Below are 69,978 nucleotides of genomic sequence, written 5' to 3'. Positions count from 1 at the left end.
GCATAAGGGTGTCCATATGTGCTCTTGGCACCAGGACACCCTAGGTCGCAGTTTAATGATCGACTTTGTTGTCGTTTCATCTGATCTGCGGCCGTATGTCTTGGACACTCGGGTGAAGAGAGGGGCGGAGCTCTCCACCGACCACTACCTGGTGGTGAGTTGGCTCCGATGGCGGGGGAGGAAGCCGGTCCGACCTGGCAGGCCCAAACGCACAGTGAGGGTTTGCTGGGAACGTCTGGTAGAGTCCCCTGTGAGGCGGAGCTTTAACTCCCACCTCCGGGAGAACTTTAAACACGTCCGGAGGGAGGCGGGGGACACTGAGTCTGAATGGACCATGTTCCACACCTCTATTGTTGAGGCGGCTAGTCGAAGCTGTGGCCGCAAGGTTGTCGGTGCATGTCGCAGCGGCAACCCTCGGACCCGCTGGTGGACACCAGCGATAAGGGAAGCCGTCAAGCTGAAGAAGGAGTCCTACCGGGCTTTTTTGGCCTGTGGGACTCCGGAAACAACTGAGCCCAGTTCTGCCGGAGGTTTTCCTTCCCGTTAATGGGGAGTTTTTCTTCCCACTGTCGCTTCATGCTTGCTCAGTATGAGGGATTGCAGCAAAGCCATGTACAATGCAGACGACTCTCCCTGTGGCTCTACGGTTCCCCAGGAGTGAATGCTGCTTGTCGGGACTTTGATACAATCAACTGGTTTCCTTATATAGGACATTTTTGACCAATCTGTATAATCTGACCCAATCTGTATAATATGATTGAACTTGATTTTGTAAAGTGCCTTGAGATGACATGTTTCATGATTTGGCGCTATATAAATAAAATTGAATTGAATTGAATTGAATTGATGCATACCGGCAGTCAAAGCGGCAGGCAGCTCGGCTGGTCGCCGAGGCAAAAACTTGGGCGTGGGAAGAGTTCGGAGAGGCCATGGAGAAAGACTTCCGTACGGCTTCGAAGCGATTCTGGTCCACTATCCGGCGTCTCAGGAGGGGGAAGCAGTGCAGTACCAACACTGTTTACAGTGGGGGTAGTGTGCTGCTGACCTCGACTCGGGACGTCGTGTGTCGGTGGGCGGAATACTTGGAAGACCTCCTTAATCCCACCAACACGTCTTCCATTGAGGAAGCAGAGCCTGAGGACTCTGGGTCGGGTTCTCCCATCTCTGGTGCTGAGGTCGCCGAGGTTGTTAAAAAGCTCCTCGGTGGCAAGGCCCCGGGGGTGGATGAGATTCGTCCTGAGTACCTTAAGGCTCTGGATGTTTTGGGGCTGTGTTGGTTAACGCGGCTCTGCAACATTGCGTGGACATCGGGGGCAGTTCCCCTGGATTGGCAGACTGGGGTGGTGGTCCCCCTATTTAAAAAGGGGGACCGGAGGGTGTGTTCCAACTACAGGGGAATCACACTCTTAAGCCTCCCTGGTAAGGTCTATTCAGGGGTTCTGGAAAGGAGGGTCCGTTTTATTTTCCTATATTTTAATCATGTAAAGCACTTTGCATTGTCTCTGTACTGAAATGTGCTATAAAATAAATTTGCCTTGCTTTGCCTTCTAACTCTTGGAACGGGCTGTTAGAATCTAAGAGCCGCTTTAGGTGGGTTTTGCCTTTTTAAAAAGGAGAGAGATTTTCTTTTATATCACTACGCAGACTCTTTATTTTCATCGTTAAATGGACATACAAAAGTGCTTACTACCTGGTGCCAACCACCATGGCAGCCACCAAGCAGACGTGGCATCCTTGTGTCCCTTGTATACACTCACTGGCCACTTTATTAGGTACACCTGTCCAACTGCTCGTTAACTCTTAATTTCTAAGCAGCCAATCACCAGGCCAGGAAACAATAAACGCATCAACAGCTGAACGGATACGTGCTCAAACATGTTAGTGCCCCGTCAGAGAACAGTTTTCCCCATGCCTCCTACGCACTAGGACTCCAGACTATGCTGTTAGGCAATATTTTATTGATATTGTTCTGTTGCGAGAAGCAGGTGAGGTGTGTTTCAGTGTTAAAGTAGGAAAACCTGCAGACGTGTGGGCAGATGTTCTGTTTGAAAGGTGGGAAGAATCCAGATGAGAATATATGGAACATTAAACAGGAGATTAATGAACTGGAGCTGTTACTGGAAAAAAAAAAAGATGTCTGATATTTTTTTTTTTTTTTTTACTTTTCTACTTTTGTTTGCTTCTTAAAATATACATTAAGATTAAAAAAAAAACACAGCATAAAAAAATAACGGTTAAAAGAACAAGAGTGAATAAACACGTAAATACAGCCAGACATAAAAACCATCTGAAACTAAAATAAACACTCTTGAATATCACCAAAAGGACAGGAAGCACATTTTATTTGAGCATGTAATTTTGGCAAACTGAATTTTAATGCTGCAAATGGAATGTACGATGGGCAACTAATCTGCCCCCTTTCATTGGTTTCCCTGGCCAAATATAAAATAGGAGACATTATAGGCTGTAACTGGGATTCACAGAGCAGTCAGTGAAGGCATCACCAGAACTTCAGTTTCATTTCTTTCTCCACAGCCAGTGAAAGCAGCCCAGCTATAGAATCAGTTTCACTTCTGTGGAAGAGCTCAGCTTCCAGTTCAGTTTCTGCAGAGGATTGAGAGGTCGGCCTTTAAAAAGACGGAACTCGTCTTCATCATCATGAGGTCTGTTTTTTCCTGTGTCTCAACTCAGACTAAAATTAATGTTTGTCTACTTATGTTTAATCGTTCACGTTTCCTGCCCAGCTAATGCTGTAGTGTTTATTATTATTATTATTATGATTTTCTTTATATAGAATCTAACAGTAGCTTGCAGTGGAGAAGCTGGGATGTAGATGTCCAAACGTCGTTAGAAAAGTTCACCAGGTAGCACATCATCAGAAGCTGCTCTCTTACGTCAGAAAGGCCTAATGCCATTTAAAACGGCCTTATGACAAATGGAGTTGTGCAGAAACCTACCCTCAGTCCAGCAGGTGGCGATAAGAACAAACCAAAGGGTGAATATCCTGACTGTTCCTTTTTTCTTCTTTTTACATCATGACAACAGCAACTGAGTAAACATAAAAAGCACTACGGAGCATAATCCAGAGGCGTCCATTCTCTGTGGTGCTAGGGTGAGAATAGTACACTTGATGGGACCAAACCACATCAAAATCTTCTATCTACAATAACCTTTGCTGATGAGAAGACAAAGAAAAGCCATAGTGTCCTCTAGCTGCTTCAATAAAATCACCTTTAAGGAATCTGAAATGTCACAATAAATATGGCCCTATAAAAGAGTCTTAAGATTTAAATCTAATCACTAAAAAAATACCCCTTTTATCAGATGCGATGTCTAAGACTTTACCTTCAAAATCATCTTTGATTAAAGCAACTCCTGCTGACTTGTTTGAACCATGTGCTAGCTATGCATCTTTGACTCGTAGAAATTTCCAAAATGAGTCATCTTGTTAACGGGAATGGCATTCCTGAAGAAGACAGTTTTTGCCTTTTTAAAAAGGAGAGAGATTTTCTTTTATATTACTATGCAGACTCTTTGTATTTTCATTGTTAAATGGACATACAAAAGTGCTTACTACCTGGTGCCAACCACCGTGACAGCCACCAAGCAGACGTGGCATCCTTGTGTCCCTTGTTTACTGTAGGTCTTCACTCAAACCAAGCGTGTTCTCTCGCAGGTAGATGTTATCCTTTCCCCTTCTCCAGATGATATCCTTCACTGTGCAATATGGATGATGATCACTCTGGTCTTACTGTCGTCCCCGTTTCCCCAGTCGATGAACTACGTCGAATCCTGTTCAGGTGCAATTAAAAGTGCAATTTTGCAATTCAGATAGAATTTTATGGAATATGATAGTAACAACACATCTTTTTCAGGGACTCTATACAGTCGTAAGCACCATCTCTGTTTATCACGCGCTTCATGTGTAAAGTGCTACCGTACTTCTTCTATATGTGCCTTGAACGTTTCACTTTTGCTCTGCAACATATAGTTGAAGTCTTCAGTTTTACCATGCTTGAACTCAAAAGATCTTTTATATCTTTGACTTCAGCCTTTACTATGTCCACTCCGCTTTCAGGGAGCTTTTTGGGAAGGTTGAGTTGAGGCAGCCAGTCTATTGAGTAGAGAGTCCAGGAATGGTGCGAAATCAGCATCAATGTCCAAAGTAGAAAATGTTTTCCCATCAGCGTAGTTATGCTCCCTTATCTTGCTTATTGGTGTGGCTGGTTTCTTGGGGCCTCACGCATAAAATAGTGAATAGCTTTCATACTAAAAGCTGGCCAAGGCGCCTAAATACATATGCACATCAGTAAAAATATCCAGAGGGCACCCACCATGTGTCCAAATAACCATGGCAACGACACTGTCAGACAGTCAGAGACACCTTGAGAGATATTTGTAGTGAATGACAGCAAACCAACAGCTTATTGGGTGACATCAGAAACTGGCTATTTTGATGAGGTACTTTGTCCCCGTACACACACTTTGTGAAAGACTTAAAACCCTAAATATTTGTCAGAATCTTAATATAATATAAATATAAAAATATAAATATAAAATTTTTATATAAATATAAAAATACCTAAAAGTCAGCCATTGCGCACAGAGCCACTCTCTGCTGTGGAGCCTCTCTGATTAATGCCATTCTGGCCCGGCCTGGAAGTTCTGGTGGGCGGCCCTCTCTTGGTAGGTTTGTTGTTATACCATGTGCTTTCCATTTGAAGATGAGAAAGTTGATGCCGCTTTGAGGGAACATCAAAGAATTGGGTATTTTTTATAACCCAAGCTGACTTCTCTGTTGCTGACTAGCTTGGAGAGCTCATTTGTCTTCATGGTGTGATTCCTCTTCTCATTTTACATCACATAAAATACTGGTTGGCGTGTAACAAACTGTAAAAAGCCAAGAGGTGTGAATACTTTTGCAATGTAATGTATAAATATTTATTTGATTTTTTTCCCCCGGTCACAGACGTGTGCAGCCTCCAAGGTGGTGGAGATGCTGCAGAATCTGCAGATAGAAGCCGAAATCCTTTGTGCAACATTTCAAACAAAAACGTGGCCAGAAATTTACAGAGTCAGAAAATTGCTCTGGGGCAACATTACTATAGAAGAAATTAATAAATGAGTTTGTTGTAGTATATGGCCAAGCTGGAGATTCCAAAGGTCTCAAAATTCTAGAGAACAATTTTACAGACCAGCAGCTGTGGGCGAGTGTAACGAATACATGGGGAGGTGTCTGACCAGCTAATAGAAATAACCTCCACTCACAGAAGTACCCAAAAGTGGCCAACCATCATTTATTTTTGTCTGATTTTTTGTTTGTTTTTTGTTTGTCTTTTTTCCGTTTTCTGGACATTGCTGTAATCAACATCTTTATCGTCCGCAAGGAGCTGTATGTTATTTTACAGTGATGGTGGATAGTTACTAGATACTAAAAGCAGAGGAAAAGTAAAAAAAAAAACAGAAACACATGCCGATTGCAAATCTTCTGGCAATTCTACAGCCATAAAATTGAAACTATACTAGCGAGGTAATTTATATTCTGGCACCAACGTTCCACAGAATGTTGTAGGAAAGTCAGGAAAATGGCAGATTGCCCTTAAATATGAATTCTGCTACCATTAGTTTTCTGCTTATGTCATGCTGCAGCCTTGCTTGCTGCACCATGGACATTTCAGGGCACTATTCACCCTCCATACATCCAAGTCTCCTCTCCACCTCAGTAATCATCTACACCTGTCAGCCTCTAATCAAGCCAGAACTCATCTCACCTGTCATCCTCTCTATTTAAGCTGCCTGCATTCAGTCCTTCCTTGTCGGTTCGTTCTGTTGGTTTTTGTTTTCTCTTGTTTGATTTTGCTCATTGCTGCTCACTTCATCTGGTTCTCGTTCAGCCTGAGTTCTCTGCCTGTCTGCTGTGATTCTGGTCCTGCTCTCACTCCAGTCGTGCAAGTATTCATCCAGTCGTGCTGCTGATCAAGCCTGGTTTCCAAGTCTCCATTCTGTCGTGCTGCTGATCAAGTCTCCATCCAAGTCTCCATTCTGTCGTGCCACTGGTCTAGCCTGGTTCCATGTCTCCGTTCTGCTGTGCTTCTGGTTATGCTGCCCACGTGCTCTGGGTTCATCCTGCTTGCCAGCTCCAGCCATTAACTGCTTGCTGATCCAGCCTGGTTCTGACTCTCTGGTCTCCTGCTTCCACTACTCATCTTAGAATAAAACTCACAAACTAAGCTGTGTGTGTGGTTCAGTTCGGGTTCAGTACACAAATCATGACAGCTTAAGCCAGGTAATATCCATTATTAACGTTGATATAATCTGTAAAACTCTTGCAAAACAATTGGCTGGCTCAAGTAACTCCTCTAAAAATACACCCTGATCAACCTGGGTTTATAAAAGGAAAGCATTCATCCACAAATGCATGCATACAGTACTGCCAATTGACTGCACTTTACAGAACCCCTAAATATACAACTACAGTCAGGGATTATTAAATATTTGGGTATTAATGTGTCACCTCAATTGGCAGATTTACAAACCTTTTAAAAGAAGATAGAAGATGATCTTGCCACATGGAAATCTCTACTAATTTCACTTATCAACTAGGCTACAAAACATAATCCCTTAGATGGGCTCTGATTAGATACAGAACAGAACATTTGTGATGATATCAAGGTCTCAGATTTGCCATTATTTAGCTCAAACATAAAACACCGTTTACGTCACGAACCAGAGACAGAGGGACCCAGTATTCAACCAGACAAGCAGAGGTTAGGTAAAAGATAATTTATTAACAAAATGCAAAAGCCAAAACGGGCATCAAGCCAAAAATGGGAAGACTGCATCCAATAACCAAAAATAACAAAAAAAGGCAGTCACAGACAAAACTATATGCAAAAACAGGGGACAGGCTAACTCAAATATCCAGAGGCAAACAGGGTCAGAAGAACAGGCAAACAGAGAGAATTGAAAGCTGAACTTGACTCACCACTGGGCACAGAAAAATCAATGATGTGGCAGGGGCAGAGGCAGAGGCAGGTATAAGTAAGGGAGTGATCAGGTGAATGGAGTGAAAGTAATTACTGGCATGGGTGGAGCTAATCAGGAACAGGGAAGTGCTTGGGAGTAAACTGAAGCTGATACGATGGTGACTGGAGAAGGGGAGTGACAGGGTGGAAGAATGCTGGCAGGTGAACTGAATTAAGACTGGTGACAGAAATGGTCTGAGGCTGAGCAGGCCAGATAAACTAATAACTTAAAACAAAATCAAACCACAATAAAACCCAATCTATTCAAAAACTAAGACAGAACCTAAAACAGAAACTGAACTTAAGGCAGGAGAGTGAAGTAATTAATCAAATAACAAACATAAACCATAACCAAACCCAAATCATGACAGTTTATGCTTTAGAAATACCTGTAGGGCTTCTTCAGCTTTTCCTGACAACGTTCTCACAGCCCTTTTTGTTACAGATAGTCTCTTGACAAGGGGTTTATAATCTGAGCAGAGAAAAACTAGTTTGTGATCTGATTTACCCAGAGGAGGTCTTGATTTGGAAATATATGAATCCCTGACATTTCTGTAAAACATATCCAATGTGTTGTTTTTTCTGGTGGAGTAGCTGACAAACTGTTGAAACGTTGGCAGTATTGCAGAGAGTGAGGCGTGATTAAAATCACCAGATATTGCCACAAAAGAATTGAGGTGTTGGCTCTGCGTCTTAGCAACAATGGAATTGATAACATTCCATGCATTGTCGGCAACAGCTGAGGGTGGAATGTAAACAACCACCAAAACAACACTGGTGAACTCTCTTGGCAAATAATATGGACGAAAACTTACTGCCAATAGTTTAATGTCTGGACAGCAGAGACCACACTTCACAGTAACGTGTGCTGGGTGACACCATCTGTTGTTGACGAGCACTGCCAATCCACCTGCTTTCCTTTTCCTGGTACTTTTTAAATCTTTTTCTGCTTGTATTGTTGGGGAGTACAGCAGGGAGACGTTGGAGTCGGGGATATGATCCTGCAGCCATGTTTCAGTAAAACACATAATGCTGAATTCTCAATACTCTTGCTGAGTCCTTGTAAAGGCTTGAAGTTCATCCAACTTAGCTAATGATCTCACGTTGCCAATGATGATGGATGGCAAAGATGGTTTGAACTTCCTCCTTTCTCTCTCTCCTCTTTGTTCCTGCTCTGCAACCACAACGCCTCCTTTTCAACCCCTGTGGGATTTCAGCCTTCAGTTATCGTATTATTTCTGCTTTTGTGATATAAATCAGTTGCTCCCTGTTGTAAACCACCCTGTTGCTAGGGTTATGCATCATAACAAAAGAGCAATATATAGAAAAGTATTAGGATAAATCAATCCAGCCGCACAGCATCCAATACAAGAAGAAAGGCTTGTCCAAAAAAAGCAATTTTTTCCAAGAAAAGCTGGAATGAAATTTCAACGTGCTGCCACCCTGAGCGATGCAATTCTAGAATGTAATATCTCTTCCTATTATGAGGTCGATTTATTAGTCAGCTTTGAACAAAACTCCTGGTCTAAGACATGTTTAAGAACTTTCGAAATGACTAAAAACCCAAATTTACAACTAATACAATACAAAATTGTTCATAAAGTACACTGTACAGGTCAACAATTATTCAGGAAGAGTTTTGCACAATCTATCTGTTCACAATGCACAGGCATTAATACTGACAATTATATTCATGCACTGTGGTTGTGTACACCTGTTCAGAGGTTCTGGGGCCAGATATGTGAAGACTTGTCAGATGTGTCTGATATGTAATATTTCACCTTCTCCTTCAGTTTGTTTGATGGGTAGCTTGTATGATAGCACTTTGTGGAAAAAAAATCAGTTTGCATGGGTTTCAATGCCTTATGTGTCACTAAGAAAATTATTCTCATAAATTGGAAAAGTAAAATACTTCTCAGTATCAATCAGTATAAAGATCTTCTTTTGGGTTATATTAATCTTGAGACAGCATCTGCATCTACTTCAGATCGATTGATCTCTCTGGCCTCCATGATATTCTAATTACATGACCAGCACCTGTCAGTATTGAGTGCTGTACATGCTCATACTTTTCATGTTCATACTTTTCAGATAGTCAACATTTCTGAAAATCCTTATTTTCTATTGGTCTTAAGTAATATTAAAATTTTCTAAGATACTGAATTAGTTTTTTTTTATTCATTGTCAGTTATACCCTTAATCATTAAAATTAAAAGAAATAAACATTTGAAATATACCAGTCTGTAAGTAATTAATTAATATAATACAGAAGTTTCCCTTTTTGAATGTAAGTACTGAAGAATATCGACTTTTTAATGATATTCAAATTATGTTACCAACACCTGTATGTGTGTGTGTGCGCACGCGCGCGCATGTGTGTGTGTATATATATATATATATATCCATTTTCTAATCCGCTTAGCCCAGGGGAGCTTGGTTCATGGCACCCTGCTGTAGGGACAGTTTCTTGGTGCCTGTAAGTCTCACATTTCTTTGTGGCTTACAATTTACAGCTTGATTTCACATTACACTTGGCTGAAAGGACAACAAAGTTCATGGAGAGAAGTCAAATCTGGGGGGTATTTAGAAAAGATAAAATGTACAAGATGTTTTGAGCTATTTCGCAATTTTGTGTTTGATACATAATTCTATATACTTTTGAATCATATTTTTGATGTGTTCACGTCTTCAATGTAGAAAGTCCTAACAATAAGGAAAAGCCATGGAATGACATAGGCGGGTCCAAACTTTTGACTAGTAGTGGAGATTCAGGTGGGAATTGATGCCCTTCCACCTGCTATAAAAGTTGGTTGAGAAATTTGAGATTTGTGGACAGACATAATGCTTTCTTTACAGATGAATTAACCTGAACTCAGTTAACCAATTTAGTCATTGTTCAAATGTCCTGTGTCGTCATCATCTCTAATCTGTCTCTAACTCTTTCACAGTGACAGCAGCGGCAGCAGTGCTCTGTGTTCCATGCTGCAGCAGCTGCAGAGTCGTTTCACCTGGAATCTGCGGAAGGAAGACATGGACATGGAGAGCCTGAGCACTCGACTTAAAGAGCACATAAAACTCCAGCTGGGTCGTCCTGGTGCTGTGGCTCTTTCGTACAGCTTCTTGGCTTACGTTAGGTACAGGATGTGTTCCATATCAGTCACAATTAAAATGCTAGTCATGATATTAAAACTGTGGTGCTGGTAGTACTATATTTTTTTAAATAAGTTATTTACAGCAACTGAACTGTGAGGAGTTCTGCTGATGCAAAGCAACGTTTGATTGAAAAGAAATTAGAAGTGAAGTGCAGAAGACTATATCCTGTAAACTCAGTTACTGGTACAGGATATAGTCTGTACTGGTACTATTGGTACTAGTCTGTACAGCCACTTGCAACAGTTCCTAGGGTTCCAGGAACTGTTGCAAGTGGCTGTTTCTGCTGCATTTCACTGCTGAAGTTGGAACTAGGTTCTGGAAGGGAGATCATGTCTTGGATAATTGATATGCTCAGTTACTACAGGTTACTACTAGGTTAACTGCTTTTAAAAACACTGGTCAATCACACAATTTCAAACTATAGTTGGTAATCCTGTTCTGAAACACTTTTTGTTATACTGGGTAAAATGTTTCTTCCATCCTGAAAGTAGTAATTATATATTCAGAAAAGGGAGGTTAAAAAATGTATCTCTGTGGGAGCTGCCGGCCTGTAAAAACTCTGACCAATCCCTGTCCTTCGCATTAAAGGGTAGGGATTGGTCAGAGTTTTGGTTCTGCCCTTACCTCCCTCTGTTCCTCAAGTTCTGAGGGTATCACATTATGTATTGGTTGTCCCAGATGCCAATCATTCTGACCCGTGAGCGTGCTCGTTCCTTGTTAGTTTCCCCTTGTTGGCTGCGCATTTCTGTGCACTTCTAGTGTTTTTGTATCCGGTTAGCTTAGCGGTTAGCTTTGGTGTTAGCCGTTCATTGTAGCTCCGTTGCTGCTTACTTTGAACATAGATGACAGTCACAAGAAGCAAAGCGTGTACAATTTTATGAGAAGAAGAAGACCAGAGTAGATTTGGAAGATTTTTTTCACATGATCCCCCTGAGTGGAAGAATAGGTCATCCGCGTTCATACTGATCCTGGATGAGGGGGATTGTGGCTTGCTTCTTGCCGCATCCACCTATGGCCAGTATGGGCTCACGGGGTGGTTTAAAGTAGAGTGGGTCAAATAATTGATGCCATTTTTTGAATGTAATTACTGAATAAAAATCAGGTGCTTGGATTCAGGTGCTTACAGACTCACTGTTAGTGAGGAAGTTGTAGTTCCAACTGTGCTGCATGCTGGGGGTTGCAGTTTATCATGTTGTAATAGCATAACATGAGGTTATTTTCTGATTATTCTAAAAAAAAAAAATCAATAGATTATATTAATTTTATTAGATCGCAATGTTTGTTCTCAGATACCTTCAGAACCAGCCAGAAGAGGCCCTGTCACTTCTCCTCCAATCAGAGCAGAAGACCAAGGAGTGCTACGGCGAGGAGAGTGAAAGGCGGCTCATTGTGACCTACGGAGATCTAGCCTGGCTGAAATACCACACTGGATACTACTTAGAGTCCCAGACCTACTGTCAAAGAGTACAGGACATCCTGGTACGCCCATCTTCATCACAATGCTAGTTCCCTAGCCTGTTCAGGCCTCGAGTGTACCATAACCCTAAATCCTCCATTTACATCAGCTGTAGAAGTAAAGATGTGGATCAGAGTGATTCTAGTTCCTGTCAGAAAGTTAAGTCCAGTTTTCTTTTCAGGATAGTTTTAATTCAGCCATATTGCTCCTCCTGTAGGAATGGAGCTTTTAAGGTCATGTTAATGTGGCTCAGTTGGATTTAAGTCTGGACTTTAAAAGGAAACTCCTAAACCTTAATTTTGGTCTTTTTGAACCATTGAAATGTGGATTTTCTTGTGCGCTTTCAATCATTGTCCTGCAGCATAATCTTAGTGTTCTTGAGCGTAATATCACAAACTGATGGCTGGCCATTCTCCTAAAGATATGAGAGCAGAATTCCTGGTCCTATCAATTACATCAAATCATCCAGGTCCTCAAGCTGAAAGGCAGCCCTAGACCGTCACACTACCACCATCAATTTGTTTTTTCTGAAATGCTGTTAGTTTTTCATTTAACATGTACTGTAACCTTCCAAAACATTCCACTTTTATCTTATCTGTTCACAGAATATCAGAATATTTTTCAGACGTTATTCTGGTTTTAAGGCAACATGAGACTAGCCTTTGTGTTCTGTTTGGTCAGCGGTGGTTTTGGAGCCAACAGTTACTCCCCCATGGATTCTCTTTTTGGCTAATTTCTTGGCACCTTTCCAAATTGTGACGAGATGTGGTTATTTACAAATAATTCCCTATTTACCGTATTTTTCAAACCATCAGGCGGACCGGATTATAAGGCGCACTAAATACTCTTCCTAAGTGTGTAATGTCACTCCGCCCCACCCCCGTATACGTACAGCTCTCTCCTGAGAGAGAGAGCTATCCATCTCTGTCGGGAGGACAGAGTAGTTGGACTACACTGCCCTGTTTCTAACATATGGCCAAAATAAACATAACTTAATATATAATTAACTTACTAGGTTTATTGTTGCTGTTGCTATTATTGCTGCTAGCGCGTTCTCCAGGCTGCCTAAAGACTCCCACATACTCAGGTGTACTGTCCTCTTACTGTGAGCTTGGTGAACTCCACTCTGACTCTGCGTGGACGTTTTACCCTTCATAGTCCAGCGTACTGTTGCCTACATTTCATGTGGCAAATTCCTACAATTCCCACACTTTCTGCCAGTGGGATGAAATGGTGGAATAGATGGTAAAATGTGTGATTAGCTAGCTGAGCACCTAGAGCCTAGAGTTTCTTTTTCAGCAGGCTCCCACCTGTCAGGGAGAACAGTGAGGGGACTGTGATGCTGTGTCTGTCCTTGCAACTGCCTGCTTAAGAGCAGCTCAGTGTATCAAGCTCAGTGTCACATATAAAACAATTTGATCTAAAGACTTTTTGCTCCGAGTAGTTTTTAGTGTAACACATACCTGTATGCTATGCGCGGAGTCCGCCTGGAGTACCCGCGGACTTCCGCAAAGTGAACTACACCCGAGCATGTGGGGGCCTTTACATGAATGCATTTCATGTCAGGCAGTCTTGAAGACAGCTCAGGGGTCCGATCAGGTAGTGACACAGTGTACCGTATTGCTCTGAATATCCATTGAGCAGAGCGGCTTTGTTGCTTACCAAAGTCGTACTAACACATTTTAACAGATTTTTGAGCGAATTGTACCACATAAATTTGGTCTGTAAGCACAACTTTAATCATACATAAGGCGCACCGGATTTTAAGGGGCACCATCAATTTTTCAGAAGATTTAAGGATTTTAAGCGTGCCTTATAGTCCGGAAAATACGGGATGATTGGATGAGGACTTTTTTTCTTGATATTCATAAAGTCATTTAAAATCTTTTCTTTGTATTAATTTAGATTGCCTTTGTCTGGCATTAGCACTGCCTTGCATAGATATCACAGGAATGTACCTTAGTTCAACTCTTAGTATTCTGGCTGTTGCAGCTGAATACCTCTGTAACTGGAAACCTTTAAAAAAATTGTGCTGCCTTCTGCTTCCACAGAAGAAGTATCCCAGCAGCTCCTCCACAGTTCTCCATCCAGAGGTTTATGGGGAGCAAGGTTGGACTTACCTCAAATTTTCTAAGTCTTTATACCCCAAAGCCATCGAGTGCTTTTTAAGCGCTCTGGAGATTCAGAAGGATGACAGTGAGTGGAATGCCGGATACGCCATCGCCCTCTTCCGAACAGAAAGGGTGAGTTTTCCATCCAACATGCAAACTGGAAACATGACATATTTTTAGCACAAAGAGGCTTGTATTACCTTAGAAACTTAATCTGTGAAAGAGATCATTAACTTATTGAACTGACAGAAGACTATAAACAGCAAACAAATCTCTTTGCAGAATAAACCAGAACCATCTGAAAAACCTGAGGATTCTGCTGCCATCAAACAGCTTCATCAAGCACTGGAGATAAACCCCGATGATGCCGTTCTGCTGTCCATGCTTTCTGTGAAGTTGGGTGCCTACAAAAAACATGAAGAAGCTGAAAGTCTAGTGGAGAAGGCACTAAAGACTGACCCAGAAAACCCTCATGTACTGCGTTACATTGCCAAATACCTTCGTAACCAGGTTGGTGTGAGACTGTTTTACAGAACCACCAATGAAAAATGGAACCCAAGCCTTTCTGGGTTATCTGAACTAAGGGGTTGGGGTGGGGGGGTGGGGGGGTTAGTCTCCCCATCCATCAATCCATCGATTGTCTATACCTGCTTGTCCATACAGGGTTGTGGGGGAGCTGGGGCCGATCTCCAGTGCTCATTGAGCCAAAGGCAGAGTACCCCCTGGACATGTTGCCAGACCATTATAGGGCAACACAGAAACACACAGGACAAACAACCATGCACACATCCACTTACACCCAGGGGCATGTACAGGGAGAACAAACTCTATACAGAAAGGTTTTTACAATTGAACCCAAGTTAGAGATCAGGAACTCAATAACATTTTCTATTGAGGTGGAGGATATTTAGGAGGATATGAGCTCAAGCAACCATATGGGCCCTATTGGGACGCTTGAATCATGGTGAGTGAACAGAGGACTACGCATGGTCCTTTCAAGTTTTTTTTATAGATCCCAACTTTTGTGTTTAAAGTGACGTTCGCAAGTTACAGGCTCAGTTTTGTATCATGGACCCTCGATCCTGGACTGATGCCCCAGTAAGCCCTTGCTAAAGTCCAATCAGGTCGCAGAGGACACAACTCAGCCAGTCCTATATTCAATTAGCTGTATTTCCCTAGTTTTTAAGTTTCTAAAGATTGATATATAAAGTCAGGACTTTGATGCAATCAACTGGTTCCCTTATATAGGACATTTTTGACCCAATCTGTATAATATGATTAAACTTGATTTTGTAAAGTGCCTTGAGATGACATGTTTCATGATTTGGCGCTATATAAATAAAATTGAATTGAAATTGATGTTATGAACTAGAATCAGGCAAACCCAGTATTCAAACCAAACAAGCGAGGTGAAGGCAAAAAACAGGGTTTAATAATAAAACAGGGACAGGCAAGGCTCAATGGTCAAAATGGCAGTCCAAAATCCGGTACACAAAAGGCAGTCCAAAATAGGCAGAGGTACAGACAGGGCAAAGCAAGCTCGGATAACCATGGGACAGAATCAGGTCGGTAAACCGGTAAATCAGTCAGACAGGGCAGGAAAAACAGATCAGGGAACAGGCTGGCTCAGAATCAAAAAGGCTCTCAGGTTAGCATCAACAGGTCAATCAAGAAAGGAACGCTGGAACAAAACTCACCGTGGGCTCGTTAATTATCTGGCGGAGAACTAAAGACCGAGGCAGAACTATATAGTGAAGTGCACAGGTGAAATGGAGTGAAAACTAATTACAGGGAAACAGCTGGAACTAATCAGAGGCAGGGAAGTGACTGACAGTGAACTGAACTGATAGGTTGGTGACTGCTGACAGGGGAGTGAGCTGGCAGGTGAACAGAACTGAGCTAAAAGCTTACAGAACCCTAACAGATAGTATAACACAAAGAACAAAATCAAACCACAACAAAACTCAAACTATTCCATGATTCAAAACTAAGACAGAACCTAAAATCATGACAATTGAATTGAATATATTCTATTCAACTCGGTTTATTTATATAGTGTGATTCGCTACAAACACCATCTCTGCCCTGAATGTCTCTTTCCAAGACAACCAGGTTTAAGGCCTGTCCACGCTAACATGGAGATAATGGAAAGAGAGGATTTTTTTATCCTGTGTTTTTAGCTTTCTGAAAGCAGATTTATTAAAGTTTGTTTTAAAATTGTAGCGGTAAAAACGATTTGTGGCGTATACTTATGTGAACTGTGTATCCAGAGATTTTTTTCAAAAAATGTATTTGAACCTCACCAGTATTTTTATGAATTACTAGAAGATTTACAAGTATTTTTTTTATTTTATAATAAGTCAGGGAAGAAGATCATCTGCTCCTATTTTGTTCTTAAAACCTAGCCATGAAGATAAAATGTGTCATTGGGTATACAGTTTTTCCAGAGTCCATTAAATATAGAAAAGCTAAGATCAGGTCCATCTCTGCTGTCTGCTGCAGGGAGAGAATGATCGGTCAATCGATTTGCTGGAGCGAGCACTGAAGAGGACCAGCCAATCAGCATTCATTCACCATCAGTTGGGCCTTTGCTACAAAAAGAAAAAGATTGCTGAGCAGAGCTCCAAGCCTTACAAAAAGCAAAGTATTCAAAAGGTTCACATATAGAGCTACATGAAGTTGTGTTGTGTAAAATCAAGGCATAGAAGTCTTTTTGTGCTCTCCAACAGTGGTGCAACAGCTACGACACCAGTGCATCCAGAACCTGGAAAAGGCAGTGAAGATAAAACCTTCCTTTGCTCTTGCACGGGCAGATCTGGCTCTAATGTATGGAGAGGACAAAGACTTTGACAGGTGAGATAAACACAAAGCTACACTTTAATGTAGTGTGGACTTCTCTTAATTAACTGTCTGTCAGGGCTGAGGAGATGTTCCAGCATTGCTTCAAGATGTTCCCTGAGATACCAGACGAAAGCGTTTGTCAGGTTATTCACCAGCGTTATGCTGAATTTCATTTCTATCACACCAAAAAGCCGGCGGACGCCATCGATCACTACAAAAAGGTAATTTCTGAGATAGAGCTGCTCCAAATGATTCCTTCTGCTGTAGTTAGGTGGTAGCACACAGCTATCCCTAAATTGGGGGTTCTAAATATATATTTTTTGTAACTATATTTGCATACAGAACTAATGGATAACCTTATCGCAAGCCATACTTGTTTCTGGTTGCAACTGTCCAGATGAACTGACAACAAACCTTCATTCTCATGGTGACATGATGGAGCACCTTGCCGTAGATAACTGTAGCTGGCCGTTGTTAGCCAGAACACCCTGAAACTTGCAGCTCTCATATATTGTCCAGCCACTGCCAGATGCAAAGCAGCATGGGAGGAGGTTATTTCCCCCTGTAGTTTTGGAACAGGTTGCAGCATAGACATCATATACGTAGACGCGTCGTTGGGAGTAGGTTTGTACGTCAACGTCACCGCCATAATCGTATGTGGCAGAAAAAAGTTGAGTTCTGTTATTGTGAACGTGGATCAGAGAAGATGCCTCATTCCTGTGCTGCATGGAAATGTATTCTGGCTGATTTCACTACTTGTATCTGCCTTCTATAAACTAAGGCTGCACCATGTTGTAAAACTGGACACACTAAAGCTGCAGAGTGGTAACACTAGAAAAAAGCTGTGCAAGACCATTCTATTTCAAGGTTTTTAGTTTGCATACAGTACAGACTATTGTATTTAGACATAGATGTGCATATGTAGATTTTGAAATATATATATATATATATATATATATATATATATATATATATATACATATATATATATATATATATGTATGTGTGTGTGTGTGTGTGTGTGTGTGTGTGTGTGTGTGTGTGTGTGTGTGTGTGTTATGAATATAAGGATCAATTTGTTAAATCTAAACATTGTGGTCTTCATTATTTCATAAAAACGTGTCACATGTGAAACTTTTGGAACAGACTTTTTGGGGGCGTATTAAAGAGGCAAAATTACTAATATGAGAAAATAAGACCTTGGACAAATACATAAAAGTGGTAATTTAATGAGAAAAATGTCATATTATGAGAATTAAGAGGGGACATTTCCAGAATAGTCACAGTTTGCAGAATTATTTCACTCCTGGAGTAATAGGGCCAGGTTAGATTATTTTAATTATTTTTATTCTTTACGAGAATAAATTCAACAGAATGAAGCTAAAGGGATACAATAATAAACTTGTAATATTACAAAAATGAAAATATTACGAATACAAAGTATATTCTGAGATTAAAGTCCCTCTGATACTGTTTAAGTGACTGAGTAACTGCAGATTTGCCACATTTAAGATGGCGAACGCTCTGACGCATCGCAGCCTAGGCAGAACCCGCCCAATGACGCGTCTACGTATATGATGTCTATGGGTTGCAGGACGTCTCTGTGTAATGATAATGGTGTGTTACTAATTGAAATAGTGTAAGTAAATGTTGTGAACTCAGAAGTCATGAGTGCAGATAACTACTGTTTTTCATGAATAGTAAGATATTCACTGAGACGCTGATATTTCTGCCCGAGAACTCAAAACTAGTGCTTTGTAGAAGAGCACGTTAAATAATTGCCTTTTTTTACGAAACGGAGAGACAGAGGAAATTCTAAATGTTTTTTTTTTTTTTTTTTGCTCAACCAAAGTAAAACTTATTAGAGTTTCTCCAAGATAACTGAAATTATTTTTGCCAGGGTATGATACGTTTTAGAGTCGATTTGGGATTTGATTGACTCAATGTATATTTTTGTGAAATAGACAGCAAACTCAGTGAGAACAAATCTACAGATAATTTCTACATTTTCGTTTGTAATAACTTCTTTAGAGTGACTCCAACATTTACCAATGTTACCATTTGGTTTTGCATTGTGATAAGGCTAACCTTTACTGGGTGCCTTAGGCTTTGGTTCCCACCAGTTTCCAACCCTTTGAGTCTGCTGGATCACTGGAGAACTGAAGGTGTGCCTTTTCTAGGGCCTGTCTCCTATTGGAATGTTTAAGAAGCTAGGTTTTCCTTCTGTCTGATAGGACACATCTTTCCCAAACAAGTTGAGCATCTCTGCAAACCTCCTACATGGAGAGATGCATTGTCCTGCAATGCATGGTACACTTTTATGTAGATTTTGAAGGAACAAAGACTTATAAAGGTGGTCCTCTTTGGGACCTGGAGTATTCCTCTGTCCTTGAAAGTAAACCTTCCATAAGCGGTTTAAAATTCTCTTGGTGTTCCAACTTCCTTTTGCAGAACAGCAAAAGTGTCAAGAGTCACAGAGCCTATCCCTGTACACAGATTACTCTTTTCTTAAAGGTGTATAGCCACGTTATTGGACTTTTTTTATTTATGTCAGTAGCTCACTCTGGTTGGATACAAAGTTTTTATGAAAGATTATCACATTCTGCTGGCGTATTAGTTATTATTTTGCCGTGTTACGCAGTGTTTATGCTCAATTTGTTAGTGAATAAAGCCTTTTGTGTTTATTTTGAATAATAGAGGAAGTACAACACTGCATGCACAGCAGGGGATAAAACAAGGAAGCAGTTAACAGCTATTAGCATCTCCCAGCGAAACAATGCAGAATGGTTCAAGATCCAGTAAAAAAAAAAAAAAAACTCAAAAAATATATATAGATTCCAAGGAAAAGACTGAAACACTGCTGGGAATACAGTATGAACAGCAGAGAGTTGATTGATGTGAGTAAATGTTCTGATATGAGGCTCTTAAAGTTGCTGTAGATCGGTTTATTCAATTAATAACGGTTGGCCTTTGATCACGCCGAGCTGCCGCTTTACTGCAAAGCATTGCAGAGGGTGAAGCTTGGTATGGCATTGTTTAATACCGTTTCCTTAATTAAGCAAACTGGCATTATGATAATTCTGTGATACTTCCGGTAAATGGTGCCACATCTGTTTATATCTGGTCATCTGGGGCTATTTCTAGCCACAAACAGGACACAGGAAAATTGGTGTATATAACTCGATTTTATCATGAGCAAGCGTTTCTTTGGCTTTTTATAAGCATATAACGTGGCTATATACCTTTAAAGCTTGACAAAGTACTGAACAACTTTCACAAATCTCTGGAGGAAATTTGTGAAAGTTATTCAGTTTTAATCCAGATAGTCAGGATTAAAACATTATTGATTATCTGCAGGAGGGCGTGTGTTGTCCTTTTGACCTGCCCTTTCCTAACCTGACTCAAGCCAGACGTATGTCGTTCCGCCTAGCTTCACTCACATACATCTGGGACATCGCCCATAGAAAGTGATTTCTCCAACCAATTTTAGTGTCTGGCCAATCAGGACGCAGGGCTGGCATTTCATAGATGTGACGTAGTGGAGACGCGACCGTGACGTGAGACTGTTTTGATAGCAATGGCGGCTCGTCGAGGAAGCAAGCGTTAACATTGATGCTGCTATTTCTTCCGTGTTGTCCAATCTACCTAATATTGTTTCATTAAAAGAACATCAGAGAACGCCTCTGAAGGCTTTTGTTGGTGGAAACCATGTTTTCACCCTTCTCCCGACCGCATTTGACGCTTCCACTTCTGCAGCGGACGCGGACGCGCCCCGGAGCGGTTAGCGCGAACCATATTAGGAGACCTTTAGTCCTCAACTCAGTCGGCCCGGGATCGACTCCGACCCGCGGCGCTTTGCCGCCTGTCTCCCCCCCTCTTCCTGTCAGTGAGAAACTGAAGCCTGTTTGTAAAAAAGAAAAAAACAGCTAGGAGCGTTCATGTTTTCATTAAAGCTCTTCCTCCAGAGATTCATGAAAGTTATTCAGTACTTTGCCAAGTTTTAAGAGAAGTATAATCTGCTGTGGGTCACGTGACTCTCCTGGCTCCTAGGGGGTGACACAGAGTCAGGACAGGTGCTGGTATGAGTCAGGTGTGACGGCTGTTCATCCCTCCAATTTGAACCACCTGCATCTGCAGAGTAATGTAACTGGTACTCTTTGTCTCTGTCTACTGCTGTAGGGTGGTTCAGGCCTCCACTGTGGTCACATGACTTCTAACACCTCTCATGGGCTGTGTGAGAGTCCTCTCTTTAAACTCAAAATGATGAGGCTGTCTCCTAAATTTTGGGGAAATTGACTCTGTTCTAGGTGCTTTGTTAGAAACTGCATACCTGCTCTCTGATCCTATCTCATGCAATTAGTTAACCTGCTGGGGTTGGTCATGTGAGGATTTCATCTGAGAGGTGGGGGACTTACTTCCTCTTGTGGGATGCAGGCTCACTGACATTGTGAGTATTGAACTTCTGAAACTCAGAAGCTTCTTCCATCCTCACCTCAACTTTAGAGCTCAAGTCCAGACCTGATACCAGTGACTGCAGCGTCTGTGATGGTATACGTTTATATGGCTTGTAATTTTTGTGAGGTGGCAGTTCGATTTTCTTGATTTTCTTGCTTGTTTTTGAATGTGAAGTCGCTTTTTTGGGCTTTGCATTTTTCCAATCGGACCATTTTTCTGGTTATTGCACCGCACACCAAAAGCTATTAGCCTGGGTAATATCAACTAGCTCATTGCGAAAAAAGTCTATTTTTTGCAATAATCTCTATAATAATTTAAAGCTAATAATAAATATATATTTTTATTAGCTGTAACTCTATGCAGATTCAGCAGGTTTCTTCCTCACTTTTGATCTGTTGTGAGCGAGGACAGAACAGCCCTCTCTTACCTTTATATTAATACTGCTTTCTTCCCACACATTTTGAAGTCTCTACATTTTAACCAATGGTTAGTGAGTATGACTGAGTGAATGTACAGAGTAGAGTGCTTTGAGTGGTCAGTATGACTAGAAGAGCGCTATATAAAGTCAGTCGTTTACCATTTGACTCCTCAGTTACTCCTCTGAAACTTCTCTGTAATCCCTCTCAGAGTCCTCTGTAACTCCAGTGGAGAATCTCTCTAACTTTTCTATAAATTCTCTCTGAGTTGTATGTTATTCCTGTCTTCCAGCTCATCTCTGACTCATCTGTATTTCCTAGGGCAATTCTTCTTGACACCGCTGCAACCTCTCTCTTGATTCCACTGTAACTTCTCTGTAACTCCGGACACCTCTGGAACTTGTCACTGATCCCATGTACCTCCTCTCAAACTCATTCGTAAATATCCTGAAAATACCTTGTAACCCCTCTGTATCTCCTCTGACTCATTTGTGGCTTCCAGCTGACTCCTCTTTACCCCCCTCTCTGAGCACTTATAACTCTCTGACTAGCTGACTCCTCTGTAACTCCTCTCTAAATCCCTAGGGTCTACAGCTGACACCGAAAACGTGGGAATGGATACAGTGTATTAAGGTAAGGTTTTACACGCATCACTAAGGACTTACATTTCCATAAAAGCTCCTGAACTTCATCAAACGTTAGTTAAGTTCTAAGGAAATCGTTTTTTTCTGAGTTCTGAATATAAGTTGAATACGACACTCCAGGTAAACCTGAACACTTTAGATCTACTTGAAATTCTAAAGGAAATTTTAAGGAGCAGGTACTGCTACTGTAGATACTACTACAGCTGCTGCTGGTCTTCTTCTACTCTGATGGTCTTCTTCTACTCTGATGGTCTTCTTCTACTCTGATGGTCTTCTTCTACTCTGATGGTCTTCTTCTACTCTGATGTCACTGTTGTGTTCATCCATCACTGTGTGAAATTGCTAAAACAAAATCAGGCCTGTGGCCAAACCTTGGCCATCAATTAAACAGTTTCTTCTCAGGGTAGGATGGGGGATTCTGATCCAGTTTAGTTTAAATGTACATTAAAGCAGCTCTTTCATGACCAGTTTTGGAAAAGTATCTGTCACACTGAAACATTTTAGATCATCAGTAAACGCCCCTTTGCCCCTGGCTCGGTGGCAAAGGGGCTTTTATTAACCAGTCTTAGTTAAAAAGCCAATCTTTCTCTTTTAACTCTGATCTTGCCTGATGAGATGATGTTTTGCCATGATTTTTCCTGCAGAAGCTGAAGAAGATAGCAGATGATCGCCTTTCTGAAGACGAGGATGACAGCCTAGCCTACGCTCTGTTGGCTCAAGTGGCCAAAGCGGAAGGAGACATGGAAAAAGCTGCCGAGATGTTCGAGAAAGCTCTGGACTGTGACGAAAACAACAGCGAGTACCTAAGTGCTCTGTGTGAACTGCGTATGAATTTGCACTAAATTATTGAAATGTATTTAACCTAATGATTGATCTACGTGTAAAATGAAATCAGAATGTGTGAGATGTGTCATATGACCTTAAATAAACTCTTCTATTCATCAGATGGCCTCAGTTTGGACTTATCTGAAGCTGTTTGTTGCAGAAGGTTTCCTTTTGTTCTGTGTGGACAACGAGCAGGGAACACGGTTCATTTCAGAGCAACCATGGAGCCAAATGGAAGGGGGGGGGGGGGGGGGGATGTGTGCCACAACAGCTGAAAGCGGCATAACCTGGCTTGAATTTAAGGACTTTCACCAGAGCTACAGTTAGATGTTAAAGAAAGCTCTGGCTATGATAGAAAACAGCAGGAAATCTCTCTGGGAGCTTCCAGCTGGATTTGCATCAAGGTGTAAAAAATATGATCCTTTATTTCTAAACACATTAAAAGGTTCTTCAGAGCCCCAAATTGCTTTCATTCCTGTAGCATCTCTGATCCTAGACAGGAAAAAGTGTTGCTCCATAAATTGGGAAATTGTAACACACCTGCTTGTGTCTGCAGGACATAGTAGTAAGTGTCTCTTCCCTTCTCTAGAATTAATGGGCAGCCCGTGAAGCTGAAGAAGCAGCAGGGTGATGTGGTGTATTTAGAGGACTTGGTCAAATGAACCATCTAACTGATCCAAAGAGATTTTAAGAGAGGGGAAACTTGATTTGCAGTCGTCCAGATGTGGCAAAATGGACGCATGAATAAAATCTTCGAGGTACAAGCAGAACACAGTGGAACTCAACTTAGCAATAGCCCGGAGAAGATAAAAACAAGAGTGAATCGGAGACCTGACAAGGACATCAAGAGCAAAAGCTAAAAAATAATGATTCCCTACAGGTTTGGCATACGATACCGACTGACCAAGAGAACTTCAGCAAGACAAGGAGTTCAGGCTACTGGTGCTTGGAATACTTCAATGTGCTTCATGTTTGGGCCCATAGTTTAACTTTACCTTCAATCATGGGCTTTATTAGAGCAAGCTGAGCACAGAAATAACAGCGTCTATGCTGGAAATGTTTAGATTGACTTGGTGAGTGATAGCTGTGTTACCAGTTTCACAGGTTTTATTTGGTCTAGATAGAAGATTTTGCTGTTTGAACCCGTTTCTGTCACTTGGTATACATAGATGTGTATCTGTTGAACAACGAAAAGCTTTCCAACCACAGAAACCGGAGCAAATGAAGGGACACCACATGAACACGCAGTGCATCCTGGGAGCTGTGGGCAAAGCTGAGCACAGAGGTGGGGTAACTCTTAGTATTTCTGCTGAGCTGAGACTGAACCTGCAGGATGAGGGCCGTAGTCCTGAGGGAAACCTCCCAGCTCTGGTTGCTATATCACTTTAAGCTGTTTCAAATGACTGGGCTCAAGCTCTCAGCTGACATTTGATGACTGCAGGATGTTTTTAATTTAATCGGTTTTACTGTCTAAATAAGACTGCAGCTTTAAGAAATCATGTTCAATTGAAACAAACCCTGAACCGTTCTTTTAATCTGCCATATTAATCCTATTAGCTGTGAGAAGTGCTGTTTCATTTGAGGTAAAACTTAGTGCATATACGTCCTTTGTTACTCGGGGAAAGAGGAAAACTTGAGCTGTGCATCAATGGCTTTTCTGGTTTGAAACATTCTGTATGTTCTGGTTTGGCGCTGCTCAAAAAACAGACAGATTCCTGTTACAGCAGATAAAGTAGACTGCATCCCTTGCTCACATCCTGCAGTCTATCTGAAACAAGGTTCAGCTTGTATAATTGAAAATATAAATGCATTAGAGAAAAGTTAGTAAATGTTTCAGGAATGCTCAAAGAAGGCCAGAGGAACCAAACTTTGAAACTGTAAATATTAAGACAAGTTTAGTGTCTGGACCAGGATTTCAGAAAGACAGAACTCAAACGCACACACAGCTGACCCACTGCCAACGTATCTGGAAATAAAAGCATCTCCAACAACACTTTAATAAAAAGACTTTATTAAATACAGTTCAGCAACACACATCAGTAAAAAACGTTTTTTCCTAATTACACGAGAAACAAAAATAGAATCAGTTTAAGATTAATGAATTTATTCCCTGATGTAACTGTGGTTAAAGACTGAGCTGTAACACATTACCAAACTCTGAGAGGTTAAATTAAATAAAATGACTCCAACCAGAGGGATGCCACCTGCAACAGGGAAGGAGGGCAAAAAAAAAAAAAAAATCCAAACTACTGGTACCAGTCAGCAGGTTCAGGTTGGAAAAGGGAAACCTCCAGGGACACTGCAAAAACGGACTTAGAAGTCAAATGTTCTTGAAATGAGTGTATTTATCCTTGATTTGAGCAGCTAAATAAGATTATCTGCCAATGGAATGAGTATTTTCACCCCTAATATAAGATAGATTTACTGCACTTGAAATAAGATGATGGAGATGAATTGTTCCTATTTTATGAACAAAAATCTTATTCCATTGGCAGCTTATCTTATTTACCTGCTCAAATCAAGGGCAAATACACTCATTTCAAGAAGATTTTACTTATTTTTAATCCCGTTTTAGTAGTTAGAGAAACACAGAACAGAAAACTCAAAGCAATCTGGCAGATAAAAAGAAGCTTTCTTTCATTTCTTTTCTTCAAACAGGAGTCATTTTCTGACAGCAAGCAGAAATAAAAGCCAAACTGGAACTATCTTTATTACCTAAACTGGAGAAAACAAGGTTCCAGTTGGCTGGTATTAAGCGGTCAAAGTCTTTAATGAAAGCTGTAAAGATGAGAAGCAGCTAAATGAATTTGCAGTCAGACATGACCTGAAGGTGCAGGGCGGGTTGAGCAGCAGGATGGTGGCTGTGCTGCAAAATGACATAAATCACTTGTCCTTGATTTAAGCAGGCAAGTTTAAATGATCTAATGGAATAGGATGGTTGCATTTAAAATAAGAACTCATCTCCATCTTATTTCCTGTGCAGTGTATCTAGTTATCTTATTTTAGGGGTAAAAATACTCATTCCACTGGCAGATCATCGTATGTACCTGCTCAAATCAAGGACAAACACACTCATTTTTAAGAAAACCGTACTTTCTTTTAGTCCCTTTTTGCAGTGTGCCAGGAGCTCTATAGATGCACCAAGTGTCTCTCATGGGAGCAGGGTCTGGTTAACCTTTCCTTCAGGAAACACGGATCAACTGGATGACGTACCACTCACAGTCCAGTTTGAAACATTAAGATGTTCTGGTTATCCAGAACTGCTGCTCTCATGATCTACAATCGCATGTTTAAAACAGTTTCTGGTTTATTTAGGAGCTGACCAACTTTACGAACTAAACTTTTTACCTTTGATAAAAATAAACTGCAGTCCCCAAACAAAGAATATTTTAAACTGGCAATGTTGCAAGGCTTTATTCTGAAAGCAGCTCCAGGTCTTACGCTTCTACGTCCCCCCCAACCTGAACATGTTCTAGACAAGAACAAATGTGTTTCTCCTCGCTGATGTCTCTCCTGTGTGACAGACAGAAATCTAGCTCTCTCTGCTGTTGGTCAGCAGCCAGCTGGAGCCTCGCCGTGACAGTCAGTGGTGTGTTGCAGTGAAGTCCAGGTGTGTGTCCTCGGCAGCACTCAGGATGCTCTCCACGCGTTTCTGCAGCTCGTCGTCCAGCAGCATCGCTCCATCTACAAACTGATCCTGGAGAGCAAGGAATGGAGCCCGGCATGAAGGTGAACACACACGTCAGCACATGGCATGAAGGACTGGCAATCAGAATGACAAAATGCATGAAGGTGAGCATGATGATCCCACCTTCTTCTTGGAGGCGGGCGAAGCCACGGGCGGGTTAAAGGTCATGTCTTTGACACTGTAGTCTTCAAAGAGCTCCAGTGGAGACCTGGACAGGTAAGGACATCTTCATTTAACACGGCTGCTGCTGAATGTAACTTTAACACGGCATCCAGCTCTGCATGTGGTTAAAATGGATTACCGTTCCTTTAAGAGGGTGTTTTATCTGTACCTGCGGCAGAGCTCCATACTCAGTGCTGCCGAGCCTTCGCTGGGAGCTCCACGACTCAGATGAGCTGCAAACTGCCGTACAACCGGGTGGAAATGCCTCTGAACACACAGCAACACAAACATGTCAGACGTGTGTCTTTAGGCCCCCTGCAGTGCGCTTTTATGACTGCATGTATGCATCCATCTCTCTCCCAGTATACAAACACTCTCACACACAAGGGCAATTTATCACCCTAACAGTTATGCTTCGATCTACAGAAGGAAGCCAGAGAACCCCACATGTTGGGATCTGAATCCAGGACCTTCTTTGCTGCTAGGTGTAAGAGCCAACAACTGCCCCACTTGGCTGAATCTGATCAAAGCTGAGATCAATTTATTTGTAGAGATTACTAATAATGAACAATTGACAGATTTTTGATTCTGATAGAATTATTTCTGCTGTTTACCAACTGCAGAAAGCCAGCGGGAGTTTGACAGCTATGCGCCGGGAAACAGGCGATCTGTCTCAGCATGGCGAGCCTCGACCGCCCGGTTAGCTGAAAGCCGTGTTCTGTCAGAACAGCAACGTATGTATACATTGCTTTAATGCGCATCTGCGTGCATATTAGAGATTCACCGATCCGATACCCGGATCAGATATCGGCACCGAGATTGACAAATTAGCTGGATCGGATATCAGATTAACAACGCCGATCCAGCATCAGAAAATAGAACCTGCCAGACACAAGTGACGTTTCAGGGATGTTGAGAGAAGAAGCCTCAATAAATGAAACAAAATTATGCAATATGAAATTGAAATTCAACTCTATTTATATAGCACCAATTCATGATACACGTCATCTCAAGGCATTTTACAAAGTCAAATTCAATCAAATCATACAGATTGGTCAAAACGTTTCCTATCAATTCAAGCTTTTAATAAAAACATTTAGCAGGAATTAGAATTTGATTAAATTTTCTTTTCATGTTTAAAATCTTTTTTACTGTTTTAGTGTTTTATATTGTTACTCGGAAATAATTTGGGGTAAACAGAAGTTAGGTGAATGCTGATCTGAAAGGTAAACTCAAACACCAGGATGTCATACGGCTGATAACACATAGCATATAGGTATCAGTATCAGGCTGGTACATATGTTTTAAATAAAAAAGGCATTTAAGTAGTTATTTTTAAAACCAGAACACCACTCTTTATTTTTGTCAATAGAATTTATCGTTAGGTTTCTCACTCAGGCTAGTAATAAATTACGTTTTCTGTTGCTACCATGGAAGTTTCATTCTGACCAGCGCTGTAATCAGGTTGTGGTTGATCAACTTTGTATGTAGCCGACTGGACTTACAGTTCCCCACCGTGGTGAATCATTTTAAGTCAGAGAGAGATGGTGTGTGTACGTACCTGGAGAGTGTGAAGCTCCCAGAGTGCAGTGTTCTGAGCGTTGCAGTGTTCAGGCTCGTCCAGCTCTGCCAGGTAGAAGCCACTGCCCTGAATCTCGTTGTCCAAAAGGATGTCGCATTTGGGGAATGACTATATAATGATGAGACAGACCAAAATCAACTGTGACAGAAAGGTTGGAGCTGAGCAGTCTTTTCGATTATTTAAAAAAATCCTCTGTATTTAGAAGGTTGACCAGACTCACATGCATGGTGGCTCGGTTTGCTGCAAGGATTCCAACGCTGGCATTGGGCAGGACGTGCAGGCTGAGCGTGCTCAGCCGCTTGAGGAAGGCCATGGCTCTCTGCAGGGTCACCTGCTTCCTGCGACGAGTCAACATGGCGTCCAGACACCGTAGCACAATGATGATGTCCTCATTGGGCGCCCCTGAGGTAGCCAGAGTGTGAAATTAAAGCCATTTGACTTGCAAGCCTCGTATTTGATTGGCAGCTTTATCAGAAAGCAGTGAACTCACCCGCGTGCAGCCGCATCAGAATTGTGTAAAGCTGAGAGTAGAAATTCAGAGGGTCGATGTTCAGGGCGTCACCTGGTACACAAAAACACAGTCTGAGCCTTGACAGTCACCTGAAACCAAGTTTGGAGCTGATCTAAAGCAGAAGACAAGTCAGAGCTGTAAAAGGGACACAAAGTGAGCATGAGACACACTGTCCTCTCTGAGCCACTGGCCCTCATCTTTACACATCACATCGTCCTCTAATACAGCAGACTGCTTTTGTTCAATTGGATAAGGGTCTAGTCATGTCATTCAGCAGCACCGTTAAACCATTACATGTCCTTTACAGTACAAATGGCTTTGTACTGTAAATCAGTACAAAGCCATTTGTACTTTACACATCACATCGTCCTCTAATACAGCAGACTGCTTTTGTTAAATTGGATAAGGGTCTAGTTATGTCATTCAGCAGAACCGTTAAACCATTACATGTCCTTTAGAGTACAAATGGCCTCGTTAGGGTGCAGAACCGCCTCATTTGACGGCAGACAGCCGTGAACTGGCCTTAGCAACGTCTGAAACCTTCAGTGGTGATCACTGACAGAACAACAATCTGACCTTGTCCAGACAGGATGGTGAAGACTGTCTGGATGCAGTGGAGGCTCTCCCGATTGGTCAGATCCTGCACAGGTCAAAGATCCAGCAGTCAATTAACAAAGATACAGACAACTGTTTAATGATGGCGTCGTGCTAGATACTTACTCCTGATTGGATGAGGTTCTGCAGCACATTCAGCAGGTCATCAAAGAACTCCAGGTTGATCAAATGGGCAAAACTGGAAGAAGGTGAAATTATGGTCATTCCTACAAAATGACTGTAACATCAATGCCATATGGAGAGCGTGTCATACTTGGCAAGCCCTTCCAGGACGGCAGGGAGGAGAACAGATTTCTGAGCTTTCTTCAGGATCCTGAAGTAGATCAGGAAGATGATGTTCAAAGTCTCAGTGTGCTGCGGAGGAAAAGGTGGATTTTAGCTTCCTTCTGTCTTCGGACCTTTCCAACTTTAATTCCTGAACAAAATCTCACCAGCTTAATCTTTTTATCTTTACTCTCTGATGCTTCGGCCTCCAGCAGCTCCTTTTCCAGCTTCTCCTCTGCCTTCTTCCACTGTACGGAGCACACACACACAGACACACACAAACACACACTTGTTTTACTACTGCCCTCTTGTGGATGAAGTATTTACCACAAGCACAACGTCTAGAACTTGTTGGATCTCTGTTTGTCAGAAAAACCTTACTCCATAGACACATTTGCTACAGATTAAAATGTAAAAAACAACAAGATTAAAACTGTCTGAATTGAGTGTTTTGTTTACCTTCCTCTGCATCCTGGACAGGTTCTTCTTCTTCTCTTTGTTTGTCATGAACTTCTTCTTTGGTGCCGTGGCCTCCAGGTCCTTCCTCATCTCCACCTCCTTGATCCTCAGACTGAGTAGAGTACGAAGCACCTGTTAAAGAGGTGGCCAAGGCACAAGAAGCTGTCAGTAAGCCCAACAGTCCTAAATATATGGATCCAGAAGAGGCTACGGTGTATTTGATTTGTTACCTCAGGTCTAACGCTGTAGTTGAGGCTCTTTATGAGACCAGAGATGACCCGCACTGTGGCCAGCGATGCCCCGCCCACTCTGTCATCATGGAAGAGCTTTCTGAATGCATCGCAGCACATATCCGACACCTGCAGCAAGTTTAAATCAATGAATGCATTTAAACATACCAGATTTACCAGAAAAGACCAACTGAGTTTTTTATATTTTCTGTCTAGTTAGTTAAAGGTAGAGTGGACGATTTTTCAGAAAAATGTACCATATTTTTTTAACTCGCTTAAAATCCTTAGATCTTCTAAAAAAATTGATGGTGGACATATATATATATATAAATAAAGTTGCGCTTACTGACTGATTTTATGTGGAACAATGCGCTCATAAATCTGTTAAAGTGTAAGTACGACTTTAGTAAGCAACGAAGCCGCTCCGCTCAATGAATATTGGGAGCATTACGGTACACTGTGTCACTACCTGGTCAGCCCCCTGAGAAGTCTGCAAGACTGCCTGACTGTAATGTCTAAACTAGAAGTGCATTCATGTAAAGGCCTCCACATGCTCGGCCGTAGTTCACTCCGCATGTACTCTAGGAGCACAAGTACGTGTCAGACTAACGAGCTAGACACACTGAGCTGCTCCAAGCAGGGGGTTGCAAGGACAGACACAGCATCACAGTCCCCTCTCTGTTCTCCCTGACAGGTGGGAGCCTGCTGGGAAAGAAACTCTAGGCTCTATGTGCTCAGCTAGCTAATCACACATTTTACCATTTGTTCCGCCACTTCATCCCACTGGCAGAAAGTGTGGGAATTGTAGGAATTTACCGCAAGAAATAACAATAGCAACAGTACGCTGGACTATGAAGGGTAAAACGTCCACGTAGAGTCAGAGTGGAGTCCACCAAGCTCACAGTAAGAGGACAGTACACCTGAGTATGTGGGAGTCTTTAGGCAGCCTGGAGAACGCACTAGCAACAATAATAGCAACAGCAACAATAAACCTAGTAAGTTAATTATATATTAAGTTATGTTTATTTTGGCCATATGTTAGAAACAGAGCAGTGTAGTCCATCTACTCTGTCCTCCAGACAGAGACAGACAGAGAGCGGTGGACATGGAGGGGTGGAGTGATGTTACACACTTGGGAAGAATATTTAGCGCGCCTTATAATCCAGTGTGCCTTATATGTGGACAAAGACACACAGACACGTTAATTCACTGCGGGCCTTATAATCTAGTGCACCTCATGGTCAGAGTAAGCGAGAAACACCCAAGTCCCTTTTTTAATAACTGCGCATGGTAAGACCATTTTACCTGCTCTTCCACTCCTCGGGGGAATCGCGTAAAAAATCTCCCAAATCCACTCTGGTCTTTTTCTTTCTACTGAGGGCTTCCTCTTCTTCTAATAAACTTGTCAGACACTTTGTTTCTTGCAACTCTACCATTTTCACAGTATACGGTGAGAGCAGCGGAGCAACAATGAACGGCTGAAACCGAAGCTAACCGGATTCATAAATACTAGAAGTGCGCAGCAAGAGGAACCTAACAAGGAACATGGCCGTTACTAGAGCGCATCACAATGATTGGCATGTGGGACCACCAATGGATAAGGCAATACCCCGGAAATCAAAGCTGAAAAAAGACCATCTACTATACCATTAATCTACCTGAGGAGATCTACTCTATACTTAGCCAGGATGTCTCACCTTCTTCAGGGGGTCGTTCATCAGAGGAACCAGGGTGACTATGATGTTGTTGTGGAAGTTGAAGTGTGGCATGGTGAGCAGCAGCTCACACAGGCAGCGGACAGAGACTTCAGCCAGACCGCGGTATGACTGGACGCTCACCGCCTGGCTGCGCTTCCTCTTCTTCTGCTTCCAGTCTGGGGATGAAGACAGGCTCTAAGTCTCTGTGTGTGTGTGTGTGTGTGTGTGTGTGTGTGTGTGTGTGTGTGTGTAGAGCAGGTGTGTGTTGCCATAATGTACCTTTGATGGTCTGTTCCAGGTCCTCCAGAAAGAACTTGTACTGACTCACAATACTTTCCTCAAACTCTCTAAGCTGCTGCGTCTCTTTCTTCACCTGCAGGACCACCAAAACACGCTGGCTGTTAGAACATCCTCAAAAACAGTCAGAAACCACACACACACACACACACACACACACACACACACACACACACACACACACTGTGCTCGGGTGACCTTGGTGTTCTTCTCTGCAGCGGTCAGAGGTCGTATCCTGTAGGTGGGGGCGATGTCTTTAAAGACCTCCGTGAGAGAGACCATCACCATCTTCCTCACCGAGACCGCCACGCAGGGGTCAGCCTCCATCATCATCCCCCGCATCTCCTTCACACGCTTCATCTGCAGCAGATACCACCATCATTAGATCATCATAAGAGCCGCCGTTACCCTGATGTTCATCATCCCATAAAGCCCGTCCACACTGAGATGTGTTACTGTTCTTACTGATATTGTTTGCTGCACCGACTGACTCTAGCAGTCCCACATCAGCAAATGAGCAGTAAATCTGACGGAGGTTTTCTGTGGAAACAGCTTTCAATGCATCGCAAGCTAGAACTAGCTTACCATCTTGTGATCCCATTACCTTGTTTTTGTGCTATTGCTCCACATTTCAGTGAAATATTTTCAAGGTGGGAGGTTTTCTCTAAAACTGTTGATCACTCCATTCTGTTAGAGCGCCTGGTAAACTGGGTCGGCCTTTCTGGTACAGCTCTCTAATGGTTTAAATCCTACTTAAAGGACAAGGACTTTTTTGTATCAGTAGGTAACTTTACATCAAAAACGACAAAAATTCCATGTGGGGTTCCCCAAGGGTCCATCCTGGGTCCCCTCTTCTTCAATATCTACATGCTCCCTCTAGCTCAAATAATAAAAAACAACAACATCAGCTACCATAACTATGCAGACGACACACAGCTCTACATCACCATGTCACCAGGAGACTATGAACCAGTTCAGGCACTGAGTAAATGCCTAGAAGAAATCAATGCATGGATGTGCCAAAATTTTCTTCAATAGAATAAAAACAAAACTGAAGTAATAATCTTTGGACCAATAGAGGAAAGATCAAAAGTTAGCACACAGCTTCAGTCGCTTCAGCTAGGAACATCACCCCAGTTCTAAAGTCCTTACACTGGCTCCCTGTATCTCAGAGAATAGAGTTTAAAATACTTCTGTTAGTCTATAAATCCCTGAATGGCTTAGCACCTAAATACATCACAGACTTGTTATCAGTGTATAAACCATCCAGACCATAAGGTCTTCTGGCTCCAGCCTACTCTGCATACCTAGAACCAGAACCAAACAAGGAGAAGCAGCATTTAGTTCCTATGCTCCACTGATCTGGAACTAACTTCCAGAAAACTGTAAAAGTGCAGAAAGCCTGAGTTCTTTTAAATCAAGATGAAAAACACATTTGTTTAGGATTGACTTTGACTGTTAATGTATTAGTTTGTAGTCCATTTGTCTTATACTGTATCTCGACCTGCTGCTATTATTCCAATGAAACGTCCTTGCCTCTGTAATATTTTCCCCGTGTCAGTAATGTTTTATTTTTCATGTACAGCACTGTGAATCTGTGCTTTATAAATAAACTTGCCTACCTGCCTACAGAGCGGCATTCACTAAAACCTTTTTCCCAATGACTCCCGACCATCGCCGATCCTTCTGGTAACATTGTGATCAACGGCGTAATTAGCTTTGCCTTCTCTGAGCTCTGACAAACTTCTGCATAACCGGGACAAGTTAGACCAGCTGTTTTACTTCCACATCTGGGTGGAACCTTGTAACATGTTACTTCAGGTTTGTCATGATTTAATAAATGTACCTTAACTTGAAAACTGAATATGGTGTGGCTTTATTAAAATAATAGAGTTTTGATGTTTGTTAATTGAGTCACAATCAACCATGGCTGATTTTTGTCCCATCCTTGCCTCATCATCATCATCATCATCATCATCATCATCATGTTGAATTTAGAGCGGCAGCTCCACTTACGTTGTTTAGTGGATCTGAAATGATGGCTGAAGCCAGGGTGGCGATGCGTTGCTTCTTCATGTTTAATGTGTTAACTCTGAACTGTTCCCTCTCCTCCGGAGTCATTTCCACGTAGCTCGATGACGCGCCCTCTGCACAGGAGGAAACACGACAGGCACAGACACTCTGAAACCCAGTGGGCTAAAACTCCAGTCAGGCTGCAGCTCTCCTTGAAGCTCTGGTCTAACCAATAACCTTCTGACTGTAGGATATTTTCTACAAATCCACTTTGACAGAACTTCAGTCTACGTCAGGTAAGCTACTGACTACTGTTGCAGTATCTTCATCACAGAACCTTAATATAATCACGTCATTACCCTGTCATTACATGTTTGCTGTAATAACTGTGTCATTATTTAAGTTTGAAATTCTGCAGGAAAAGAATCTGACAGACCAGCAGGCTTTTTTTTCCTACCGTCTTCCTCAGGCTCTGCCGTCTCTGCAGGTTCCTCCTCCTCTTCCTCTTCTTCTTCCTTTCGAGGCTGTTTAGCTGCTTGCGACAAACAGAGCCGGAGTGTTCAGAGGTGATCGCAGCATTCAGTGTTTCAATGTAAGAAATGCAGACGCTACCTCTCTCTACGCTGCGTGGGATCACACCACTTTTGTCTTTAAATGGAAGCAGATGGATCACCTCCTTCTCCTCCATCCTTGCCATTTTCCTTGGGACCTTCTCGTAGCCGCGCACCACGTCGGCGCCCCTCTTCTTGCCGCTGTGCACCGAGCCGCTGGGAGGAAAGAGACATGCCTCAGTCGCTGTCAGCTCAGTCAGTCACGAGGATGACAGGTGTGTGCTTGCGTTACCAGGACGACAGGTCTCTGGTGATGAAGGATGCTTTTCGGGCCATGGCCGTCATCTGCTGTAGGTCTTCTTCATCCAGCATGTCCGTGGGCAGACTCTCCAGGAACTCCTCCTCCTCCTCCTCTTCCTCTGTCACACAGGTGAGAGCAGGTTAAGTGATGGGCTCACCCACCGCTGCGTGTGTGCAACCTTCATTGTGTCTCACCTGGTCTCTTCCTGTACGTCTCCAGGGGGCGTGGTATCTGTAGGGTGGCGCCCTTCATGGCCTGCCGCAGCCTCTTCTGCTCCTTGCGTTGCTTCTTGGCGACATTCTCCTGCTTCAGCTGACGGTTCTTCAGCTTGTTCTCCAGCTTCATGCCGCTAGTCTTCAGCAGGCGGCGGAACGTTGGCCGGCGCTTCTTTGAGCGGAGCTGTGGGGAAACGAGACATTCCATTTCATCCAAGGAGCTAATGCTTAACGGGTTTATTGTGAACCTGTCCACTAGGGCTGTGCATAAAAATCGATATAAAGATTAATATCGATATTTTTAAAAACGATTTAATATCGATATTCTGGCTTTCAATATCGATATACCTCCCAACCTCTAGGGGGCGTTTTTTTTTTTTTTTTTTTTTTTTTTTTTTTCCCCCAGTGTCCTGTCCAGCAATATGGCAATAGGAATTGATGTCTCAATGCCAGATAGAGCTCGACAGATTTTGCTTTTACAAGTGGAGCAAACGGCTTTCGCCATAGTGCTCCACTTGATTTATGCTTGTAAATAGCTTTATTATGATTCCTGCAAGGAGAATTTCAAATTATATGGACATGACAATGGGAGAGTAAAGGAAGAACAAAAAGTGAAAGAAGAAAAAAAAGAGTAGAGGTGAAAGAAAGAGCAGATAAAAGGGAGAGAATGATAAAACCTTCTTTGTCTGCTCCATCACCTGGAAAGAGACACAAAAAGAACAGCACAACCAACAGACATAAAGCAACAGATACACTCTAACACCTAGATGCCATTGCTAAATCATATATATTATTATGTAAGCTGACATGTGTAATGTGATATTTGAAAAAAGAAAGTGAAAGAACATAAATAAATAAATAAATAAATTACAAGATTACTGTATATAAGTGAACACTTTATACCTGGGACCCAGCACCTGTGGGAGATGTGAAAGTGCACTAGTTTAGGTGAACATTATCCAGAAATAGCTTGATAGTGATTGTGGAGAACCGAAGACCCTAGGGGGCGTTATTACAGCGCAACCATTACAGTTCACAGCGAAGGAGAGCGAGTGAGACGAATTTGTGGAACGGCCGACAGGATTTTAGAAGCTCCTTTGACCCTAAAATCAGATGTTTGGGCACATTTTTGGTTTCTGTGACACGTTAAATGCATTGAAGCAAATGCACTTTATTTTCCTGTTAATATGTCTGTGATCAGTAAATGGAACATAAACATAATATTTGGCTGATTTTGGTGATTGAATCACTGAACATTAATTCAAAGTAATAAATATCGATATTGGAATCAAATCAAGCTGAGCTATGTATTGAGAATCGTATCGTATCGGCTCATCCTAGATGATACCCAGCCCTACTGTCCACCATGTCATTTTATACCATTTGTTTTTGCCTAGATCAACTTTACTTATTGGCGGATTATTTTGTGTGTTTTCTAAAAAAAAAAAAATGAAAAAACTGACTTAGTTATTTAACGAAGGTGACGATATTGAAGTCTGTTTAACATTTTGCACTGAGAGGACTTAGTTATTAAATGAAGAAATTGAAAAAAAATGAAACCTGTCTAATATTGTGTACAGTGCTCACTGTAAATGTTGACCAACTTAAATATATTTGGGCTGATTTGTACATTTTCTCAGAAAATTGTAATTGCATTATTGAACACTTAAATATATTTTGAATACAAGAAAGCCAGTTGTTTTTGTTAATAGGGTACATTTAGGGTTGGTTGATATAGCTTAAAAGTAAAATATCACATCTTTTTTTTTACTGAATCCAATTAATTGATTTTCTTCCCTTTTGTTTCATAAAAACAATTTACTGAAATTATATTTGAAATTTCACTTTTATTTTGATCTCATCTGAGAGTTGACCTGTATCCTACTTGTAATAGTGTTACTTATTACTAGCTTTAAACCGTGCGTATTAAATAAGACGGCAGGCTCCGCTATAGTAAATAATGAAAATATAACAGAATGTTTGCTGATAGTTGTATTACACATCTAAGATCACCCTTCCCTTCACTTGTCTTACTTCACACCAACTTAAAAAAAATAAGTAAATGAAGAAATTAAAGTGCCTCGTCTTAGGGTAAAAATCTTTCCTCTTTGCAGTATTTTGACAATATATTTTCTTAAATAGATTTTGAACACTGCTAGCCATCACTAAAATGATTTCCACTTTTTAGGACTGATATAGTGCAAAGTTTCATGGAAGCCCAGTAGAGTGTATTGGCCAAAAAAACAAAACAAAACAATTTTCCTAAACTAACTCTTCAGGAATTCAAATTAATCGATAAAATTGATTTATCGCCCAGCCCTACGTACAATATATATTTGTTCTTCCCAAGCAAACTGGAAGAGTCTGTAGACAAGCCAACCAATTTTCATATTTTTTATAGATAATCTGAATCGATACAAAAATAATTCAAACAATGATTTCATTTATTAAGGGAAGATAATCCCTAACTGGTTGTCCCACCCTGGGAAGCAGAAATTTCCACCAAATATTTATGACAACTAACTTTTACATGCACGTGGAGGAAATGTGGCCCAGCTTTGTTTGTAGAACTGTTTTAATCGTCAATTACCTTAATACAGTGCTTTTTAGACATATTTACCACTGAAAGAGCTTTCAGCTGCTCTCACAAACACATGCATATATTCATACAGCAGTACACAGGTCGGTGGGAAACCTCAGGTTAAGGAGGGTTTAGGTTTAAGCCTGAATCTAAGCTGCAAAGTAATGCACATAAAGACAGCTAGAGTATCCTTTATGGAGAAGTAAATTAACTAAAAATCAAATTACACATCTAACTAGAAACGAGTCTGGCTCCACGAAGAGCAGAACGCTGCATAATAAACACAATGACTTAAAACCACTCAATTCAGAGGGTGTTCATTCTAGATTTTACTTTAGTGTTTTAGCAATGTGTAAATCTGTATAAAAATAAAAAAGTACATTTTTAATGATGAATATTATTTTAGTATTAGCAATGTAGTAAGTGTTGCAGGCTGGTAAAGTACCTCATGTTGCACATGTCTGATCTGAGCTGTACCATGACACTGTGGTGTTTACAAGGAAGATTATCGTCCTGCAAGAACCTGAACCCGTGAATATTGTTGATTTTCTTTGCATCAGGGTATGATGTGTTTTTCTTTCACGTATTTAGCCAACTCCATGTTGTCAGGCAGATTTCTATTTAAATGACTTCTTGATTCTACGGGTCTGAGTAATAAAGCATGTCTATGTAGATAGTGCAACAGGAACACAGCATATATTATTTCATCATTTAACAAGCGGAGTCTATGAGTTTATCACAAGTGGTTTAGATGGCTTTATCCCGTTTTTAAATGAGATCCTCCTTCAAAACGTGCTTTTCGTGCTTCCTCTCGCTATCTGTGCCTGATGGTTTGTATGATAGAGAAGCAAAACATCAGACATCTAAGGCTGGTGTTTCGGCGCTGTGTGGGTTTCTGATGCAGGAAGCTGAGCGAACCGCCAGTGAGCATTGAAAGAGTCGATGTTCTCTGAAAGGGATTTGAACCTCTGCCTAAAGTAAAGACACGGGGCGGTGATCCTAGGAGACCTTCTGGTACCAGAACCACCACCGCCTAATCAATCTAAGGCGCCAGACTCTTTAGCTAACCCCGAGCTAAAGTTTAAACTCAGAGCTTTCTGCCTGCATTCTGTTCTCGGCCTGTTCTGAACCAAACTGTCTGAAACTCGTTCCACCAGAACCGGAACCAGCATGTGTCCGCAATGCTAAGAGGTGCTCTCACCGGGCCCATGGTGGCAGGAGGTCTCCGCAGCTACCCTCTTCTCTTCGGCTGGTTCTGATGAACAATCTGTTTGTGGAGTGGACCAAAGTTTGAGAAGAAAACCGAAACAACACGTGTGTACGAGCGTCTTGACACAAACTGGGACACCGCCTGACCCAGGAAACAGCCAAACAAGTGTTCACCGAGGACAACTGCGCCACCCTGTGGCCGGAGGACCGCAGAGAGCGGGAGAAAACAACATCTAAACAGAGGTGGATATTATTTTAACTGAAAATCTGGCGAAGGAAGTAAACAAAAGTTTCACAAAAGACATTAGAAAAGTTTAAAACCAAACAAACGACTGAAATGATGGTTAACAGCATACATAAGCAGGATTCAGTTAAAAAAGATGCTTTTCCCAGAGGTAGGTAGAGTAGTCAAAAATTGTACTCAAGACTAGCACTACTTCAACATATTTTAACTCAAGTAAAAGTAAAAAGTACAGTGCAGTAAAACTACTCCTAAAAGTAAATTTTGTTCAAAAAGTTACTCAAGTAAATGTAACTGAGTAAATGTAACTAGTTACTACCCACCTCTGCTTTTTCCTATTGTAGCTTCACTTCTTTGGGCCCTTGTTAAATACAGAACAGAATTAAAAATTATCCTTTTTACATAAAACTTCCTAATAATTAAGATCCATCCTCAAAGCACGTTGCTCTCAGACTGCAGGTCTGCTGGTGGTTCCTAAAGTGTCGAAAAGTACAATGGGAGACAGATCTAAAAGTTATCAGGCCCCTGTCCTATGGAACCAACTCCCACTTCTAGTCCGTGAAACAGACACCCTGTCTACTTTTAAGACTAGGCTTAAACTTTCCTTTTTGACAAAGCTAAGTAAGTAGACAAAGTAATTCTGGCATGACATAAGATACAGTCTACAAATATAAAATATTTTGTACTGAATTATAACAAATGTAAGACCTGGAAAAGAAAAGGTTCAGATTAAATACAAAGTAAACTGAAAGATAAATCAAAAGGATTATAATGTTTTTCTAAAAAGGAACGTTTAATAAGCCTGAATCTTTTTACAAAATTAAATGAATCAATAAATAAATAAATTGGTAGAGAGCCTAACACCCTAATGGTAGACCTAAAGTTATGTCCTTGTCCACCACAGATGTCAGTCACAGTGATGGAAGGGCTGCCTGGTCAGAGAACAGAATGGATGAGAGACTTTCAACAATCCTGGAATATGACTGACTAAAATGACCAATTCTCGAGTGAACCTTTTAAGTGTAATGACAAAACAGATCTTTTCAGGTATCTCAAAACTCCCTACTGTAGTTTAAGCTGGGACATGTTTAGCAGAGCTGCAGGGTTTGCTGGGTGGTGAACCTGGTCCAGTGTGTTCTCTCCCTATTTTTTAGTTTTTTTGTTTTGGTTGCTTGTTGGCAGTGAGAGCGTTCGTATAGCTCTGGTGTGGGACACAACCAAAACAGAGAGCAATACAGTATAGCCAACCTGTTACAACTGCCACCAGAATAAATCCCTGTTCAGAGTAAAACACCTGGACTGTTCTACACAAATGTTACAATAAGAAATCACGCAATCATTCCCAATTATGCTCTCATAGAAATCAAAAAGTTATTGAATACCAACATGAATCTATAAGCAGTTTCACATTGATCAGCTGAAATTTAATCAGCAACAACCATTAAGTCAACGCATAGGAACAATAAAGTGAGCTTACCTTTGTGTAAAATACACCTTCTCTTAAACTGAGAATGTTGACCTCTGTTTCTTTAGCTTCAGGCTTTGGAGTCATCCTCTGGGGCAGCTGGGGGCAACCCACCATTTTAGCTTCAGATCAGCCTCCCATTCCATTCTGCCTGTTATTGTATTTTCCCCACTTCAGCATCATTATACAGTAACGCTTGTTTAACCAGTGATCACTGATTGATGAGATTCTCTACATTTTAAAATAAGTGACCAATGATATCAGTGCAAGGACACGCTTTATTGAAATGTCTAAATTTGTACTTTCCTTCCCATCAATGATACACATATTTTTTCCTTATTAATAATTTGTAAAAACCCTCCAGATTTTCTGGAAAGCAGTGCATATTCTAGCAACTGGCCCAAAGCTATTTTTGCCAGCCCACCCTGTTTAAAAAAAAAGAGCCCAATTGGGTAAAAAAAAAAAACTAATCCAGTCTGGCAACACTGCTTTCAGATTGCTTCCTGTCACATTTTAATGTGTTTGAGCTGATTTTCTCTTATTCAAGTATCTTCATCTTCTATAGATCAGCATTACTGCTGTTTCACAGGAACAGCTTTTTTTGATTAATATTTCTTTACACAATGCCCTTCTGACTTTGTTATAGAAGTTTGTTCCTGGTTTTATTCATTCAGCAGCATTGTTTGTCTTCAAACTAATTTCAATTCAATTAAGTTTTATTTATATAGTGCCTATTCACAACACGTCATCTCAATGCACCTTCCAAAGTCAGTTAAATCACACCACACAGACACAAAGGCCAAAAAGGTTCCTAAGGAAACCCAGTGAATGGCACTGAGTGACTTAAAGCTTTCACTCCTCCTGAAAGAGCGTTTAGCTACAGTGGAAAGTCACTCATTTCGTCGACTTTGCAGCAATCCCAGCAGGCACTTCGTCTGTGTGACCCCCTGGAGTCTATATGAATAGGTACAAATTTCATTTGGCTTGATAAATGCACCTGCAGCATTTAAGCCCTGCACAGAGCAATGCTTAGAACATTTAATAAATTAAATTTGTGTGCCATGCCTTGATAATGTTCTTGAGTTTAGCTAGCAGGACAGTTAAGGATCATGTTAATCTTGTCCATGCAGTGTTGGGGCACCTAAAGCAGGATGGGATCGCGTTAAAAGCCAACCTGTTTAACGCTGAGGTGCAGTACATGGGAGGAATCATGGATTCCAGCTGATACTGCTGTTGTAAGAGCCCTAAAGTATAAACATCCAGCAAAAGTTGGTGAGTTAAGAGCAATTCTCAGACTGTGGAACTGTTACTGGCATCATAAATATTTTCACTAACATAACTAGCCCCTTGTGACCTGATCAAAGCACCTACAAAAGAGATATTGCTAAAAAAAGAAAAAAAAAACAGTGGCCAGCAAAAGCAGCAACAGAGCTGTCCAATCCAGCAGTTATTCAGTGAATATCATTTAATACTGGAACTCATTTAGAACCTTGACTACTTCCTTGTTCTTGGTTTCCCAGACTTCTCACAGCTATTGTCTTTCACACAGATGCGTCCAACCTAAGACTCACTACGCCATTTATCTTCCATGAGAAACCTAGCACTGGGCTAATCTGATCTTCACTCTGTCACAAACATGTTGCATGCTGGTGTTGGATTGCTGTCTGAATGCATAACCATCATATTGTATTAAGTCTTTGTAATGAATGGGTCCAACTGCTTCTGAATTGCCTTCTGGGATTAATAAAGCATAAACATAAAGGCTTGTCTCAGTTGGCCAGAAGACATCTTGACAAAATCTAGTCTTATTTTAGTCAGACTAAAAGTAGCTTTTTTTAAAATAACCTTTAAGGAGGTATTAACCATACTTTTAATAACACCAACACTTCTGTACATAGTAAAATGTTCTGTTGGTTTCATTAACTGTAAATCGTGAGAATTAAAAAGAAATAAAGGCTCTAGAACATCAGTTCTTTGACCTGTTTCACTTAGTGAATTGAGTTACTGAAATAAATTAACTATAATCTGTCAGGATGCAGCTTATTGGCTGCATGCTGAGCCTCTCTCCCTCTCTCTTGTTCCTGCGCAGCCTGATCAGTTTCACCTGGCAGGCTGCAATTAACCCACAACTGCTTCCACCTGTTCCCACCGCTTTATCAGACTCACCTCTTTCTGTTCCCGTCGCCGGTCCATAGCGTTCACTCCCGCTCAGTCCCTGCCAGTTTTTCTTGTCAGCTCCGTTCGTACCCGTCAGCCTGAAGACTCCGTTCACCTGGTCTTGTTTCAGTCAGCCCATAGACTTTCCGACAGTTTTGTTTCCTCCAGTATTCAGCTGAGTTGCGACGCCACGTTTCCGTCTCGTCTCGCCTGGGTCGCAAGTTGCGACGCCACGTTTCTGTCTCGTCTCGCCTGGGTCGCAGAGTTGCGACGCCCCGCCTCTGACTCTGTTTTCCTGGTCCGCCTTCCCCGCTGCTCAGCATTAAGGACGGCGCTCCTCGCTGTCGCTGCCCAGCGCTAACTTTTGCTTCTGCCCAGCATATTCAGACTTTGCTGCCCAGCGCCTTCTGGTTTTTGTTTGGAGTTATTTTTTGAAGTTGTGTTCTAGATCTGCTTTAGTTTCTAGTCATTTTGTATATTTTTTATTGTTTTAGAAGAATTATTTCCGCCTTCTGTTCTTTGTTTTGGCTCAACCTTAGTTTTTGCTTTACTTAGGATTTTTTTTTAGATTTATGTTGCTTTTGAGTATTGTGTTTTATTTTGTTTTTGTCCGGGTTTTTGTGTCCCAGGTTTATTCTAGTCATTCGGGTTTTTCTTTAGTAGTCTAGTTTTTGGTTTTCTGAGTCAGCTAGTTCGGGTTTGTGTTCTCTGTCTTCTTGTTTTAGCCATAGCCCTGATTTAGTGTTCTAGGTTCGCCTTAGTCTTCTGAGTTTTGTTTTTGAGTTCCAGTTTTTTTTTACTTTAGACTTCTTGTTTGCTTTCTGTACAGATTTCTAGCCCTAGTTATCTAGTTTTTCATTAGTTTAGTCGTACTTGCCCTCATCTCCCTGTTCTGTTTCGTTTCATAGTTTTGCTGTAGCGTTTGGTTCCTTTCCTAGTTGTCAGTCTTGTTTGTAGATCCGGTTTCAGCCCTGTAGTTTCGTTAGCTCTGTAGTCCCTGTCTTGACCCTGTAGTCCCTGTCTTGACCCTGTAGTCCCTGTCTTGACCCTGTAGTCCCTGTCTAGCCCCTGTAGTTTCAGTCTAGCCCCTGTAATTCCAGTCTAGCCTTTGTAGTTTCTGTCCTAGCCCTGTAGTTCTAGTCTTGTTCTGTATTTGTTTTTTTCTTTATTTTAGTTTTGTTTGTCTTTATTTTTCCCCCTTTAGTATTTAGGTGTCTGGGTTCCTGCGCTGTATGGGGTCCTGCGTTGGATGGAGTCCAGCGCTCTTAAAAGTCCCTGCGCTTTCTAGGTCCCTACACCCTTCTCCTGTTTTCGTTGTATGTTTTGCTCGGTTTGGGTTAGTTTAGTTCCCTTCAGTAGTTGTTTTGTTCTGTCTTGTCCTAGTGTATCTGTGTTGTACCCTTGTTTAGGCGCATGCAGGTCGCCGCCAGAGCCCTCCGGCGCACCCATGTCGCCGGCTGAGCCCTCTGGTGCGCCAGACTGTCGCTGCCCTGCGCATGCAGGTTGCCGCCAGAGCCCTCCGGCGCTCCTATGTCGCCGGCTGAGCCCTCTGGTGCGCCAGCCTGTCGCTACCCAGTGCACGCAGGTCGCCGCCAGAGCCCTCCGGTGCTTAAATCGCTGTCTGTGCCCTCTGGCGCGCCTGGCCTGTTACTGCCTAGCTCACCCTCTTGTTGTTGTTCCCTTGTTTAGGCGCTGCCAGAGCCCTCCGGCGCCCCTATGTCACCGGCTGAGCCCTCTGGTGCGCCAACCTGTCGCTGCCCAGCGCACGCAGGTCGCCGCCAGAGCCCTCCAGTGCTTAAGTCGCTGTCTGTGCCCTCTGGCGCGCTTGGCCTGTTGCTGCCTAGCTCACCCTCTAGTTCCCTGGTGTTTAGGTCTTGTTTTCCTGGCGTTTAGATTTAGTGTTCCCCGGCGTGTTAGGACGCCCTCTGATTCTCGGTTCCCCAGCGTGTTAGGACGCCCTCTGATTCTCGGTTTCCCGGCGTGTTAGGACGCCCTCTGATTCGTGGTTCCCCGGCGTGTTAGGACGCCCTCTTTTCTCGGTTCCTCGGCGTGTTAGTACGTCCTCCGTTCTTGTTCCCTGGTGTTTTAGATATTCCTGTTTCCCTTGTGCCCCGGCGTTCCCTTTGCGCCCCGGCATTCTTCTTCCTGGCGCCCCGGCGTTCTCTTCCCCAAGCCCCGGTGTTTCCCTCACGCCCCGGCGGGTTTTCCCCTGGTGTTTCTGTACACCAGTCGTGTTCCAGCAGGAGTTGTTGAGCCTTGGTGTTTTCGTACGCCTGTTCTTCCCTCTGGCGTTGTCGTACGCCTGTTCTTCCCTCTGGCGTTGTCGTACGCTTGTTCTTCCCTCTGGCGTTGTCGTACGCTTGTTCTTCCCTCTGGCGTTGTCGTACGCTTGTTCTTCCCTCTGGCGTTGTCGTACGCTTGTTCTTCCCTCTGGCGTTGTCGTACGCCTGTTCTTCCCTCTGGCGTTGTCGTACGCCTGTTCTTCCCTCTGGCGTTGTCGTACGCTTGTTCTTCCCTCTGGCGTTGTCGTACGCTTGTTCTTCCCTCTGGCGTTGTCGTACGCTTATCCTTCCCTTTGGCGTTAAGTACGCCCGTTCCTTCCCTTTGGCGTTAATTACGCCCGTTCCTTCCCTTTGGCGTTAAGTACGCCCGTTCCTTCCCTTTGGCGTTAAGTACGCCCGTTCCTTCCCTTTGGCGTTAAGTACGCCCGTTCCTTCCCTTTGGCGTTAAGTACGCCCGTTCCTTCCCCTTGGCGTTAAGTACGCCCGTTCCTTCCCCTTGGCGTTAAATACGCCCGTTCCTTCCCTTTGGCGTTAAGTACGCCCGTTCCTTCCCTTTGGCGTTAAGTACGCCCGTTCCTTCCCCTTGGCGTTAAGTACGCCCGTTCCTTCCCCTTGGCGTTAAATACGCCCGTTCCTTCCCTTTGGCGTTAAGTACGCCCGTTCCTTCCCTTTGGCGTTAAGTACGCTCGTTCCTTCCCTTTGGCGTTAAGTACGCTTGTTCCTTCCCTTTGGCGTTAAGTACGCCCGTTCCTTCCCTTTGGCGTTAAGTACGCCCGTTCCTTCCCTTTGGCGTTAAGTACGCCCGTTCCTTCCCTTTGGCGTTAAGTACGCCCGTTCCTTCCCCTTGGCGTTAAGTACGCCCGTTCCTTCCCCTTGGCGTTAAATACGCCCGTTCCTTCCCTTTGGCGTTAAGTACGCCCGTTCCTTCCCTTTGGCGTTAAGTACGCCCGTTCCTTCCCCTTGGCGTTAAGTACGCCCGTTCCTTCCCCTTGGCGTTAAGTACGCCCGTTCCTTCCCTTTGGCGTTAAGTACGCCCGTTCCTTCCCTTTGGCGTTAAGTACGCTCGTTCCTTCCCTTTGGCGTTAAGTACGCTTGTTCCTTCCCTTTGGCGTTAAGTACGCCCGTTCCTTCCCTTTGGCGTTAAGTACGCCCGTTCTTTCCCCTTGGCGTTTTGTACGCCCGTCCTTTTCCTTTGGCGTTAAGTACGTCCGTTCTTCCCTCTTGGCGTTTTCGTACGCCTATATTTTCCCCGTGACGCTGTCATGCGTCCGTTTCGCCTCGGCGTTTCCCTCACGCCCCGGCGATCTCGCCCCTTGGGCCCCTGCGCTCCTCTCACGCTTCGGCGTTGTTTCTCCTTGGCGTTTCCACACGCCCGTTCCTTGCCCTTGGCGTTTCCACACGCCCGTTCCTTGCCCTTGGCGTTTCCATACGCCCGTTCCTTGCCCTTGGCGTTTCCATACGCCCGATCCTTCCCTTTTTGGCGTTTCCATACGCCCGATCCTTCCCTTTTTGGCGTTTCCATACGCCCGTTCCTTCCCTTTGGCGCTGTGTTGCGCCCGTTCCTTCCCTTTGGCGCTGTGTTGCGCCCGTTCCTTCCCTTTGGCGCTGTGTTGCGCCCGTTCCTTCCCTTTGGCGCTGTGTTGCGCCCGTTCCTTCCCTTTGGCGCTGTGTTGCGCCCGTTCCTTCCCTTTGGCGCTGTGTTGCGCCCGTTCCTTCCCTTTGGCGCTGTGTTGCGCCCGTTCCTTCCCTTTTGGGCGCTGTGTACGCCCGTTCCTTCCCTTTTGGGCGCTGTGTTGCGCCCGTTCCTTCCCTTTGGCGCTGTGTTGCGCCCGTTCCTTCCCTTTGGCGCTGTGTTGCGCCCGTTCCTTCCCTTTGGCGCTGTGTTGCGCTCGCTCTTTCCCCAGCGCTGCCAAGCACTCGCTTTTTCCCCCGGCGCAGTCAAGCGTTCGTGCCTTTCCCTGATGTGCCGCCCCCTGATTGGGCTTTGGCACATCAGTGTTCTCTTGCTCCTTGGTTCCCCGTGTTCTCTGGCCCCTTTGGTTCCCCGTATTCTCTGGCCCCTTTTGTGTTTGCAGGCTCTTTGGTCCCTCAGAGTTCGGTTTCGACTCTTGCCCGCCTTCCTGGGCCCCCTCCACCCGCCCGGCGTGGGGATTCTGGGCCGTCCGGTGTCCGGCCTTGGGGGGGGGGGGTACTGTCAGGATGCAGCTTATTGGCTGCATGCTGAGCCTCTCTCCCTCTCTCTTGTTCCTGCGCAGCCTGATCAGTTTCACCTGGCAGGCTGCAATTAACCCACAACTGCTTCCACCTGTTCCCACCGCTTTATCAGACTCACCTCTTTCTGTTCCCGTCGCCGGTCCATAGCGTTCACTCCCGCTCAGTCCCTGCCAGTTTTTCTTGTCAGCTCCGTTCGTACCCGTCAGCCTGAAGACTCCGTTCACCTGGTCTTGTTTCAGTCAGCCCATAGACTTTCCGACAGTTTTGTTTCCTCCAGTATTCAGCTCAGACGTTCAGACCTCCACCGCTCGGCTCAGATGTTCAGACCTCCACCGCTCGGCTCAGACGTTCAGACCTCCACCGCTCGGCTCGGACGTTCAGCCCTCCACTGCACGGCTCGGACGTCCTGTGCTCCACTACTCGGCTCTGAGGTTCTGCTCGCCTCTGCTCGACTATGACGTTCTGCTCGCCACTGCTCTGCTCTGACGTTCTGCTCGCCTCTACTCGGCTCTGATGATCTGCTCGGCTCTGATGATCTGCTCGCCTCTGCTCGGCTCTGATGATCTGCTCGCCACTGCTCGACTATGACGTTCTGCTCGCCACTGCTCTGCTCGGCTCTGAAGCTCTGCGCTCCACGGCTCTGCTCAGATGTCCTGCTCTCCAGTGCTCGGCTCCAGAGTTCCTCCCGGTCAGTCTCTCCACACTCCTCCTGCCAGCCAGCTTCTACACCCTTCACCTCCGTCCGTTGAAAGACTCTGGTCTCATCCTCCATCTTCCAAACTATTCAATAAAACTCACTCATAAGAACTGACTCTGTGTGTGCGTGCTGTGTCCGGGTTCATCCCAGAAAAATATATCATAACATAATCTTTATTTCTTGGATTGGTCTGATGAGCAATTGAGTGTCTGGGAACTTACATGTGCTACAAGGTCAAAAGAATCCAAAAGAAATTTGTTATTTTGAAGCAAGAACACCGGAGGGAGCGTCAACACAGATGGTGATATCAGCATCTGTTAGGAAAATAGGTTGAAAATGATGTGCTTTTGGTGGCCTGTAGATTAAAGTTATTTATATATGGCCAATCCACAAATTTTACAAAGTCAATACACTCTCACAGATTTATAGTAAATTACATACAATGCAATTTGAACCTACTCATCAGATAATGCAGATCAAAAACTCTTTTTTTCAAATCGGTAGTTTCTTCTAAGGAAACACATTGGTTGCATCATCGAGTCAGTGACCTGCAGCATTCCCTCCCTCTTGTGCAGCATTTAGACGGGACAGTTGCTTGCATCGAGTTGTTGACTCTGCAGCAATCCCTCACACCGAGCATGCATGCAGTGACAGTGGAAAGGAACACTCCCCTTTAACAGGAAGGAACCTCCCAAAGAACCTGGTCCAGTTCCATCTGCTATGACCAAATGGGGGTTTGAGAAGACATAGTCGACACAAAATGCTTTCTATGTTTAGGAACAAACAGTTAATGCCAGTAGTAGTTCCTGTAGTGGCCTCATCTACGAGACAAGCACACATGAGCTTTGAGTCTGCCTTCAACTCTATAGGATGAAAGAAAGCAAATCAAGTCTAGGAGAGAGAGCGTTAATTCTCATTGAGAATTGTGAGGAGCAATGGAGGGGAGAAAAAAAGAACAACTCTGGGAGGGACATAGTACACAAATCCAGATACCTGCCTCCACCGGAGCCCTTTTTCTCACATAATAGCAGTCGGCAAATGTTTTGATGCACCTTTAAATAACAGCAGTCAGACAGATGTGATACATAACATTTTATTCATCTTTTCAAAAAATGAAAAATATCATGTATAAATCTATAAAACTTGTTCACAGGAAGCCCCTGAATCCGCATTAATAATAATTAAAAGTTCAGACCAATCAAAACAGAAGGCTGTCAGAGCTGAGGGCCGAGCTGTCTCCACAGCATCAGGGGTGTTTAAACTGTGAAAAGTGCAGAAGTGGCGTCCTCTGAAGAGCCGGCTGACTAAGTCCTTTCCGTTCACAGGTCATGCATAGCAGCACTTGTGAAGCTTCAAGTAGCGCTGGTCGGCGTACCTCTTGCCACACTTGTCGCAGATGAACTGCTTGCCGCCGGCATGTACGTGCCTCTTGTGGGTCCTCAGGTGGCTTCCCTGGCTGAAGGCCTTGCTGCAGATGTCACAGGCATACGGCTTCTCTCCGGTGTGGATGCGCAGGTGGAGCTTCAGGCTGTTGGTGTTGTTGAAGGTCTTGTCGCAGGTGGGGCACTGGAACGGCCGGTCTGTGGAGTGGGTGCGGCTGTGGGACACCAGGCTGCTCTGCTGGCTGAACGCCTTGCCGCACTGCTGGCAGCTGAAGGGCCGCTCGCCAGTGTGGATACGGTCGTGGATCTTAAGGTTCACCGCCTGTCGGAACGTCTTGCCGCAGAGGTCACAGCTGTAGGGCCGCAGGTCGCTGTGGATCCTTTGGTGGTTCTTCAGGTTGACAGCGTGGCGGAAGGACTTGGGGCACTGCTCGCACTTAAAGGGCTTCTGGCCGGTGTGGATGAGCTGGTGCGTTTTCAGCGTGACGGCGCGGGTGAAGCCTTTGCCGCACTCGCCGCAGATGAAAACCTTCTCTCTGGTGTGGGTGACGGCGTGGCGGTGCAGGTTCTGCGGCAGGTTAAACCTCCGGCCGCACACGTCGCAGCCGTACGGCTTCTCGCCGGTGTGGATGACGGCGTGCGTCTTGAGCTGCGCCTGCTTAGAGAACCGCTTCCCGCACTCAGGACACTCGAACGGGCGCTCGCCGGTGTGCGTTCGCATGTGGCTCTGCAGGCTCTGCCGCTGGCGGAAGGCCCGGCTGCAGACGCCGCAGGCGAACGGCTTCTCGCCCGTGTGGATGAGCTGGTGAGACTTCAGGTTGCTTTGAGACGAGAAGGACTTCCCACAGACCGAGCAGGACAACAACCTTCGGGAGGCGTCCTGCTGGGAAGTATCAGAGGGAGCAGAAAGTTCTATAGGTGGCTCCTGCAGGTCAGACGGCGGAGATGGAGCGGCTTCAACACGAGCTCCTGAGAAGAAAACAAACCGAGAATCAACAGTGGTGTGATCAGAACTGATCAACAGCTCTGGAGAGGCTCCACGACTCATTCAGGGGAAATCTGGACCTGCAGCGCTGCCGCTGCTTTATTATAGAAGATAGCACAGGAAAAACAAGCACTGAACACATTGTTTTTCCTCAGTGGACATGTACATGAAGCCAGATATTTACATACACTGTAGAAAAAGAAATGCAACATTTTCCACTTGCTTTCAGAGAAGAAATCAGGCTAAACTCTTCCGAACTACTTTATAAAAACAAAAACAAGTCCTTTCAGTCAAATCAAATTCAAATTCGATTACAAACAATCCAGTTAGGTCCTAATGATAAAACAATTCAGTCAGGTTCAGTTCATTTATCAAATAGGTTCAAGTTTATGAAGGAAAACTAGCTGATCCTAACTGATCTAACAGGAAATGTTTGTTGTGATTTAATATCTAACAGGAAGAATAAACAGGCTGTGTCTTTTTATACAGTGTAAGATATCTGGTTTCACTTGTACTTGTATTGAGAGTTGAAATCAAGATGTCTGTAAAAACCCACAAAATCCACACATGCAAAGAAGTCAATGCAAAATGGTGAAAATTAATTTAGGTGTAATAAAGTTAAACCACACAGAAGAGGGGCAGAACCCACTTAGTGCAAAATATTTAATACTAAGATGAAAAGCCTGCTGTTGATAATGAAAACATCACAGCATCTCCTGTATAGATAGACTAGTTTCTTGCCTTTCTCAGCTGTGATTCTGACACCTTCCTCCACATAAACTTCAGCTGAAGAAGGTTCTGCGGGGCTCTGATGCTCTCTGACCTTCAGTTCTTTCTTTGGATTTTTAACATGGTTCCAGTCAGCTGACTAACTTGGCTTTTCTAGCAACTTCCTTTGTTTTTTCAGAAAGCAGCCAAGTTTCCTGCTCTCGAGCAGGCTTAAGCTGGCGCACATGTTGCTATGACAACAAGTGCAGGATGTCTTTCGAAGAACCAAATGATCCAAGATCATGCCAAATCGTCAACAATGAAATCCTGCTAACTGAGTTAGCGACGTACGAAGAACGGACCCCTGGTCACGTCTTCTTGTTTTGGTAAATATACACAAAAGCGCTACGTTCATTAGCCAATACAGCAAAAACTAAGAGTTAAACATAGAAATGAAACATAATAAGCCAACAGGGTGTGATCATTTAATCAAGAAACCTCTGGATGCAACCAGAGAGCTGCTGGTGTCATAGTAGGTGACTACACTATTTTAATGTCACATTCTGAACAAGGTATCGAATTACCATTCACCTAACTTCAGGTATACGAGTGTCAGTACCACATGATGCCATGAAAAAGGTTTTGGTCAATTTCTTTTTCTGCCTTTTATTCACAGTGAAATCTTTAGAATTACCAGCCTTCCAAAGTTAAAGGATAACTTTTAAGCCTCATCCAGAAGGTCAGAAAGCAGCCAGAATAACATCTGAAGCGTGGCAGCCTCTTTTCTTTTAGTTTTTTTTTCTTAATGCATTCAATCACATTCACCATTACTTCCGGAGAAAACAGAGCGTAAAAATGCCACTGGAATGTTCTACAGCAATAAGGTCATAAAGGTGTTGAGTCAGCGCTTACCCATCATGAGATGCTTCCTGTGTGATACCTTGGGTAAAGCAAAACCTTTTAATAGGCTATCAACTAGGACTAAACATAAGTGAGGCACTTATCTGTGTTTATTTCTTTGTGTGGGTTACTTGGGCTTTTACCGACATCAGGTGACAGTTTTGTGCCAGGCGGTCCATTAAAGACATTTTTTTGGAGAAAAATACCGACATGTTGAACACTTTGTTTCTAGACTGAATCAGCAGACATGGATCAGGTTCTCACTCTCTATAATGGCTCCCAGGTCAATGTTCCCATGTCCATCTTTAACGCTCACCGCTGGAATGAACGGTGTGTCCACAGCCTCGCCCCCTGTGCTCACCTGCAGTGACCCAATATCCAGACGTCAGTCAGGTCAGTGAAGGCAACACAAACACGCACAGGTCAGACAGCCTTACCTGAGAAGCGCTTTCAGCTTCGCAGCTTTGGTTTCTGACTCCGTATGAGTGCTCAAGCTCTGCTAGGAAAAAAAACAACAGTGAGAAAGATCCTCACCCTGCATCTCCTGTGATTGGTGTAAAACTGCTGGAGGCATTGTTTATGTTCATACCTAGAGTTGCGTGGTTGAGGATGTAGAGGACGCTGGTCTGTGGCTTCTTACTGCTCCACCCCACCTGCATCACTAGCCTGGCTTCATCCATGATGTTCAGGATCTTCCCTAAAGCCTCGTTTCCCAGAGTCTCCATGATGGAGGCAAACTGCACCTGTCAGGATACATGATGCGGGTGAAGCATTAAGTGATTAGGGCTCCTAACGGAACCAGGCAGAACGTGTTAAAACGCTTAATAATCAATGCTCTTCAAGTTGAACGGAACTCATAAAGAGGCTTTCTTCCTGTCATTTACAACAAGAACAGTGAAATTTATCCTCTTCCAGGCTCAGCAACACTGTTTCTGGAAGAACATGCAGAAGGTCTCCTGCTGCCTCTCCAGGAACAGCTGAGCTAGCCGACTCATTCTCCTCTCATTATGGGGATCTGAACACATCTCTGACATCATATGTTAGAACAAACATTAAAAACCTTTTCTGTCGGAGCGATAAATTAGGAGAAAATACTAATTTAGGTTTTGTTAAGATTTCCTTTTGGATTTCGACTGTTATTTTTTTCTTTCAATCCTCCTACATCTGACCATGACAGCATGATGCTGTGGACTTTAACAAGTGTGAGGCAGAAAAAGAGAACTTGGGTAAACAAAATTACAAGAAAAAATAAATCTAGAATGATCAGTAGCTGATCATTCTCTTTTTACCTAAAAAGTTCATAAAACTTCAGCCTGTGGGTCAGCTTTTTCTTTTTCTTCCAGCAAGTGAAGGTGTATGGTGCAAAGACTGATTATAGAGGAAAATATTTACAAAAACATCTAAAAAGGACAGTCTAAATAATCATGAAAATGACAAATATCGCAGTAGGCACCTGGGTATGGAGCTCTAGTCCTCAAGCCTTCTACTCCAGGCTTTACTGAAAGCTTGTAGTGCAAGACAAAACGGCATTAATGGGAATTCAACAACCAAAACAGTCAAAGACACCCGGAGTTTCCCCCACCGTAGTATTATAAGCCTGGCGGGCTAAGCATCGTTTATTTTTTATTTTTTTTATGCGTCTATGGTTGAGAGCAACATAAAACGGTCCGTAAAATTCCCGTCTGGGAGCTGTTGGCACTTCTGTACCCCTACAAAGTTCAGAGAGCACGCGTTATTTTTTCCTTTTCTTTTTTTTAAACTTGCAGTTTTGGTAAAAAGTTGGTTGAATAAAGGATTGAGTTTGAATTTAGTGTTTGTGTTCTTTATCTAATAATAGGTTGCTAAGCAACAGCATAAAATGGTCAGGGCTGCCCTTAAAATATATGTTTTGAATTTGTTGATAATTATCGATCAATATGAATTGTGTTCTATCAATATGCTTTGTTTTCTCTATTGTCCAGCCCTACTCCCAGCCATCATAATGGGAGATGTGCTCCCAGCAGTAAACAGCAATCACCCGCCATCAGCAGGCTTATTGGGAGAATAGCTTGGCTATCCTGCCTGAGACATGGCTAACCGCACCAACTCTGGACTCACAATAAACGTGGTCGCTTTTCATTTATTCAGAACCAGAGGAGAGTGGTAGATAGGGATGGGTACCTTTAACATATGAGCCGATACGGTACCGGTACGGGAAATGGAACCAGAACTCAATGGTACCAACTTTCGGTACTTTTGTGTGAGTTAAAGCTACAGTTGCAATAAAGCAACAAAAATGGCCTGTAGATAAAGATGTTTGTAAACAACGACTATTTAAAACAAGAAATGAAGCTGTTTTTATTAATCAGAATATTATTATTCAAGAGAATAGCTTGTTGAGTTGGACATCAGTCCTTGAACATAAAGTGCAAAGTCCAACCAACAAACAAGTCTTTGCATTAAACAGTTTGGCCAGCTATGGTGAGATTTCTAAAAGTTTCTGGTAAAACACTAATACTTTAAAACACTTTAAACATATTACAGACACCGTAAGGAGGAGGCCTATCCATCAATTGTTACATATTATAGAAAAAATTGCAGACCTCTACAATTTGGATATTGCGGATTTTTTTTATAAATTGTGTTTTTTTTGCAAATGCGATTAATTGTCCAGCACTCGTTCCTTGTTACTTTCCCCTTGCTGGCTGAGCACTTCTAGTGTTTATGTGTCCGTTAGCTTAGCAGTTAGCTTTGGTGTTAGCCCTTCATTGTAGCGCCACAGCTCTCATCGTAGATTTTGAACATGGCCAAGAGTCGCAAAAAGCAAACCGCCTACATGTTTATGAGAAGAAGAGGAAGGCCTCAGGAGAAAGAAATAAGAGCAGAGTGGATTTAGGAGGTTTTTTTCACATGATCCCCCTGAGAAGCAGAAAAGCAAGGTAAGACAGTCTTGCTCATGCGCAGTTATTCAAAAGGGGACATGGGGAGCATTCCAGAAAAATTCCTCTCTACCTTTAATGTGGTAAATGTTGGTTTTATAGTAAAATTTCAAAAATTTTACATGTAACATTTCTTTCTCAATGTATAAACTAGCGAATATACACATATGCTTGGAACTTCAAATTAATTGTATTAAATAATTATGAATTTTAATACATGGCCAGAATTCAAACCACATAAAACAAATTTTAACAAATAAGACAGTTATAAGAGGCACACAGAGTGAACAAGGTAAATAAGAGATTCAAAGCAGTGTGTGAATCAAATTCAGGGAATTATTTTAGTGCAACACTTTCAGAGAGAGAGAACAAAAGTACATTAAAACATATTTTATCACATTTTGTAACCCAGGGCAGAATACATCTGCAACGGAGTGGAGTTTGTTTCCTCTCTTCTCTCTGCCTTCAGGTGGGTTTCAGTCAAATAACGTGGCTCTAACTAATATTGTTAGATGCTGCTGTGACATGAAATGTGAATTATATCGGGGCAGAGCCTCCAGTGCTCCAGGATCCCAACACCGCCCCTGGTTGCAACGCTGTCTGTTCTTTAATAGTAGATTTATTACAGTTTTATACGTTCTCTCCTAGGACAACACCGAAGAGAGGGAAGTTTTATGCTTCACCCAGCAGCAGTGGACACCTGGAGACATACAATAATTAACCTTAACAGCTACTAGTCCTCACCAGCTTCTCCCGGTGCTCCAGCTGCACTCTGCCCGCATCATGTTGCTCCTCTCCGGGCCTTAGAGCCCTGAATCCCGGCCTCTCCTCCTCCAGTCTCTGCAGCTCCGCCACCGCAGCGTGGACCAGAGCTTCTATGACGGCGGCGAGCCGAGTGTGCACGGAGGCGGGGGAGGTCATGGTGGCCGGCTGGAACGTCAGCAGCCCTCCGGACGAGCAGCGTTAGCTGGAGGCACAGATCAGATTTAACCGAGCTGAGAACAAATAGCAGGTCTGACTGTAAACTAAGCTCTAATCCTCCTGGAACTGCAGCTTCCGCTCTGTCTCTGCTGAGCTCAGCTTTCTACAGCGAGCAGTTTTCTTCTTCTCCAGTAGCCGCGGTTGGCAAACACTGCTGTGGTTGTATACCGCCACCAACTGGACAGGAGTTCATATACCAGGGGTCTGCTAAAATGGAGTATTAGGGCCATACATTACACACTGACGTGAGATTAGAAGAATGGGAGTAAAATTAAAATAGAGGGAGTCCACCTGAAAATCATCAGACGCTGATGTAAGTGAGTCCCAATAAAAATCCTAGACCAAGATAATTACTTGAGTTTGTAAATCAGATATTTACTGGATTAAAGAGACCAGAGTGTCTAGAGTAGACAGAGGGAGGTCTGTAATGGTGACGACAGTACGAACAGGTTAGACTGACAACAGGTCAATATTTATCTTGACCCAAGAATTTTAGTTCAACCATAGGCTTTTAGACACCTGAAAAAAGGCTTAAAAAGATCAGCTTCTCATTAAACATGTTCTATGTTCGATCAACCATATTTACAGATCTTAACTCCATTAATTCCAGTCTGAGGGAATTTGTTGAGGAATGTTTAGATATTCCAATTTTTGAAACATTAAAATATCCTCTTCACTATTTACCTTTTTAATGTTTATCCTTAAAATCTCCATAGAGTACTCATTTTAATCATGGGGATACAAAAATGATGGTTTATGTTTACTTTCATTGGATGGTTCATCACCAGGTGATATGTTAAGTCTTGATTTATTTAGCTTTTATTTAACCAGCTTTGTCCCGTTGAGATAAAGTTTCTATTTTACAAGTGAGACCAGGACAAGAAGCACAGCTGCATTACTAACAACAAAAAACAAAAAAGTACATGAAACACATTGATCATATAAGAGTGGGGCCTCCCCTGAGATATTCCATCAAGTGTTCTGCAGATTTTGACTTTTTCTTTTTTATACTTTAAATCCAAGACGGCAAGTTGTAGTGAGACAGAGGTCAAGGTACAAAACCACGGAATCCCCCCTTTAACAGATTTTAAGATGTAAAGATCTAAATAGCCCTACCACACTGCCCATGGATCACCCTATGTACATGTGCCTGCTGCCAGAAAAAGCCCTACTACTGAAAGAGTTAAGGCATCTGTGTTGTTTTCATCAGCAAGTATTAGAAAGGGTATGTGATTTATTCTTGCCCATTCAAACATCTTTTCTGGATGCTTAAACAGCTCATCTCTTTTCTTCCGATATCCTTAAGGAACCACATGTAGGAATTTTCAATACAGTGAGTGCTCCCAATTTTAAGGCTTGGTAAAAGCTACAGGGTTGAAGCCAAGCAGGAATCTTTGGACGTTGCTTGCATGCTGTTTAGGGCTGACAGCAATATAGATAGTTAGGTGGTGCAGGGCCGGTTTCCTGCATTAGGGAGGGTGGAACCACAGATAGTGGACTGCTGCACTGGATTTCTGGGCTCCTGTCTTACCATTAACTCTGTTCCTGGACCAAAGCTTAGACCCTAAAGGTCTTGAACTTTAGCACAGCTAAATGTTCCTTCAAGCTTTTTTAAAGTTTCCAGTCTAAAAAAAACCCTGAAATTGTTAATCCTTCAACCAGCAACTGTTTTCGGCAGTATTTTCAATCTGTATACTTCACCTTTTAAGTTTAACATTTTATCGAAATATTGGAAATAGAATATAAATACATTTATTGTCTCACTGTAAACCTTGAAGACTATGTTAATGGTTTTAGAAGGAGGCTTTAAGGAGCTGTAAACAGGCAGAAGTTAACTTGAGGAGATCAAAAGTACAGATGAAAAAGCAGTTTAACTATGGTGCAGAAAAGCATATGTTTAAAATAGGGGTAAAAGTGCCGGTGCTGCTTCCTGGCATCAAGTCACCTTCTCAGGCCCGGTTTTCAGGTCCATATTTTGTACTTCAACAGCTTTCTGAATAAAATTACATGGCTTCCACTCCTGACTACCAAAGAAAATCACAACTTTTGAATCTGCTAAAACCCTATCATGCTCGTTCGTCTGGTGCAGAAGAAAGGGGTGACAGCAGTTGGTGTGGCAGCTCTGTTGAAGGGGGAGGCAAGGCAAGGCAAATTTATTTGTATAGCACATTTCAGTACAAAGACAATGCAAAGTGCTTTGCATTATTAAAATATAGGAAAATAAAAACAGAATAAAAGAAAATTGGAATAAAATGTAGAAAAAATTAAAATAAAACATGGGAAAATGGAAACCAAAAGCAAATTTTAAAAACAGTTGGACAAACTTGAACTAATCATGTTTCAGTAAAACATTTCATCTAGAACAGTCAAAGGCAATCCTAAACAAATGTGTTTTTAATCTTGATTTAAAATAACTTGATTTTACAGTTTTCTGGAAGTTTGTTCCAGATCAGTGGAGCATAGGAACTAAATGCTGCTTCTCCTTGTTTAGTTCTGGTTCTAGGTATGCAGAGTAGGCTGGAGCCAGAAGACCTTAATGGTCTGGATGGTTTATACACTGATAACAAGTCTGTGATGTATTTAGGTGCTAAGCCATTCAGGGATTTATAGACTAACAGAAGTATTTTAAAGTCTATTCTCTGAGATACAGGGAGCCAGTGGAAGGACTTTAGAACTGGGGTGATGTGCTCTACTTTCTTAGTCTTAGTGAGGACGCGGGCAGCAGCGTTCTGGATCAGCTGCAGTTGTCTGATCCACTTTTTAGGAAGACCTGTGAAAACACCATTGCAGTAATCAATTCTACTAAATATAAACGCTTGGATTAGTTTTTCCAGATCCTGCTGAGACATTAGTCCTTTAATCCTGGAAATATTCTTCAGGTATTAGAAAGCCGACCTAGTAATTGTGTTTAGATGCTTTTGGAGGTTCAGGTCTGAGTCCATCACTACACCCAGGTTTCAGGCCTGATCAGTGGTTTCTAGCTGAAGGAGCTGAAGCTGTGTGCTAACTTTTGATCTCTCTTCTATTGGTCCAAAGATTATTACTTCAGTTTTGTTTTTATTCAATTGAAAGAAAATCGGCGTTCTGTTAGATGTGACATCATCCAGGGAAGACAGATCACCTGCCATTATCATATAACGTAGAAAAGAATCCTGGATCGATGTGTGCTTTTTTTGTCTCTCTGCTCTGTCTTCTAACAGAAGCAGACATTGATCCAGGAATCCTTTCTATGTTATAGTAGTAGTGGATGATCTGCCTCCCTGGATGATGCTAACAGAACACCAGACCAGGTGTACCTATGAAGTGGAAAAAATTGTTAAAAGTTGAAATAACAACTAACAGTACAAAATTGGAGAACAGTAGGAGAACTCAGCAGAGTGAGAAAAGTAGACCCTGATGTCCTCCTTAAGCCTATAGCAACATAACTATTTTTTGTTTTGAATGAATATTTAAATTTATTATTTAATTACTGACAAATTAACTTTCATTCTAAAGTATTATAATGCAAAGTATTATAATGCAACTTTAATGCAGGGGTAACAGGAATATTACCAACAACTCATTAAAACAAAATATACAACATCTCAAATGTAGAAGTAGTCTCTTACATTTTAATGAGTTCTGTTGGATTTGAGTATTTTTTCTCCAACACAGCATGGACTCTCTTTCAGCTCTTTAGATCTTCCAGTTATTTTCAGGAACAGTTCTACAGCCACCATGAAGGAGCTATCTAACCCTAGCGCTCAGGATGATACTGATCTGCCTCAGGAACATTCAGCTCCTCTCTTATAGGTTGTCCTCAGGAGGAAATGTGAGCTTCTCCTTGTGTTTTTCTGTCCAGGTCTGACTTTATCCAATTAGCAAAGAGTGTAGGTTAACTGTTATCAATATAACCTTTAATATAGTGGAAGTAAAGTCTTAGAGCACTTTGAATAAAACCAGACGGTCTAATGTCTAGGAAACATTCAAAATAAGAGCAGATTCAGCAAGTTTATCCTGAATCTCCGTAGAAGTCAGAGTGATGGTACGTTCCATTTACCTCGCAACTCAAAACTGGCCAGTCTGAGATTATGTCATGTTTACTTGCTTCCCTCTTGTCAGACAGTAGGAAAAAACATGGACAGGTGCACAAAAGCCATTGAGGCAACAGACTGGGATGCAATGTGTCGACGACATGGAGAACACATCAATGCCATGCCTGAGTGTGTGACTGACCATATAAACTTCTGTGTGGACAATATCATCCCCACCAGAACAGTGAGATGCTTCCCCCAAAACAAACACTGGATCACCAGTGACCTGAAGGAACTGCTAAATGTGAAAAAAAGATCCTTCAGGAGGGAAGACAAATAAAGCTGGAGACTAAGCTCCAGCAGAACAGTATAAAAAAGATATACTCTCAACCATCCTAATGTATTCTTTTCTCTTCTCTGCAAAAAGGCAGCACCTTGTGGAAGCAGTCAACAGTTTGTCTTTCTTAAAGGGATGCACTAAAATGGAGCAATTCAATTGTGGAAGACCTTCTACAATGTTCAGGTACAGAAGGAAACTCACCCATCAGTCCTCAATGACTTTGACCTGTTACCCTGACATCCCACGTCATGAAGGTCCCAGGGAGACTCCTATTGGCCCACCTGAGTAAGCAGGCGAGCAGCTGTCAGGACCTCTTGCAGTTTGCATATTGTTGTGGAGTTGGAGTTGAAGATGCCATCATACAGGAGGAGATGGACAGGAGGCAGAGTACAAGGAGCTGGTGGACCGCTTTTTGGCATGGTGTGGAAACAATCATCTCATTCTGAATGTGGATAAAACAAGGGAGGTGATTGTAGTTCAGGAGAAACAGCAATAGTACCAACCCTGTTACCATCCTGGGAGAAGTAGTGGAGGTGGTGGAAGAGTATAAATACCTCGGTGTTCACCTGGACAACAAACTGGACTGCAGATGCAATTGTAAAGCTGTCTACAAGAAGAGACAGAGCAGACTGTACTTCCTGGGGAAGCTTAGGTCATTCAGGGTTTGGAGCAAGATGTTGCAGATCTTCTGTTGGCTGTTGTCTGTTGTGGAGAGTATGACCTCCTCTGCCATCATCTGAGCAATTAACTTCAAGAAGCTCAACAAGCTTATAAAGAAGGCCGTCTCTGTTCTGGGGACTCTTCTGGAACCTATAAATATAATTATGCAAGGAAGGTTTCTTCATATAATGAAGAACATTATGGACAACCCCTGAGCACCCTCTTCATCAGACTGTTGTACATCAGAGTGTCTTCAGTCAGAACCGCTGTAAGACAGACCGCTACAGGAGATCATTCCTGCCCGCTGCCATCAGCATCTACAACTGGTTGAAGAAACCCTCATGAGTTACATCAGCATTTTATTTCCCTTTGGCAATAATAAAGTATTTTTGAATTGAATTTTTGAATTGAATTATATATACAAATACAACCAACCTGAGTCACAGAATGTGTTTTAAAGTCACATTTTATTGTTCAATCTTTGTCCTTTTTAAGCTATGCTGAACTGTTCAACACAGCATGAAACCTTAAACAGCAATACGAGGTGATTCTTGGTTGTTCGTTTAGCCACTATGGTCACTGTTAACAATAACATCAAAACAATAAAAATTACATTAACACTGTTCTGCGCATATAAACAGCGCTGGAACATCCCGGCTTAAGAACAATTAAACATAGTACGTGTGTGACTGACTAAATGTTACATAAATAATAGGCAACTGCAAAAAACAGTTAAAATACAAAGTTTTACTCAATGTTGCTGCGAGTAGCAGCAATCCTGAGTACGTAAGTCAAATATTGTCACTTTGCACCAACTTTCTGACTTGTAATTCCGACTTTAAGGCTTGTTCACACGGCAGGATATTTAGCCCGACCTTCCCATTCCGAGAGGCGGAAATTAATGCCGTGTCTCTTAAGATAATCTTAAGAGATATTCCTGCCATGCATGGTGTGTTAAGAGCGATCAGGTCCACTCAGTAGAGCATCAGAACTGCTCCGACCTCAAATCGGGGAGTTTCAACATATTGGATATCCATCCATCCATTTTCCGAACCGCTTTATCCCTCATGGGGTCGCGGGGGTTGCTGGTGCCTATAACATATTGGATAGTCTTGCCCCAATATATAACTACTGTGTGGTGTTCCCTGAGGACAAACGAGCAGACAGTCTGTTGAATGTGATGTCTAGCAAATCAGAAACCATGGTGAGGGATTTCCTGAGAGAACAACCCCCCCCCCCCCCCCCCCAACTTTTTTGCCAATAGGATGAGTATTTATACCCCTAAAACAAAATAATTAGATATACTGCACTTGATATAAGATGACAGAGATAAATTGTTCCTATTTTAGGTGCAAAAATCTTATTCCATTGGCAAATAGTCCTATTTACCTGCTCAAATCAAGGAAAATAGTTTAATTTCAAGAAAGAATTTCTTATTTTTAGGTCTATTTTTGCAGTGCAGCAGCTTTTCTTTTTGTTATGTTATTTCTCTGTTAAAATCAGTCATTATTAAACCACTATTCTTCGTGATCGTCCATGTTTATTTACTCTGAACTCACGTTTGATCTTGAGAGGATTCGCCAGATTTCCCATCAGCTATCTGAATGATCCTGAGTGAAATCGGTTTGTGTGTGGTGTGTTGAGCTTGCCGTCTGACCGGACACCACGAGCTGTACGAGCAAACCTGTTTTATCTAGAATTCTTTATCGTTACGTGTGACATCTCTCAGGCTTTAAAAAATCATCCAACTATTTTAAAATCCTGCTGTGTTAACCAGCCTTTAGGGGTTGTTCCAGATGAAATTTCCAACTCTGAGGTTGGAAATTCCGTCCACTGTGGACGAATGGAACGCAGCATGAATCTCAACACGGCTCAGATTTAAAACGGAGAGAGTCTCCATAATTTCCTTCCTGCTGTTTTTGAGAGCTGCAGACAGACAAATGTGTGGAAGCTGATTATCATCATCGCTCAGGGGAAAGTGAAATTATGTCAAACATGACCTGAAACTAGCCAGAGGACCACAGCAGCTGGGACACACAGAGGTTTCCAAAGCGTGGCATCCATCTTAACCGTTGCTAGAATTGTTGGGATGTTGTTCCGATTATGTTGGGGACAAACAAGCTCTCTGGTTCTTTTGGCTTTCCTGGTTCTGGTTAGAACGAGGCTGTTTTCATTCTGTCTAAAAGGATCTGTGTTGACTGTGTGAACATTCTCATAGCTTCAAAAGCTGTGCTATGATCACACTGGGATGACTTCCACCCAGAATGAGTCTGGGAAATATCGGCTGGGATAAGGCATCACAGTTTTATGTCAGGAGTGTGTGTGTTTCTATTTTTGTTCCACGGTGCATTCAGACATCAGTCTGAGCCCTCGCTGCGTCGTTGTTGATCCCTCCACTCCGTTATGAGGCGGTGGGCAACAGCATGTTTGGGAGGCAGCCAGACAGTGGGCGCTTGATCTCTCCTGGGTGGAGCCTTTACCTGCAGAGCGCAGGTGATCTCCTCCTCAGTGAACCAGCGCGCATCCTCCAGCTCCAAATGGTCTATATCGAGCTGGAACAAACAGCAGGTCACACGACACTCCAGTTACATTCTGCTAGATGTTCCACCTGCTGCCTAGGCTGTTCCTCAGGGTTCAGCACTCTTTCTGAGCTTTCTGTCTGCTCATTTAAAGAAGAACTCGACCACAAGCTGAATCTGCCTGTTTTATCCTAACTCATCTGAGTCGTTCTACAGTTTAAAAGAAGCTCTGTTAAGCTTTAAAAGACCTTTGTGGGAGTCACCTGAGAGTGGGCGGGGCTAACAGTGGCATGGCAGGCCAGCATGAAGGAGCTGTGAGGGAACGGCCAGTGCTGGGAGGAGCTGTAGATAATGTTCTGCACCTCCAGACCAACCTCTTCTGCTACCTCCCTGCGCAGAGCCTCTTCCAGGGTCTCCCCTAGAAGCAACGCACCCACACGTTACACACTAGCTTTACTTTAGATGATACCTAGGTGTGCCAGCCACAGGGGGGGACTCACCCATGTCGCAGAAGCCAGCAAGAGCGCTGTACAATCCACGAGGGAAGGACGCCTGACGGCCCAACAAACACCGTTTCCCATCAGACACCAGGACGATCACCACTGGAGACATCTGCAGGAGAACCAGGCAATGATGAGACCAGCGACCAATCAGAAACCAGGGAGTAAAATAACCAGTCAATTCTGACACAACCAGTCAGAAACCAGCAAGACGAACAGTTCAGAAACTAGTTAAACGCCAGTTATAAGCCAGTAAACTAAACACTTTCGTCAGAAACCAGGAAACTAACCAGGTCAGTAAACTGTTAGAAATCAGTCTCTGGTCCATTGTACTGCTATGTATTGATTTAAGACCATTTCTGGTCTATCCTGGTTCTAGCTTTGATTTGGATCAATTCTGACTTATTTCAGACATACTGTGGCTTCCAAAAGTATTTATTCTTTGCTAGAATTTGAATTATTCACGTGATTAGGATGGCTGTAATGAAGAGGTATAACGTCACAGGTCTTACAATCCCAGGCATGTTTTTTGTCACCAAGGAGGCCTTCTATCTTATCACAGAACTCAGTCAACTATAACTACATCAAGGGAAAAGCAGTTTTTAACAACATAAAGAAAACAATCACTGAATATCTGAAACTGTCTAGGTCAGGGGTGTCAAACATACGGCCCGCGGGCCCTGTGTCTAAATGCATTGTCATTATTTAAAAAAATAAAATAAAAAATGTTTTTTTTTCAATGTCCTGTCTGGCAATGTGGCAATAAGATGCCACAAAGAGCTCATCAGATTTGACTTTCACAAGTGGACAAGATAAAAGGAAGAGAATGATAAAACAATTATTGAAAAAACATGTACTTCATTCATTTGAAGATATGCAGTTCCTATATTGTCCACGAGGGGCGCTGTGTTTTAATTAGCAGATTAAGCTTCAGGTGTGGAAAAATTTAAATCATTTCTTAATTTGTATGTGTTTGATGTATTTTGTCATGCAGGACAGTGTTTTTAAGTTCCAAAAAATGTGAATAAATGTTTTTCAACATTGTCCAATCACTGTGATCAGTTCTTATGCATAATGCACAAGTAAATGTTTAACTGAGTAAAAGTATTGTTGAAATTGCACATAATTTTCTTAAAAACCCTGAGGTTATTCATAATATATTGTGTAAAAGTGAAATTCATTTAATATAAAAAATTAACAAGTCCACATTTATTAGTTCTATTTAATCTTGCAGTGAGTTTACTCGTGTGGCCCTCTTGAGATCAGATTAAGCTGTATGCGGCCCCTAAACCAAAATGAGTTTGACACCCCTGGTCTAGGTTGATTCCTCTGGGACAATTTAAATTTATTTTAAGAATAATCAGTTGCTCTTAATGCCAAATGTGCTCTTGTTTTTTGGTCATATTTTATTAGCTAATTCAATCTAAGTCAAATGTTAAAATTATTTGTACTGCGATTGTGTTTCTAACTTTTTTGCTGTTGTTTGTTTTATCAAAACTGATCTCTCTTGTAAATGAGATCTTGGATCCTGATGAGAACTTAAAAAGAAAAAATAAAGAAAAATATCACTCTAAAAAGACCATCCCACCGTGAAAAATGGTAGTGGCAGCATGATGCTATGGGAATGCCAGTAGGTACAGGGAAGCTGGCCAAACAGGATGGGAATATGAATTGAGCCGAGTACTGGACAATATTCCAGCACAACATCCCTAAACCTTTAACAAGAGCTACCAGGGAATGGTTTAGATCAACACATACACATGCATCCAGGCCTAAAGCCAACTGAGAATCTGTGACAGGACTTCAAAACCGATGTTAGCAGACGCTCTCCATCCACTCTGATGTAATTTGAGCTATTTTGCAAAGAAGAATGAGCAAAAGTGTCAGTCTCTAGATGTACAATAGTGCTATAGCCAGGCACCAAGACTTGCAGCTGTAAACTACAGGTGAAGAGGGGCTAAAAATGCCACATTTCAGATTTTTACTTTAAAGATGTTATTCTTAAATTCTGAAAACCATGCATCATGTTTTTCTACTTAGCAATTATGTATTAAGTGGTGCTGGACTGTTGTATAAAATCCCAATGCATCAAAGGTTGCTGTTGAATCAGCAGAACTTGCAAAAGTTCAGGGGGGTTGAATAGGTTTGTAAGGCACTGTAATCCAGATCTGGTGAGATTTTTGACTTGACTGGTTCTGACCCAGATCAGCTTCTGATAAAGACAGACTCTGACCATGTTCAGTTCTGATTTAACACCTTTGGGTAGTAGACATTAGAGCTGCTGCTGCAGACCCTGTGGCTGCCAGCCTGGTTCCGTTGGGTCAGCTGGCCTGTAGCACCACAGAACTTGTTTATTTGGTGCCATCGCAGCAAAGCCTGGGCCTGCAGGACATACAGATGTCCAGAACTTTGATTAGATCACAAGAACAAAAGCTGGAGTTCTGGACTGTCAAACATAAGAAAGTCCTGCTACAGTTCCTCACCTTGGCTACCAGAGGAGCCTCGGCTCCTGCCAGGAGAAAAAAAGCTTTCCTGAGCTCCATGAACGTTCCCTTACATTCCTCTGCTACTGCTGCCGGATCCAGTTCTCCTGAAAACAGATCAGAACATCAAGCACAACCCCCAGAACTCAGTTAGGCACAGACTTTCTCAAAGTTTAAAGTGATAAACTGAATCCAACATGTTCTTACCCACATCCAGACAGAACTGAGCTTGGTTCTGCTCAGAACAGCCAATCAGAACTGACTCCTTTAGCAAGGATCCATCAGCACCAGCTCTCTGCAGGACTGACTGGACTTCTAGAAGGCAAACCCAAAGACTGATTGAGAAGCTGATTTTTGAACAATGTTCAGGTTCTCAATTGTTAGGTCTGAGGTTCTACATCAAATTCTGTCCATCTCATTCCAGATTTTTCTCAGAGACTGAACTTGTAATTCAGTCTTTGTGGGTCTCCATCTCAAGGCCTGTTCCATGTGCTGAGGTTCTGTACCTGAGTAGCTGAGAGCAATGGGTCTAAATGTTCCCGGGTCACTGCACTGCAGCAGCGGAATGAGACGATGAAACAGAAGAATGCTCCCACTCTGCAGCGCTGAAACACATGCTGCATCGTTCTCCTTCAGCCTGTTGATGTACCTGAAGAGATCAGTCAGTTAGTCAATCAGCCAGCCAACCGATCACTTAATCAGATCTACGTGAGCTCCTGAACCTCATTCGGGACACAAAGCTGGAGCAGAACCGGGTCAAGCTGTGATGTTCTGCGAAGAGGAAGCTCCTCAGGGGTCTTAACAACGCCGACATGCTGGACCGGTCTGGTTCTGTTGCCTGGAGAAGGATAGCAGGGTAAAGTTAGCTATCGAGCAACAGCGCCATCATCAGGACCACAGCACCAACCATTGGGACACACCACACGACAGCCTGTTCCTGCAGCACGCTCACACAGCTCGGGTCAGAGGTCATCTTACAAGGATAGCAGGGCTCTGACTGGTCAGAAAAATGCTCTACTTTAGAGTCAGCTTTTTTGGCCATGTTGTGTGCACAATCAATGGATTTGACTTTGGTCACAGGTTTTCACAGCGTACAAATATTAGGCATAAATATATAAGCAATATGTAAAGAAAAGGAAAAAAGGAAGATTGCTTATTTTATTTCACAGCAGTGCAGCTTGACTACTCAGGCTGTAAGATGTTCGTTGTGTTCACCAGACAGACAGCCTGGGAGGAGAAACTGTCTCTGTGTGTTTTTCATAAATGGAGCTTAATGTCTATACAACGGGTAAGAATGTCCTCCTGCTAGATGCATGTAAGACAGAAATCTTTGTTTTCAGTCCCATAAATGTGAGGATTGAGATCAGAACTCAATTAGACTGAAAACTACAGAGCATGGGGGTGGGGGGGGGGGGGGGGGGGGGGGAGCATTGGTGTTGTTTGGCACTCAGTAAATAAAAATGTTAATAGCCACATTAAATTTGTTACAGAATCAGCTTAATGTTATTTTGAAAACATTGCCAGAATGAAGGGTTTTCTTGTGAAAATAGGGCACAGAGGAACTGGTATAACACTTGTTTTTTCAGTAGGTTAGACTACAGCCAACAGTATCTTTGCTGGTCTGTGTAAAAATAAAACAAAAAATCAATCAGATAGCTGCAGAAGTGAAAATGCTTTCAAATAAACTTCCCCTGCTGTTAGTCAGTGTGATGATGACTGACTTCACACTTTGGGGTAAACTGGTCACTCGCACAGCTGATCCGGTCAGCTGATGGCTGGTTTACTGTCAATCTGCTGACTTTGATGGTTCTGAACATAAAACCCAAAGCAGCTGCGCTGTGGTGTCAGAGTTCTGTGTCTAGCTGTTTCCGGTAAAGTTTCGGTTCGGACAGGGATGGGTCAGCAGTGGGTGTGAGTTGTGGTGTTATAGAGCATGTTATAGAGCGTCGGTGCGGGTGTTTGGTACCTGAACACTCTGTGCTGCTGATGTCTTCTTCTGCTACTGCTGGGTATGGTCTCCAGCACAGTCCCCGGCGCCGTGCACCACCTGCTGGTCACCTTTCTTCTTCGTTGTGTTTATTGACGGTTAGCGTGTTGGTGTATTACCGCCACCAGCTGGTATGGAGTGTGACCCAGATCAGGTCCTGTCAAACAAATGCGTTTATCCAAGATTATTAAATATTGCCTGATAACTTTTAATTATTAAGTTATTTCTATGTAAATCAAACGAATCTAATTTTACTTCAAATACTTTAATTATATTTGGATTTTGAAAAAGGTCTTTTGATGATGATGAACTTTAGTGTCAATGAAATTTGTCTTGGGTACAGACTTTGGCTGCTACATAGTCCAAACTATGTGTCACACTACATTCACACATAAAAGCACTACTATAGAAATTCCATTTTAAGAAAAATAAATACATAAAAAAACTTCTGACTTCTTAAACTTCTGACAGTGTAACATGCGCTAAGGTAGGGGTGTCCAAAGTGGGGGGCGGGGGCCATTTGCAGCCCCTGGACGGATTGATGCAAATGGATCCTTTTTATTTTAGTTAAAGTGGAATTATTGTAGACAACTTAAAATCTTCTTGCAGTTTAAAATGTTAGGTACAATACTAAGTATCTTTTAATTACCACACCTTTTACATTCTCTTTAAATTAATAGTGAATAGGACCACATCTATCCAATGAAATTTACTCAAAAGCAGGCTATGGTTCACAAAAATCTGCTTTCAACTTGTTTAGTGGCAATGTACAGTAAGCATTTTCAAAGAAAGGCTAACCAAAATCCTGTAATGCTGAGAATAGAAAAAATTAGATTTTTTTAATTGAGATAGCCATCCTGTTTACAAAATAATTTGTAAACTGGGTAACCATCTTTTACAGTAATAATGCAAATATGGCATAAAAGTTATGTATCAGCAATGATTTATGCATTCCTTTCCTTCCGAAAATCTGGGTAATTTGTTTATGTAAAATATTGCTTAATTATATCTTCTAGAGCAGGTAAAAAAAAGGTTATATACAATTTGGGGTAATTATATTTTTCATATATTTACATTTTTATACATTTACATTTTTTATATGTTGTTTTTTTTCTTTTAGCCTTTGAATGCTTTTGACTTGAAAATTTTGGCCCACCTGACAAAAGGTTAGGACACCCCTGCTCTAATGGCTCATCGTCTCCACACTACTCTTATTTTCCATTGCACTGTTTCCCTTATTTGGCA

The 69,978-nt window shown here is 42.6% G+C and overlaps 4 protein-coding genes across 8 annotated transcripts; 1 reads left to right on the top strand and 3 right to left on the bottom strand.

Moving 5' to 3' along the window:
- Positions 1–2,549: 2,549 nt before the first annotated feature.
- On the top strand, positions 2,550–23,045 carry LOC105922863 (interferon-induced protein with tetratricopeptide repeats 5). Of its 3 annotated transcripts, none has more exons than XM_036142407.1 (10): positions 2,550–2,663; positions 9,974–10,159; positions 11,468–11,657; positions 13,686–13,877; positions 14,028–14,255; positions 16,248–16,389; positions 16,475–16,598; positions 16,663–16,807; positions 22,043–22,090; positions 22,746–23,045. In XM_036142407.1, the coding sequence occupies exons 1-10, from the start codon at positions 2,659–2,661 to the stop codon at positions 22,941–22,943; spliced, it is 1,458 nt and encodes a 485-aa protein (XP_035998300.1). In that variant the 5' UTR covers positions 2,550–2,658; the 3' UTR covers positions 22,944–23,045. The 3 variants fall into 3 exon arrangements, with proteins under 3 accessions (XP_035998300.1, XP_035998302.1, XP_035998301.1); XM_036142408.1 differs by lacking the exon at positions 2,550–2,663 and adding an exon at positions 7,735–7,952; XM_036142409.1 differs by lacking the exon at positions 9,974–10,159.
- A 3,280-nt stretch (positions 23,046–26,325) lies between these two features.
- Positions 26,326–39,458, bottom strand: noc3l (NOC3-like DNA replication regulator). 2 transcript variants are annotated; one of them, XM_021323437.2, is made up of 21 exons: positions 39,294–39,458; positions 35,491–35,695; positions 35,288–35,414; positions 35,057–35,211; positions 34,902–34,979; positions 34,448–34,578; positions 32,630–32,791; positions 32,414–32,507; positions 32,135–32,310; positions 30,438–30,566; positions 30,208–30,339; positions 29,916–29,996; positions 29,738–29,838; positions 29,590–29,662; positions 29,446–29,509; positions 28,849–28,920; positions 28,579–28,760; positions 28,338–28,466; positions 26,946–27,043; positions 26,738–26,822; positions 26,326–26,623 (listed from the first exon to the last, which is right to left on the bottom strand). In XM_021323437.2, exons 1-21 carry the CDS (start codon positions 39,300–39,302, stop codon positions 26,510–26,512), a joined length of 2,397 nt encoding a protein of 798 aa, XP_021179112.2. In that variant the 5' UTR covers positions 39,303–39,458; the 3' UTR covers positions 26,326–26,509. The 2 variants fall into 2 exon arrangements, with proteins under 2 accessions (XP_021179112.2, XP_012731690.2); XM_012876236.3 differs by having other exon boundaries at positions 34,902–34,976.
- A 9,978-nt stretch (positions 39,459–49,436) lies between these two features.
- On the bottom strand, positions 49,437–56,390 carry si:ch211-207i20.2 (uncharacterized protein LOC568537 homolog). 2 transcript variants are annotated; one of them, XM_012876251.3, is made up of 5 exons: positions 55,995–56,390; positions 52,922–53,075; positions 52,770–52,831; positions 52,597–52,693; positions 49,437–50,708 (listed from the first exon to the last, which is right to left on the bottom strand). In XM_012876251.3, the coding sequence occupies exons 1-5, from the start codon at positions 56,169–56,171 to the stop codon at positions 49,684–49,686; spliced, it is 1,515 nt and encodes a 504-aa protein (XP_012731705.2). In that variant the 5' UTR covers positions 56,172–56,390; the 3' UTR covers positions 49,437–49,683. The 2 variants fall into 2 exon arrangements, with proteins under 2 accessions (XP_012731705.2, XP_012731707.2); XM_012876253.3 differs by having other exon boundaries at positions 52,770–52,828; positions 55,995–56,389.
- Positions 56,391–63,581: 7,191 nt separating this feature from the next.
- On the bottom strand, positions 63,582–68,873 carry nudt13 (nudix (nucleoside diphosphate linked moiety X)-type motif 13). The gene is made up of 9 exons (XM_012876260.3): positions 68,713–68,873; positions 67,469–67,584; positions 67,253–67,395; positions 66,954–67,061; positions 66,747–66,853; positions 66,520–66,645; positions 64,264–64,375; positions 64,027–64,181; positions 63,582–63,796 (listed from the first exon to the last, which is right to left on the bottom strand). Exons 2-9 carry the CDS (start codon positions 67,558–67,560, stop codon positions 63,602–63,604), a joined length of 1,038 nt encoding a protein of 345 aa, XP_012731714.2. The 5' UTR covers positions 67,561–67,584; positions 68,713–68,873; the 3' UTR covers positions 63,582–63,601.
- Between the last annotated feature and the right edge of the window lie 1,105 nt (positions 68,874–69,978).

The sequence above is a fragment of the Fundulus heteroclitus genome, chromosome 10, assembly GCF_011125445.2.
Source record: "Fundulus heteroclitus isolate FHET01 chromosome 10, MU-UCD_Fhet_4.1, whole genome shotgun sequence".
Taxonomy (NCBI): domain Eukaryota; kingdom Metazoa; phylum Chordata; class Actinopteri; order Cyprinodontiformes; family Fundulidae; genus Fundulus; species Fundulus heteroclitus.
This window is presented reverse-complemented; position numbering and strand designations above follow the sequence as displayed.

Excerpts from the sequence above, each read along its gene's own strand:
- si:ch211-207i20.2 (XM_012876251.3), bottom strand. The coding sequence starts at position 56,171 with ATGACCTCCCCCGCCTCCGTGCACACTCGGCTCGCCGCCGTCATAGAA. Across the intron at positions 52,694-52,769 it reads AAGCTGAAAGCGCTTCTCAG|GTGAGCACAGGGGGCGAGGC; the intron begins GTAAGGCTGTCT and ends GGGTCACTGCAG. Across the intron at positions 50,709-52,596 it reads CCTGGGAGCCATTATAGAGA|GAGCTCGTGTTGAAGCCGCT; the intron begins GTGAGAACCTGA and ends TTTTCTTCTCAG.
- noc3l (XM_021323437.2), bottom strand. Across the intron at positions 29,839-29,915 it reads AAGATAAAAAGATTAAGCTG|CACACTGAGACTTTGAACAT; the intron begins GTGAGATTTTGT and ends TTTCCTCCGCAG. Across the intron at positions 28,467-28,578 it reads CAAACCGAGCCACCATGCAT|TCATTCCCCAAATGCGACAT; the intron begins GTGAGTCTGGTC and ends ATCATTATATAG.
- LOC105922863 (XM_036142407.1), top strand. Across the intron at positions 13,878-14,027 it reads CCCTCTTCCGAACAGAAAGG|AATAAACCAGAACCATCTGA; the intron begins GTGAGTTTTCCA and ends ATCTCTTTGCAG. Across the intron at positions 16,808-22,042 it reads CCATCGATCACTACAAAAAG|GGTCTACAGCTGACACCGAA; the intron begins GTAATTTCTGAG and ends CTAAATCCCTAG.
- nudt13 (XM_012876260.3), bottom strand. The coding sequence starts at position 67,560 with ATGTCGGCGTTGTTAAGACCCCTGAGGAGCTTCCTCTTCGCAGAACAT. Across the intron at positions 66,854-66,953 it reads TCAGTTCTGTCTGGATGTGG|GAGAACTGGATCCGGCAGCA; the intron begins GTAAGAACATGT and ends ATCTGTTTTCAG. Across the intron at positions 64,376-66,519 it reads CTAATGTCTACTACCCAAAG|ATGTCTCCAGTGGTGATCGT; the intron begins GTGTTAAATCAG and ends GTTCTCCTGCAG.